This window comes from Arachis hypogaea, chromosome 4, assembly GCF_003086295.3.
Source record: "Arachis hypogaea cultivar Tifrunner chromosome 4, arahy.Tifrunner.gnm2.J5K5, whole genome shotgun sequence".
NCBI classification, from domain to species: Eukaryota; Viridiplantae; Streptophyta; class Magnoliopsida; order Fabales; family Fabaceae; genus Arachis; species Arachis hypogaea.
In genome coordinates this window covers 43996466-44068554 of record NC_092039.1, presented here as the reverse complement: position 1 = coordinate 44068554, position 72089 = coordinate 43996466, and the positions used below count along the sequence as shown (strand labels likewise).

Below are 72089 nucleotides of genomic sequence, written 5' to 3'. Positions count from 1 at the left end.
CTTACTCAGCTGGCCCACTTGTGCCTCCAAATTTCTGATGGAGGATCTTGTTTCATTCATGAAACTGAAAGTGGCCTTTGACAGATCAGAGACAATATTGGCTAAATTAGAAGTGTTTTGTTCAGAATTCTCTGTCTGTTGCTGAGAAGATGATGGATATGGCTTGCTATTGCCCAGCCTATTACGTCCACCATTGTTAAAGCCTTATTGAGGCTTTTGTTGATCCTTCCATGAGAAATTTGGATGATTTCTCCATGATGAATTATAGGTGTTTCCATAAGGTTCACCCATGTAATTAACCTCTGCCATGGCAGGGTTCTCAGGATCATAAGCTTTTTCAGAAGCTGCCTCTCTAGTACTGTTGGATGCATGTTGCAACCCATTCAGATTTTGAGAGATCATGTTGACCTGTTGAGTCAACACTTTGTTCTGAGCCAATATGGCATTCAGAGCATCAATTTCAAGAACTCCTTTCTTCTGAGGTATCCCATTATTCACGGAATTCCTCTCAGAGGTATACATGAACTGGTTGTTTGCAACCGTGTCAATGAGTTCTTGAGCCTCTTCAGGCGTTTTCTTCAGGTGAATAGATCCACCTGCAGAATGGTCCAATGACATTTTCGAAAATTCAGAGAGACCATAATAGAATATATCTAATATGGTCCATTATGAAAACATGTCAGATGGACATCTTTTGGTCAGCTGCTTGTATCTTTCCCAAGCTTCATAGAGGGATTCACCATCTTTTTGTTTGAAGGTTTGAACATCCACTCTCAGCTTGCTCAGCTTTTGAGGAGGAAAGAATTTATCCAAGAAGGCAGTGACCAGCTTATCCCAGGAGTCCAGGCTATCCTTAGGTTGTGAATCCAACCATATTCTAGCTTTGTCTCTTACAGTAAAAGGGAAAAGCATGAGTCTGTAGACTTCAGGATCAACTCCATTCGTCTTTACAGTCTCACAGATCTGCAAGAACTCAGTTAAAAACTGATAAGGATCTTCAGATGGAAGTCCATAAAACTTGCAGTTTTGTTGCATCAAGGCAACTAGCTGAGGTTTCAGCTCAAAGTTATTGGCTCAAATGGCAGGAATGGAGATGCTTCTTCCATCAAATTTGGACGTTGGCTTTGTGAAGTCACCCAGCATTCTCCTTGCATTATTATTATTATTTTCGGCTGCCATCTCCTTCTCTTGTTCGAAAATTTCTGAAAGGTTATTTCTGGATTGTTGTAATTTAGCTTCTCTTAGTTTTCACTTCAGAGTCCTTTCAGGTTCTGGATCAATTTCAACAAGGGTGCCTTTTTTCCTGTTCCTGCTCATATGAAAGAGAAGAAAACAAGAAAAGAAAGAGGAATCCTCTATGTTACAGTATAGAGATTCCTTTATGTCAGTAGAAGAAGAAAGGGGTAGAAGAATCCAAATACAAGGGATATAAGAAGTTCGGATTCTTAGATGAAGAGAGGTGAAGAGAAGTGTTAGTAATTAATTAATTAAATAGAAGAAGAAAAGAGAGGGAGAAATTTCGAAAATAATTTTTGAAAAAGAGGTTAGTAATTTTCGAAAATCAAAGACAAAATATAATTAAAATTAAAATTTAAAACAAAAAGAATTTTTGAAAAAGAGATGAGATATTTTCGAAAATTAGAGAGGGATATGTAGTTAGTTGGTTTTGAAAAAGATAAGAAACAAACAAAAAGTTAGTTAGTTGATTAAAAAAGATATTGAAATCAAATTTGAAAAGATAAGAAGATAAGAAGTTAGATAAGATATTTTGAAATCAAATTTTGAAAAAGATAAGATAAAAAGATAAGATTTTTAAGAAAAAGATATTTTGAAAAAGATTTAATTTTTAAAATTACTTAACTAACAAGAAACTACAAGATAAGATTCTAGAACTTAAAGATTGAACCTTTCTTAATAAGAAAGTAACAAACTTCAAATTTTTGAATCAATCACATTAATTGTTAGCTAATTTTTCGAAAATTTGATATAAAGATAAGAAAAAGATTTTTGAAAATATTTTGAAAAATAATTTTGAAATTTTCGAAAATGATAAAAAAATGAAAAGGATATGATTTTTTTTTGAAAAAGATTTTGAAAAGATAAGATTTTTAAAAAAATTGAAATTTTGACTTGACTTGTAAGAAACAACTAATTTTTAAAAATTTTTGACCAAGTCAACCCAAAATTTCGAACATTTGGAGGGAAATAAGGAAAATATATTTTTTTTTGATTTTTGAAATTTTTATTGATGAGAGAGAAAAACAACAAAAATACTCAATGCATGAAATTTTTAGATCAAAACAATGAATGCATGCAAGAATGCTATGAATGTCAATGTGAACATCAAGAACACTTTGAAGATCATGATGAACATCAAGAACATAATTTTGAAAAATTTTTGATGCAAAGAAAACATGCAAGACACCAAACTTAGAAATCTTTAATGCATGGACTCTAACAAACAAAAAATGCATATGAAAAACAACAAAAGACACAAAACAAGAAATCATCAAGATCAAACAAGAAGACTTGTCAAGAACAACTTGAAGATCATGAAGAACACTATGAATGCATGAGATTTTCAAAAATAGTGCATAAATTTTTGAAAAACATGCAATTGACACCAAACTTAAAAATTAACACAAGACTCAAACAAGAAACACAAAATATTTTTGATTTTTATGATTTTCTAATTTTTTGGATTTTTATTAAATTTTTTTCGAAAATAAAGTTTGAAAAAAAAATGAAAAATAAAAGAAAAATTTTGAAAAAAGATTTTTGAAAAGAAAATTACCTAATCTGAGCAACAAGATGAACCGTCAGTTGTCCATACTCGAACAATCCCCAGCAACGGCGCCAAAAACTTGGTGAACGAAATTGTGATTCAATTGTTATTCCATTTTGCAAAATTCATTGCTTTTCATTCCCTGGTAATGGCGCCAAAAACATGATGCTAATACCATAGTTCACAACTCCGTTCAACTTAACCAGCAAGTGTACTGGGTCATCCAAGTAATACCTTACGTGAGTAAGGGTCGATCCCACAGAGATTGTTGGTATGAAGCAAGCTATGGTTACCTTGTAAATCTCAGTTAGGCAGATTAAAATTGGTTTATGTATTTCGAATAATTAATTAATAAATAAAAGAAAATAAAAGGGATAGAAATACTTATGTAAATCAATAGTGGGAATTTCAGATAAGTGTATGGAGATGCTGTGCTCCTCTTGAATCTCTACTTTCCTATTATAGTCATCCAACCCTTCCTACTCCTTTCCATGGCAAGCTGTATGTAGGGCATCACTGTTGTCAATGGCTACATCCCATCCTCTCAGTGAAAACGTTCCTATGCTCTGTCACAGCACGGCTAATCATCTGTCGGTTCTCAATCAGGTTGGAATAGAATCCCTTGATTCTTTTGCGCTTGTCATCACGCCCAGCCTTCAGGAGTTTGAAGCTCGTCACAGTCATTCAATCCCGGAATCCTACTCGGAATACCACAGACAAGGTTTAGACCTTCCGGATCCTCATGAATGCCGCCATCTATCTAGCTTATACCACGAAGATTCTGTTGGGGAATCTAAGAGATATGCGCCCGGCCTAAGGTAGAACGGAAGTGGTTGTCAGTCACGTGCGTTCATGGGTGAGAATGATGATGAGTGTCACGGATCATCACATTCATCAAAGTTAAGTGTAACGTATATCTTGGAATAAGAATAGAAGAGAATTGAATAGAAAGTAATAATAATTGTATTGAAACTTGAGGTACAGCAGAGCTCCACACCCTTAATCTATGGTGTGCAGAAACTCCACCGTTGAAAATACATAAGTAAGAGGTTCAGGCATGGCCGAATGGCCAGCCCCCTAAAACGTGATCAATGGCCTCCTAAGATGAAGAATAATACAAAACTGAGACCAAAGATGAAACGTGGTCAAAAGACATCTCATACAATAGTTAAATGTTCTATTTATAATAAACTAGCTCCTAGGGTTTACATGAGTAGGTAATTGATGCATAAATCCACTTCTGGGGCCCACTTGGTGTATGTTTGGGCTGAGCTTGATCAATTCACGAGCTGAGGCTTCTCTTGGAGTTGAACTCCAAGTTATGACGTGTTTTGGGCGTTCAACTCCGGATCATGACGTTTTTCTGGCGTTTAACTCCAGACAGCAGCATGTACTTGGCGTTCAATGCCAAGTTACGTCGTTAATATCCGAATAAAGTATGGACTATTATATATTGCTGGAAAGCTCTGGATGTCTACTTTCCAACGCCGTTGAGAGCGCGCCAATTGGAGTTCTGTAGCTCCAGAAAATCCATTTCGAGTGCAGGGAGGTCAGATTCCAACAGCATCAGCAGTCCTTTTGTCAGCCTTTTTCAGAGTTTTGCTCAAGTCCCTCAATTTCAGCCAGAATTTACCTGAAATCACAGAAAAACACACAAACTCATAGTAAAGTCCAGAAATGTGAATTTAACATAAAAACTAATGAAAACATCCCTAAAAGTAGCTCAAACTTACTAAAAACTATCTAAAAACAATGCCAAAAAGCGTATAAATTATCCGCTCATCAATAGCCCAAACCGATAATTGATCCTCAAATCAAAGTTTAATTTTTTGTTGTCTAAAGTCCAACCCAATAAAAGTAACCAAAGTATTTAAACCTCGAGTCGTCTTCTCATGGAATTGTAGTGAGGTATGCGTATTATTGGTTATGGTATCCAAGGGGTGGGTTGGTGAAAGTGCAAGAATATTAAAGCAAACAACTAAAGAAAACAATTAATAAAGAGAGACATTCATGGCAAGGATTGAGAATATAAGCTTTCTATCCTAGTCACTAATCATAACAATAATTAACAAGAGCTTATCCTATTTAGTCATCTCCAACAATGGAAGAAGGTACAATGTTATCTTCACATGAGAGAAAGTGAAATAAGACTAGTTAATCTCAATAAAAAAATCCTAATCAACTTACTAATTGAATTAGCAAAAGATTAGCGTCAATATAAACAATATTAACTAACAACTCTAGATCACCAACATAAGTTGGGTGTTCATGACTCAAGATTGCCCAATTTCTCTTTCCAAGCCAAGAATGCTAAAAAAGATACTCTAACATCCAACCAAGCATTTTGTCAAACCCTTGGAAGGTATAAAAGGAAAGCATGGTAAACGGCAAGAAATAGTAAAATCCACAACTACCCAATTGCAAAGAAATAATAACAACAACTCAATTAAACAATAAAGGAACATAAAACATAAATTACATTAAGAGGGGATCCAAATCCAACAAGAGCATTAAAAAACTAAAAGAGGCATAAAAGAGAAATTAACAATGTAAACTAAGAGAATTAAGATGTAGGAACAAGAAATTACAAAGAAAACTAAAGGAAAACAAGAATTAAACCCTAGATCTAAATGCAATTAACCTAAAACCTTAATTCTAGAGAGAAGAGGGAGCTTCTCTCTCTAGAAAACTAACCTACATGATGCTAACCTAAAACTAATTGCTCCCCCCTTTGTCCAATCTTCAATTTTGCATGAAATAGCCTCAGAAACGAGTTGGATTTGTGCCTGGGAAGCTCAGAAATTGCCCCCAATAAATTCACTTTAATGAGGTCACATGCCTAACGTAACATGTGCGTATGGACGACGCGTGCGCGTCGCTGGCAAATTTTTTCCTTACGGTACACGTGGCTGACGCGTGCGCGTGGCTTTGCAAATGTCTTACTCACACGTACGTGGTGTGAGCAAAATCGTCGGCTAAGAATTTCTCTCGGTTAAGTGGAAAATAACTTCGTTGATAGTATAGTTCTCAATCGACAAATGATGCTGAATCAACGTTTTAATTTGGTTTTGTCATAAGTATAAACCCCAATGAAATTTTAACCGAAGTATTTAAACCTCGGGTCATCTCACAAGGAATTGCAATGAAGTACTCAATTATTGGCTATGAAGATGCAAGGGGGTTTGATTGGGAAAGGTCAACAAAAGTAAAGGAAACAACTAAAGGAAACAATTAATAAAGAGAGACATTCATGGCAAGGATTGAGAATATAGGCTTTCTATCCTAGTCATGCAATGATTAATAAGAGCTTATCTTATTTAGTCAACCCAAACAAGGACGAAGCTATAATGTTATCTTCCTTGTTCGAGAACGTCAAATAAGACTTAACAACTTTAGATCGCCAACATAAGTTGGGAGTTCATGACTCAAGATTGCCTAATTCCTATTTCCAAGCCAAGAATGCTCAAAAACTACTTTAAAGCCCAACTAAGCATTTTGTCAAACACTTGGTGGGTGTAAAAGGAAAGCATAATAAAAGTTCAAGGAAATATAAAATCTACAACTAATAATTGCAAGAAAACAATAATAATAAGTCACATCAACACTAAAATAACATCAAACATCAATTGCATTAAAAGAAGATCTAAATCCAACAGGTACTCAATAACATAAAAGAGAAATTAACACTACAATTAAGAGAATTAAGATGTAGTAATAAGAAATCACAAAGGAAATAAGATGAGAACAAGAGATTGAACCAAGATCTAAGATGCAAATACCCTAAGAACCCTAATTCTAGAGAGAAGAGGGAGCTTCTCTCTCTAGAAACTAAACTACATGATGCTATCCTATAACTAAGTGCTTCCCCTTTGTCCAATCTTCAATTCTGCATGAAATAGTCCCTGGAAGCAGTTGGATTTGGGCTTGGGAAGTTCAGAAATCGCCTCCAGCATTTTCACTTTAATGAGGTCATGTGTGAGCAACGACGCGTACGCGTGGGTCACGCGTGCGCGTCGCTTGGCATTTTACTTTCCACGCGTATGCATCATGTCATGCGTACGCGTCACCATGTGACTTCATCTTCACGTGTGCGCGTCTGTCACGCATGCGCGTCAGTGTCAGCACTCCAAATCCTTGATTTTCCATGACTTCTTCACTTTGCATGCTTTTCTCTTTACTCCCTTGATCCATTCCAAGCCTTTTCAACCTGAATTCACTAACAAACAAATCAAGGTATCTAGTGGAATTAAAGTAAAATAAAATTAGCGATTTAAAGGCCTTAAAAGCATGTTTTCACACTTAAGCACAAATTAGGAGAAATTCACAAAACCATGCTATTACATTGAATAAATGTGAGAAAAAGTTGATAAAGTCTCCTAAAATCAACACAAGATAAACCACAAATTTGGGGTTTATCAAACCTTCCCACACTTAAACCAAGCATGTCCTCATACTTAACCAAGAAAGACAAGAAAAAGGGTATGAACATTTATTCAATGCAAATTATCTATGTGCAACTATCTATATGAATGCAACTAAATGCAAAATGATTCTATCTACTTGGCTAAAAGTAAATCAATCTCCAAGAATGTACTGAGCTAGTAGGGCTAATATCATACGATGATTCATGAATCCTACCAATTCAAATATAAAAATTGAAGCTCAAATAGAATTGAAAGAAAAAAAGCTCATGAAAGCCGGAAACAAGGAATTGAGCATCGAACCCTCACCGGAAGTGTATCCGCTCTAATCGCTCAAGTATATAGGGTTGATCACTCAATTATCCTCTAATCATGTTTTCCATGATGTATTTTTCATCTAACAATTAACAATTATTCAATGCATGCATACATTTATCATGAGGGCTTTAATCATAGGTTGTAATGGGGCTAGGTAAAGATAACGATGCATATGGTTAAGTGAGCTTGAAATTTGAATCTTTGATTAACCTAAGCTCTCACCAAACACATATAGCAACCAATGCAATTCTAATACAATACCTAACTACCCATGATTCCCACTTTTTCACATACTCATGCATTCTCTTTAATTCACATTCTATATACATTGCTTATTATTACTTTACTTTGGGGCATTTTTGTCCCCTTTTTATTACCTTTTTTTTTCTAAGTATATAATTTTTCTTTTTCTAATTTTTTTCTTTTTCTTGTATATATTTTTTGTATATATAAACATCTCAATGCATATGGTTTTACATATTTACTATATGAGTATGTACCCAATCCCCAAAATTTTCAACACAAATAAAAATTACAATTTTACCTCAAACAATGTCCCAAGTTTTCCTTACCCAAATGATACACACCCTTACTAGCTGATGAGCGGATAATTTATACGCTTTTTGGCATTGTTTTTATATAGTTTTTAGTAAGTTTGAGCTACTTTTAGGGATGTTTTCATTAGTTTTTATGCTAAATTCACATTTCTGGACTTTACTATGAGTTTGTGTGTTTTTCTGTGATTTCAGGTAAATTCTGACTGAAATTGAGGGATTTGAGCAAAACTCTGAAGAAGGCTGACAAAAGGACTACTGATGCTGTTGGATTCTGACCTCCCTGCACTCGAAATGGATTTTCTGGAGCTACAGAACTCCAATTGGCACGCTCTCAACGGCGTTGGAAAGTAGACATCCAGGGCTTTTCAGCAATATATAATAGTCCATACTTTATTCGAAGAATGACGACGTAACTTGGCGTTGAAACGCCAAGTACACGCTGCTGTCTGGAGTTAAACGCCAGAAAAACGTCATGATCCGGAGTTGAACGCCCAAAACACGTCATAACCTGGAGTTTGACGCCAAGAAATGCCTTAGCTCGTGGAATGATCAAGCTCAGCCCAAGCATACACCAAGTGGGCCCCGGAAGTGGATTTATGCATCAATTACTTACTCATGTAAACCCTAGTAGCTAGTCTAGTATATATAGGACATTTATCTATTGTATTAGACATCTTTGATCTCAGTTTTGTTTTATTCTTCATCTTAGGGGATCATTGATCACGTTAGAGAGGGCTGGCCATTCGGCCATGCCTGAACTCTTTGCTTATGTATTTTCAACGGTGGAGTTTCTGCACACCATAGATTAAGGGTGTGGAGCTCTGCTGTACCTCAAGTATTAATGAAATTCTATTATCTTTTATTCAATTCTCTATCTTATTCTTATTCCAAGATATTCATTCGTACCCAAGAACATGATGAATGTTATGAGTCAGATTACCCTCATTATCATTCTCACTTATGAACGCGCGTGATTGACAACCACTTCCGTTCTACATGCAACAGAGGTTGAATGCGTATCTCTTAGATTCCCCAACAGAATCTTCGTGGTATAAGCTAGATAGATGGCGGCATTCATGAGGATCCGGAAAGTCTCACCTTGTCTGTGGTATTCCGAGTAGGATCCTGGGAATCCGGAAAATCTCACCTTGTCTGTGGTATTCCGAGTAGGATTCCGGTAATGAATGACTGTGACGTGCTTCAAACTTTAACCTGCTGGGCATTAGTGACAGACGCAAAAGAGGGATTCTATTCCAGTAGGAGCGGGAACCAACCGGTGATTAGCAGTACTGTGACAGAGTGCGTGCATTAGTTTTCACTGCGAGGATGGGATGTAGCCATTAGCCATGGGTGATGCCTCCAGACTGGTTAGCTGTGCGAGTGACAGCCGCACAGGGTATTTCCCCGAGAGGAAGAAAGTAGCCACAGTTGATGGTGAACCCCTATACAAAGCTTGCCATGGAAAAGAGTAAGAAGGATTGAGTAGAAGCAGTAGGAGGGCAGGCGTCCGAGAGCTCTACAGCATCTCCATCCGCTTATCTGAAATTCCCACCAATGAATCTGCATAAGTGTTCTATCCCTTTTATTGTTTAATTCCTTAACTTACAATTTTCAAAAACCCATAAACAATTTTAATCTGCCTGACTGAGATTTGCAAGGTGACCATAGCTTGCTTCATACCAACAATCTCTGTGGATTCGACCCTTACTCACGTAAGGTTTATTACTTGGACGACCCAGTACACTTGCTGGTTAGTTGAACGGAGTTGTGAATTCAACCAGTGCCATAATAATGATTTCATACAAAGACAAACAACTTGAAGAGAATATGGATCACAATTTCGTCCACCAAGTTTTTGGCGCCGTTGCCGGGGATTGTTCGAGTATGGACAACTGACGGTTCATCTTGTTGCTCAGATTAGGTAATTTTCTTTTCAAAAATCTTTTTCAAAATTTTTCTTTCCTTTTTCGTTTTCCAAAAATGTTTTTCGAAAAAAATCAATAAAAATACAAAAAAATTAGAAAATCATAAAAATCAAAAATATTTTGTGTTTCTTGTTTGAGTATTGTGTTGATTTTTAAGTTTGGTGTCAATTGCATGCTTTTAAAATTTTTCTTGCATTTTTTCGAAAATCCCATGCATTCATAGTGTTCTTCATGATCTTCAAGTTGTTCTTGACAAGTCTTCTTGTTTGATCTTGATGATTTCTTGTTTTGTGTCTTTTGTTGTTTTTCATGTGCATTTTTGCAATCATATTTTTCATGCATTAAAGATTTCTAAGTTTGGTGTCTTGCATGTTTTCTTTGCATCAAAAATTTTTCAAAATTATGTTCTTGATGTTCATCATGATCTTCAAAGTGTTCTTGGTGTTCATCTTGACATTCATACCATTCTTGCATGCATTCATTGTTTTGATCTAAAAATTTCATGCATTGAGTATTTTTGTTGTTTTTCTCTCTCATAATTAAATATTCAAAAAATCAAAAAAAAAATATCTTTTCCTTATCTTCCTCCAAATTTTCGAAATTTTGGGTTGACTTGGTCAAAAAAATTTTTAAAATTAGTTGTTTCTTACAAGTCAAGTCAAAATTTCAATTTTAAAAATCTTATCTTTTCAAAATCTTTTTCAAAAATCATATCTTTTTCATTTTTTTTATATAATTTTCGAAAATTTCAAAAATCTTTTTCAAAATATTTTCAAAATCTTTTTCTTATCTTTTATATCTAATTTTCGAAAATTAACTAACAAGTAATTTGATTGGTTCAAAAATTTGAAGTTTGTTACTTTCTTGTTAAGAAAGGTTCAATCTTTAAGTTCTAGAATCTTATCTTGTAGTTTCTTGTTAGTTAAGTAATTTTAAAAATTAAATCTTTTTCAAAATATCTTTTTCTTAAAAATCTTTTTATCTTTTTATCTTATCTTTTTCAAAAACTTTATCTTTTTCAAAATTTGATTTCAAAATATCTTATCTAACTTCTTATCTTCTTATCTTTTTCAAAATTTGATTTCAAATCTTTTTCAAATCAACTAACTAACTTTTTGTTTGTTTCTTATCTTTTTCAAAACCAACTAACTACCTATCTCTCTCTAATTTTCGAAAATCCTCCCTCTCTTTTTCAAAAATTCTTTTTAATTGTTTTACATTTTAATTTTAAACTTATTTTATTTTTAATTTTCGAAATTACTAACTTCTCTTTTAAAAATTATTTTCGAAAATCCTCTCCCTCTCCTCTCTTATTCTATTTAATTATTTAATTACTAACACTTCTCTTCACCTCTCTTCATCCACAAATCCGAATTTCCTTCTTCATTCTTCTACCTCTTTCTTCTTCTACTAACATAAGGGAATCTCTATACCGTGACATAGAGGATTCCTTTTTCTTTTCTTGTTTTCTTCTCTTTCTTATGAGCAGGAACAAGGATAAAGGCACTCTTGTTGAAGCTGATCCAGAACCTGAAAGGACTCTGAAGAAAAAATTAAGAGAAGCTAAATTACAACAATCCAGAAATAACCTTTCAGAAATTTTCGAACAGGAGAAGGACATGGCAGCCGCAAATAATAATGATAATAATGCAAGGAGAATGCTTGGTGACTTCACAAAGCCAACATCCAAGTTTGATGGAAGAAGCATCTCCATTCCTGCCATTGGAGCCAATAACTTTGAGCTTAAGCCTCAACTAGTTGCATTAATGCAACAAAACTGCAAGTTTTATGGGCTTCCATCTGAAGATCCCTATCAGTTTTTAACTGAGTTCTTGCAAGTTTGTGATACTGTAAAGACGAATGGAGTTAATCCTGAAGTCTACAGACTCATGCTTTTCCCTTTTGCTGTAAGAGACAGAGCTAGAATATGGTTGGATTCACAACCTAAGGATAGCCTGGACTCCTGGGATAAGCTGGTCACTGCCTTCTTGGATAAATTCTTTCCTCCTCAAAAGCTGAGCAAGCTGAGAGTGGATGTTCAAACCTTCAAACAAAAAGATGGTGAATCCCTCTATGAAGCTTGGGAAAGATACAAGCAGCTGACCAAGAGATGTCCATCTGACATGTTTTCAGAATGGACCCTATTAGATATATTCTATTATGGTCTCTCTGAATTTTCGAAAATGTCACTGGACCATTCTGCAGGTGGATCTATTCACCTGAAGAAAACGCCTGAAGAGGCACAAGAACTCATTGACATGGTTGCAAACAACCAGTTCATGTATACCTCTGAAAGGAATTCCGTGAATAATGGGGTACCTCAGAAGAAAGGAGTTCTTGAAATTGATGCTCTGAATGCCATACTGGCTCAGAACAAAGTGTTGACTCAACAGGTCAACATGATCTCTCAAAATCTGAATGGATTGCAACATGCATCCAACAGTACTAGAGAGGCAGCTTCTGAAGAAGCTTATGATCCTGAGAACCCTGCCATGGCAGAGGTTAATTATCTGGGTGAACCTTATGGAAACACTTATAACCCATCATGGAGAAATCATCCAAATTTCTCCTGGAAGGATCAACAAAAGCCTCAACAAGGCTTTAACAATGGTGGACGCAATAGGCTAGGCAATAGCAAGCCATATCCATCATCTTCTCAGCAACAGACAGAGAACTTTGAACAAAATAATTCTAATTTAACTAATATAGTCTCTGATCTGTCAAAAGCCACTTTCAGTTTCATGAATGAAACAAGATCCTCCATTAGAAATTTGGAGGCACAAGTAGGCCAGCTGAGTAAGAAAGTTATTGAAACTCCTCCCAGTATTCTCCCAAGTAATACAGAAGAGAATCCAAAAGGAGAGTGCAAAGCCATTGACTTAGTCAACATGGCCGAATGCATCAAGGAGGAGGAGGACGAAAATCCTAGTGAGGAAGACCTCCTGGGACGTCCATCAAGCAAGAAGGAGCTTCCTATTAAGGATCTAGAGGAATCTGAGGCTCATACAGAGACCATAGAGATTCCATTAAATCTCCTTCTGCCATTCATGAGCTCTGAAGAATATTCATCCTCTGAAGAGGATGAAGATGTGACTGGAGAGCAAGTTGCTCAGTACTTAGGAGCTATCATGAAGCTGAATGCCAAGCTGTTTGGTAATGAGACTTGGGAAGGTGAACCTCCCTTGCTCATTAGTGAACTAGATACTTGGATTCAGGAAACTCTACCTCAAAAGAAACAAGATCCTGGCAAGTTCTTAATACCTTGCACTATTGGCACCATGAGCTTTGAAAAAGCTCTATGTGATCTTGGGTCAGGAATAAACCTTATGCCACTCTCTGTAATGGAGAAGCTGGGAATCATTGAGGTACAACCTGCCTTGTTCTCATTACAATTGGCAGACAAGTCAATGAGACAAGCTTATGGAATGGTAGAGGACATGCTAGTAAAGGTTGAAGGCTTTTACATCCATGCTGATTTCATAATCCTAGATACTAGGAAGGAAGATGATGAATGCATCATCCTAGGAAGACCTTTCCTAGCCACAGCAGAAGCTGTGATAGATGTCAACAGAGGAGAGTTAGTCCTTCAATTAAATGGGGAATACCTTGTGTTTCAAGCACATGGTCATCCCTCTGTGACAAAAGAGAGTAAGCATGAAAAGCTTCTCTCAGTTCAAGGTCAAGAAGGGCCCACACAATCAAACTCTAAGTTTGGTGTTGTGAGGCCACAACCAAACTCTAAGTTTGGTGTTCAAATTCCATATCCAAACTCTAAGTTTGGTGTGGAGACAACACACTAAATTGACCTGATCATCTTGTGGTTCCATGAGAGCCACTGTCAAGCTATTGACATTAAAGAAGCGCTTGTTGGGAGGCAACCCAATTTTATTTATCTAATTTTATTTTATTTTGTTTTAGTGTTATTTTTGTGTTTAATTAGGTACATGATCATGAGGAGTCACGAAAAAATCAAAAAAATTAAAAACATAGTCAAAAACAGAAGAAAAAAATTTTTCACCCTGGAGGACGCACGGGCTGGCGTTCAACGCCCAGAAGGTGCATCTGGCCGGCGTTTAACGCCAGAACAGAGCACCATTCTGGCGCTGAACGCCCAAAATAAGCAACAACCTGGCGTTTAACGCCAGGATGCGCACACAGAGGACAATCTGGCGCTGAACGCCAGAAACAAGCTTGAAACTGGCGTTCAACGCCAGAAACAAGCATCACATGGGCGTTTAACGCCCAGAACATGCACCAATGGGCGTTTGAATGCCAGAATGATGCATGAAGGCAATTTACACGCCTATAGGGTGAAGGAATGGTATTTCTTCTCACCTCAGGATCTGTGGACCCCACAGGATCCCCACCTCAGGATCTGTGGACCCCACAGGATCCCCACCTACCTTTTCTTTTAATCCTAATCACACTCTCCTAATCCAAATCTCATTTTCAATGTCACACTTCCCAAAAACCTTCACCAATCACCTCAATTCCTCTTCCCAATTTCCCCATGCACCATTCACATCAACCTCCTCTTCCCCATAAACCCCACCTACCCTCATAAAATTCAAATTCATTTTCCCACCCTTTCCCACCCAAAATGGCCGAAACCTCACCCTCCCCCCTCCCTATAAATACCTCTCTTTTCTTCTTCATTTTCACAACAAAAACCCCTTCTTCTCTCATATAGCCGAACCCCCTCCTCTCATTCTCTTCTTCTTCTTCTACTCTTCTTTTCTTTTTTGCTCGAGGACGAGCAAATTTTAAGTTTGGTGTGGTAAAAAGCCTAAGCTTTTTATTTTTCATTCACCATCAATGGCACCCAAGACCGGAGTTTCCTCAAGAAAAGGAAAAGGGAAGGTAAAAGCTTCCACTTCCGAGTCATGGGAGAAGGAGAGATTCATCTCCAAGAGCCACCAAGACCACTTCTATGATGTTGTGGCAAAGAAGAAGGTGATCCCCGAGGTCCCTTTCAAGCTCAAAAAGAATGAGTATCCGGAAATCCGACATGAAATTCAAAGAAGAGGGTGGGAAGTCATAACCAACCCCATGCAACAAGTCGGAATATTGATGGTTCAAGAGTTCTATGCTAATGCATGGATCACTAGGAACCATGATCAAAGTATGAACCCGAATCCAAAGAACTATCTCACAATGGTTCGGGGGAAATACTTAGATTTCAGTCCGGAAAATGTGAGGTTGGCGTTTCATTTACCCATGATGCAAGGTGATGAACGCCCCTACACAAGAAGGGTCAACTTTAATCAAAGGTTGGACCAAGTCCTTGCGGACATTTGTGTGGAAGGCGCCCAATGGAGAGTAGACTCCAAAGGCAAACCAGTCCAACTAAGAAGACTGGACCTCAAGCCTGTAGCTAGAGGATGGTTGGAGTTCATCCAAAGATCCATCATCCCTACAAGCAACCGATCTGAAGTTACTGTGGATCGGGCCATCATGATTCATAGCATCATGATTGGAGAGGAAGTAGAGGTTCATGAAGTCATCTCTAATGAACTCTACAAAATAGCTGACAAGCCTTCATACATGGCACGGCTAGCCTTCCCCCACCTCATATGCCATTTGTGCTACTCAGCTGGAGTTATCATAGATGGAGATGTCTCCATTGAAGAAGACAAGCCCATCACAAAGAAGAGGATGGAGCAAACAAGAGAGGTTCCTCACGGCCCCCAAGAAGAACATGAGGAAACTCATCATCAACAAATGCCTCAAGGAATGCACTTTCCTCCCAACAACTATTGGGAGCAACTTAGTACCTCTTTGGAAGACTTGAGCCATAATGTTGAACAATTAAGGGTGGAACACCATGAACACGCCCTCACTCTCCAAGAAATAAGAGAAGATCAAAGAGCAATGAGGGAGGAGCAACAAAGGCAAGGAAGGGACATAGAAGAGTTGAAGAACATCATTGGTCCTTCAAGAAGAAGACGCCACTAGAGGTGGATTCATTCCTTGTTCTTTATTTTCTTTCTGTTTTCGGTTTTTAAGTATTATGTTTATCTATGTTTTTGTGTCTCTACTTCATGATCATTAGTGTGTAACCATGCCTTAAAGCTATGAATAAAATCCATTAGTCTTTCACCTCTCTTAAAAGAAAAATGTTTTAATTCAAAAGAACAAGAAGTACATAATTTTCGAAATTATTAGTGAATTTAATTTAATTATATTGATGTGGTGGCAATAATTTTTGTTTTCTGAATGAATGAATGAACAGTGCATATGTCTTTTGATCTTGTTGTTTATGAGTGTTAAATTTGTTGGTGCTTGAAAGAATGATGAACAAAGAGAAATGTTATTGATGATCTGAAAAACATCATGAAATTGATTCTTGAAGCAAGAAAAAGCAGTGAAAAAAAAAAAGTGGCGAAAATTTTAAAGCAAGGATCCAAGGCTTTGAGCATTAATGGATAGGAGGGCCCAAGGAAATTAAAATCCAGGCCTAAGCGGCTAAATCAAAGCTGTCCCTAACCATGTGCTTGTGTCATGAAGGTCCAAGCAAAAAGCTTGAGACTGAATGGTTAAAGTTGTGATCCAAAGCTAAAGAGTGTGCTTAAGAGCTCTGGACACCACTAACTGGGGACTTTAGCAAAGCTAAGTCACAATCTGAAAAGGTTCACCCAGTTATGTGTCTGTGGCATTTGTGTATCCGGTGGTAATACTGGAAGACAAAATGCTTAGGGCCACAGCCAAGACTCATAAGTAGCTGTGTTCAAGAATCAACATGCCTAACTAGGAAAGTCAATAACACTATCTGAAATTCTAAGTTCCTAGAGAAGCCAATCACTCTAAACTACAAAGGAAAAAGTGAGATGCCAAAACTGTTCAGAAGCAAAAAGCTACAAGTCCCGCTCATGTAATTAAGTTAATATTCATTGATATTTTGGACTTTATAGTATATTCTCTTCTTTTATCCTATTTGATTTTCAGTTGCTTGGGGACAAGCAACAATTTAAGTTTGGTGTTGTGATGAGCGGATAATTTATACGCTTTTTGGCATTGTTTTTATATAGTTTTTAGTAAGTTTGAGCTACTTTTAGGGATGTTTTCATTAGTTTTTATGCTAAATTCACATTTCTGGACTTTACTATGAGTTTGTGTGTTTTTCTGTGATTTCAGGTAAATTCTGACTGAAATTGAGGGATTTGAGCAAAACTCTGAAGAAGGCTGACAAAAGGACTACTGATGCTGTTGGATTCTGACCTCCCTGCACTCGAAATGGATTTTCTGGAGCTACAGAACTCCAATTGGCACGCTCTCAACGGCGTTGGAAAGTAGACATCCAGGGCTTTTCAGCAATATATAATAGTCCATACTTTATTCGAAGAATGACGACGTAACTTGGCGTTGAAACGCCAAGTACACGCTGCTGTCTGGAGTTAAACGCCAGAAAAACGTCATGATCCGGAGTTGAACGCCCAAAACACGTCATAACCTGGAGTTTGACGCCAAGAAATGCCTTAGCTCGTGGAATGATCAAGCTCAGCCCAAGCATACACCAAGTGGGCCCCGGAAGTGGATTTATGCATCAATTACTTACTCATGTAAACCCTAGTAGCTAGTCTAGTATATATAGGACATTTATCTATTGTATTAGACATCTTTGATCTCAGTTTTGTTTTATTCTTCATCTTAGGGGATCATTGATCACGTTAGAGAGGGCTGGCCATTCGGCCATGCCTGAACTCTTTGCTTATGTATTTTCAACGGTGGAGTTTCTGCACACCATAGATTAAGGGTGTGGAGCTCTGCTGTACCTCAAGTATTAATGAAATTCTATTATCTTTTATTCAATTCTCTATCTTATTCTTATTCCAAGATATTCATTCGTACCCAAGAACATGATGAATGTTATGAGTCAGATTACCCTCATTATCATTCTCACTTATGAACGCGCGTGATTGACAACCACTTCCGTTCTACATGCAACAGAGCTTGAATGCGTATCTCTTAGATTCCCCAACAGAATCTTCGTGGTATAAGCTAGATAGATGGCGGCATTCATGAGGATCCGGAAAGTCTCACCTTGTCTGTGGTATTCCGAGTAGGATCCTGGGAATCCGGAAAGACTCACCTTGTCTGTGGTATTCCGAGTAGGATTCCGGTAATGAATGACTGTGACGTGCTTCAAACTTTAACCTGCTGGGCGTTAGTGACAGACGCAAAAGAGGGATTCTATTCCAGTAGGAGCGGGAACCAACCGGTGATTAGCAGTACTGTGACAGAGTGCGTGCATTAGTTTTCACTGCGAGGATGGGATGTAGCCATTAGCCATGGGTGATGCCTCCAGACTGGTTAGCTGTGCGAGTGACAGCCGCACAGGGTATTTCCCCGAGAGGAAGAAAGTAGCCACAGTTGATGGTGAACCCCTATACAAAGCTTGCCATGGAAAAGAGTAAGAAGGATTGAGTAGAAGCAGTAGGAGGGCAGGCGTCCGAGAGCTCTACAGCATCTCCATCCGCTTATCTGAAATTCCCACCAATGAATCTGCATAAGTGTTCTATCCCTTTTATTGTTTAATTCCTTAACTTACAATTTTCGAAAACCCATAAACAATTTTAATCTGCCTGACTGAGATTTGCAAGGTGACCATAGCTTGCTTCATACCAACAATCTCTGTGGATTCGACCCTTACTCACGTAAGGTTTATTACTTGGACGACCCAGTACACTTGCTGGTTAGTTGAACGGAGTTGTGAATTCAACCAGTGCCATAATAATGATTTCATACAAAGACAAACAACTTGAAGAGAATATGGATCACAATTTCGTCCACCACTAGCCTAAGCTAATCAAAGATCCAAATTAAGGACATTTATTGTTTTTTATTTAGGGGTGGTGATGTGCTACAATTAAGAACAAAAGGGATTAAATAGGCTCAAAATTGGCTAACAATGGTCGATGAAAAGTAGGCTATTTTGGGTAAGTGGGCTAAATAAAATGATGGCCTCAATCATATAAATGCATGTCTACATGGAATAATGGTTATATAGATTCAAACAAATCAAAGATTACAATTATAGAAAGAGAACAATGCACACAAGAATGAAAATAAGTGGTTATAAGATGTAACCACACAATTGGGCTCAAAACTCACATGCTTGTGTCCTTAGCTCAAAAACCATGTTCCAAAATAAGTTCCTCAAGCAAGTTCAATAAGAAAAAATTTTCAAATTGGTAGGGTGCCTTAAAAATAATTTTCTTGGAAGAGAAATCATCACACTAACCAAGTAGTCCTAATATCAAGAGAAGTGGTAAAATATGTACAAATTCTAACTAACATGCAACCTATCATGCAATGCAACAACTATCTAACAAAGAAAATCAAGAATTGGTGTTGAAAAAGGAAATTGTTACCCATGGAGATCGGTCGGACGACCTCCCCACACTTAAAAATTTGCACAGTCCTCGGTGCATGCAAAGAAGAGCAAGGTGGACGGGTTGCTACAATTGATGAGCTCCTTCAAAAGATTGTGCGGAAGGACTTGTTCGTTGACCCATTTCGAAGTGTTTCCTTTCCTTTCCGTCTTGGTGGCTGATAGATGAGAATTTATGCCAATTCGGAAAACTAGATAAAGTAATTCCGTTGTGAGTATAGTCCAAATCGGAAATGGATCCTCTCAATCAAAATTCAATCCAAAAGATGTCACAATTCAAAGCAAATATAAACCGGGAGTTTTAAATCCTGGGTCATTCTCCCTTGGAACTAATGCCAATAAGTGCACAATTTTGGGTTTAAGAGAGCAAAGGGGTTTTCAATGATTGAGAGCAACCAAAATAAAGGTATTAAAGAACAAGCCAAAATTGTAATTAATAAGGCAATAAAGGAATAAAAGAACTATGTATGTAATATAGACAAGTAATGCTATAAAGTAATGAAAATGTGGTTTAAAGCATTAATGAAACCTCGACTTGGGATGAGTTATGGAATCCTTTCCTAGCCATAACCACAACTATGATAATTACCATGAGTTAATCTCGCTTAGTTAACCCCTAACATCGAGGAGTAAGTCGAGCAATCATAATTGATCTTAATCCATAAGTTCTAACCAACTTACAAAACTAGTTGGTAAAAGACTAGCTTTAATGGAAACAAGAATCAACTAACTCCCCAAGAATTACCACTAAATGTTGGACATTAAGGCTCTAGTAATCCATAGACTCATTCTCCCCAAGCCAAGGGGTAGAAATTTAACCCCTAGCTAGGGTTGACATTTCATCACACACCTAGTATGCATATTCACAAAACATGGCAAAATTGGTAAATTAATGAAAGCCATGAACCATAAATGATCAAAATCAATAAAGGCAACTCAAACAAACATAAAACATGCATCAAACATTAAGTTCATCAACAAGAACATCAAAATTGCAAAACCAAGCATATATTGATAAGGGAAAGTAAAAATAGAAATAAATGTGGAATAAGTATGGTAATTGAAAGAGACAATTAAAGAAATACTTACAATGTAAATTGCAAAATCTAAAAGCAAGACTTGAAGTATAAAATTCTACAAAACCCTAATTAAACCCTAAGAGAGCAAAACCTAAAACTACACTACACTACTCCTAATATGTGTTTTTCCTATTCTAAGATGGCTCCCTTGATAAGTGTTGAATTCCCCTTGATATAGCACTCCAATTCAGCCTTCAAGCCTTCCAAAATGCACGTGTTTCATTAATAAAATCATGTGTAGGGACCTGTGCGGATGCACAGATGTGTGCGTCTGCACACTTGGCTGAAAATCCTCCTATGCGTATGCACAGGTACTTGTGCGCACGCACACGTCGTTGTGTGTGCTTTTCCTTATTTTCTTCATGGGTTCTCCCTTGTACATGCTTTCTTTCATTTTTGGCCATCCATTCTTGCCTCTAAGGCCTGAAATCACTCAACAAACATGTCATGGCATCAAATGGAATAAAAGTGGAATTAAATTACTCATTTCAAGCACAAAATTGCATGTTTTCACATTTAGGATCAAATTAGGGACCAAACACAAAAGTATGCTATTTTAGTGAATAAGTGTGAGTTTATATGATGAAATCCATCCAATTCAAGTTAAAATATATCGTCAAATATGGACTCATCAATTCCCCTGCACTTAAACAATAGCATGTCCTCATGCTAAACCAAACAAGGAGAATGATCAAAGGGAAACAACTTATTTAATGCAACTATCTCTATGCATGCAAGTATACTATATGCTATCTATACCTATATATCTATCTATAGTTCCTATTGATTTGGTGAAAACAAATAATCAAATTTCCAAGCAAATATATGAACATATAGGGCTAAGCAAAGAAATAGTTCAATGCAAACAAAATCTAAAGAATTGATTCAACTCATCAAAATGAGGCAACTTGCAAGAATGCATGATAAGAAGTATAGAAACATAGAGTTGAGTGATCGAACCCTCTCTAGGTGTGTATACACTCTCAACGCTTGGTGTTTAGGGTCTAATCATTCAAGTCTCCTCCTAATCATGCTTTCAAGGTTTTGCTTTTCATCTAACAATCAACAAATATGTGATGCATGAGTACAAGTATCATGAGGTCTTTAGAGGGTTGTAATGGGGTTAGGGTTAATGTAGGATAAATATGGCTAAGTGGACTAAAGAATTGGATCTTTGATTAGCTCAAGTGTCCAACTCAACCAAACAACAAAATATGCAACCTAACTTCTCGTAATCACAATTTTTATACATATTCATGCATCTTTTTCATACAAATCTCCATATGCACTTCTTATTCATTTTTTTCCATTTTCTTTGGGATGACTTTTGTCCCATCTTATTATATTTTTTTTCTATATTTTTTTCTTTTTCTTTTTCAATGACAAACGCATATGGTTAAAGCAAATTGATACATGAATGTGCACCCATTTTCCAATTTTTTTTCAAAGGATACCCAATACAAACTTTTTCATTCACTACCAATGTATCCCAAAAGTTACCCCACACTTAAATGAAATACACTCCTCAACCTAAGCTAATCAAAGATGCAATTTGTAAGAATTGCAACTAATCAACCGGTTAATGGTGATTTTTGGACTCAGTGGGTCTTTCTGAGTCAGAAAATGTGCTTTCTGTAAAAAACCATGAAAAATTGCGAATCGGCAGTTGAACCGGTTGAACTGGTTCAAGTCTGCCCGGTATCGCACGAGAAAAGTGAAAACCATAAAAAACCTTAGAAAAACATTAGAAATAGAAAATCGGGCGTTAATTTTAAAGGTTTGGCCCGAAGTTGTGTCGAACGGGCTAAAAACGCTAACGGGTTGGACCGGACCCAAGTTGGGCCCAAGCCCAACATATAAATAGAGTCATTAATGACTCACTTCAGCCACAACACACTCAACACACTCACCCATGCTGAAATAGAAAGGAGAGAAGGGGAAGAAGAAAACACTATTTACCCATCTCTTCTCTTCACGATATCTTGAGCTACGGTGCTCCGATTTGCATGCCGTCAGTGGCTACACGTTCCTTGTGAAGAGCTCTACAAAACCCATGTAAGAAACTGGTAAGGAAAGCTCGGATCCCTCTCAGTTTCTCTCCTCAAAATTTCGGGTATATAAGGTTTTTGGTTAAATGAGTTTTTGTGATTTTGGATGTTTAGGTTGCTTTAAGCCTTGATTAGCTTTGGGTTTTGAGATCCAAATCTATGGGAGAAGGTAAGAGCCACTAAATCCTTGTGAATTTATGTTTATTTGGAACCCTAGGTTGATTTGGGGTGATTTATATGTATATAGTTTGATTATTGTGGCTTTGGGAGCTCTTGGAACTTGTTTGTGCTTATTGGAGTAGATTTGAAAGCTTGGATTGTGGTTGGAAACTTGTTGGTACTCATTTTGAATTTGGGTGCATAAAGAGAATCGGCCAAGGTATGGTTTCGGTTTTCTCTATGTAGTATATAATATTCATGGACACTTAGCCTAGTGACCTATAGGATAGTGTTGAATTTAAATAGTTGATGAGTTGTTGAATAATGATATGTGGTTATTTATGATGAATTAATGATTGTTGGGTTGAGGGTGTTGAATGATGGTAATATGATAATGATGATTGATTGTGTAATTTAAAAAGGCATAATGATGATATAAGTGATGTTGAATTGGATGATTTGGCATTATGGTTGTAAAAGTGTCATATGTTGGTGTTGATGTTGAATATGATGAATAGTGAAAGGAAATGTGAAAATGTTGGTGTATTACGGCACAACAGGTCAGTTTTGATGAAAGATGAGATTTTTGAATGGTTTTGGTATGATTTGGAGTGTGTTTGGTAAGAAATTGTGTAAATGGTGAATTTTGGTAAAATTGGGTTTTTTGTAAACTTTGTTCGATCATAACTTTTGCCTCACTTTTTGAAATTGATTGAAATTTGTTTAGAATTAAAGATCTTTGAAAACCCTTTAATTTGATATAAAGTTTGTCAAATTTGGAGTTTTGTAGAGGAAGTTATGATCATTCAAAGTTGGTGTGAAAAATTTGAAATTCTGCAAAGTTGCAGAATTTCATGATTTCTGATATGTGCAGGAGTACACTCTTGTGCAGATGCACAACCTGCAAAAATGTTGACCTGTGCGGACGCACACACCTGTGCGCACGCACATTTGCCGCGCTAGCACATCTTGTGTGTGTACATATCTAAAGGAAAACTTCAACCTGTGCGGACGCATACGTTAGGAAGGCCAATCTGTTGGGGCCACTGGCAGAGGTTGTGCGAGTGAACCGATTCTGAAAGTTTTACCACCTGTGCGTACGCGCACCCCTGTGTGTACGCGCACCCCTGTGCGTATAAACACATTTTAAAATTTCCTGGGTGTGCGTACGCACAGACCCCTGTGCGGCCGCACACGTCCTGTTTCTCAAATTTACTTGTTTTTCCAAATTTTTTTCCTTCCCAACAAGGTTGTAAGCTTCTATAACACCATTTTAAGTCTTTTGGACTTGGTTTTGAGAATTAGCAAACAGAGACCTAGGTTTCTGGCGGGCGAAGGATGGTTTGATGTCACATGAAGGGTGTTGGATACAAGGGATGAGAAATTATGATTTGTTGATGTTCAGAAACTGAATTGTGAATGGACAGTGGTTGAGATGAGTCGGGGACTCGGATTGAGATGATGGATCTCTGTATACTGAAAATGGTTTTTTAAAACCACTGAAATAATATTTTTACTGATATTATAAGACGCTATGCGCTTGGCAGGGACAGTGGTTAATCCCGCCTGTCTAGGTAGCGGTGGCGGCGGCGTAAGGACGGTGGTTAATCCCGCTTATATTGAGATGTGAGGTCTGAGGCAGAGTATCCCGCTCGTATCCCTTTGAATCTATAGGGCGTGCGGCACCGGTACCTGGACAGTGATCCGGGCACTATATCTCGGGGGTTCCCATATGAGAAATCCGATGGGTGACGTCTCCATGGAGATGTGTCGGGTTGGCAATTGAACCGACAATGTGATATCACATCCAGTAGGGCAGGCATTTATCATATGTATTTCTATCTATTTGTATGCTTTGTTTACCTGTAATGGCTTGCCTAATTGAATAACATGTTTACTAGCTATCTGAATTAATTGCTTTATATGCTTCTACTTGTGTTTTACTTGCATTGTATATTACTTGTGTTTTCTGCTGGGATTGAGGAGGTTCGGAAGGCAGTGGTGTTTGAGTAGAATAGAAATCTTCTAAGATAGATAACCTGGTTTATTTTATTAAATGTTGGTATATTTATGCTTATTTGTTTTAGAATGCTTTAAGTTGAATTTTGTGATGGATATGGAGCTTAGGATTGCCTTTGGCGTCCTGGGGTCTTATATCCTACATCATTGGGAATTGTTACCATACTGAGAACCTCTGGTTCTCATACCATATCTTGTTGTATTTTTCAGATGCAGGTCGCAACCCATCTCGATGAGTTGCTTTGGATGGTGACAGCAGTGGAGAATCTTGGATTCTTTTGGAGTCTTTTGTTTATTTTGTCCTTGCCTAGAGGCTGGTATATGAAAGAACCAAACTTGTATAAGCTATTTCTTAAACTGTCAAGTTTTTGTATGGTCTGTATATGGCTAGCCGGCTTAAACTCCGCGAGTCGAGGCTAGTTCCTTATGATATACACTATTATACTATTATCCTGTTTATATTTCATCTATATCTTGTGCCTTAAGTTAGTAGCTAATTTAGTATGTTTTGTGCTTTTAAATCCTATTTTGAGCTATATTCTTCATCGGGCTTCTAGATGTTAATAATTCCTTCTATATATGTATGTATGAGCTTAGAACTGTCATAATCTTTGATTAACCTTTGCTTTACGACACGAGGTAAGGCTTAGGCTAATTAGGGTGTTACATTTTTTGGTATCAGAGCGGTTCGTCCTCGTGAGCCTGAGGGATGAACCGATTATTTTTCATTTCATACTCTGTGTGTCTTTTATTTGATGCTATTAGGTTATCTACTTGATATATGCATATCATGCTTGTTTGTGAGTGCCTGTTTGGGATAATTGAAGCACTAGAGTTTTGATATTGAGACTGATCACCTTGATATCAATTGTTTGGTGTAGACAGGAACCCTACATGGCCATTCACATACGAGGTCAAACACGAATGCGAGAAAGTAGGAATGAGCAACCAACTAACAATCATGCCAAATTCATGGTGGCAAGGGCAAATCTCGCTAATACCATGAAAGCTAATGCTACTGCGACTCTGCAAGCTGTGCAGAGATTGGGACAACTGGCTGGGAACGGAAATGGCAATGAGAATGGCGAAGGGAATGCCAATGATAATGCTGAGGGTAACGGCGACAACACGGGAAGAGTTCCGATGACCCTGGCGACATTCCTTAAGGTTCATCTGCCAACCTTTCGAGGATCGACTAATCTTATTGAAGCATACCACTGGTTCTAGGCTATGGAGCGTGCTTTACAGGCACAACATGTTTTTCTCAATCAATATGTAGAGTTTGCCGCTTATCAACTAGCGGGAGAGGCCCAGTATTGGTGGCAAGCTGAGTGTCATTTGCTACAGCTTCAAAACATCGACATTCCATGGGAGGTGTTCCAAACGACTTTCTATAAGAAATACTTTCCCGAGTCTGAAAGGGAAGCAAAGGAGATGGAACTAATGCAGCTGAAGCAAGGTTCCATGTCTGTGGCTGAGTACACCAACAAGTTCGAAGAGCTTTGTAGGTTTCTCAGGTGTGTCTGGGTGACTCGGAGACTTACGAGAGCTGGAGATGCGTTAAGTACTAGAGGGGTTTGAAGGATAACATTATGACTACTGTGGCTCCTTTGGAGATTCGTGTCTTCTCTGACTTAGTGAACAAGGCTAGAGTAGTGGAAGAATATGCCAAGACCGTGGCGACATACAAGGATACTCATAGAGGGAGCTCTAGTCGGGGGGCGTGGCAAGTACCTTCATCCGAGAGGACAAAGCTTCAAGAGAGGAGGATATGCACCTCAAAGCCAAGGGGGCTTCAGAAAGAATAATCAGAATCAATTTTAGTATGCTAAGGGAAGAGAAAATCAGAGTGGTTATTTGAATTGTGGGCTGCCTGGCCACATTGCGAGGGATTGTACTCGTGGGAGGAACCAGAATGCGGGCCAGAGTCAGCATCAAGGTCGAGTCTTTGCTGTGAATGCCAAGGATGCTTACAAGGAAGATCCGTTGATGAGAGGTATATGTCTAATTGGTGATAAGTCCTTAGTTACATTTTATGATACTAGAGCTTCGCATTCGTTTATTTCGTTTGCTAAAGTTGAGGAATTAGGCTTGAAAGTGTCGGAGTTTCCTTTTGATCTGCATGTGCATACTCCGCATCAAATAGTTATGACTAGGTCAGGTTGTAGACAAGTAGGTTTCAAGCTTGAGGGTAGAAACTTTGTGCACGATTTAATCTGTTTACCCATGGTTAGGCTAGAAATGATTTTGGGGTTTGATTGGTTGTCAAAGAATTGAGTTTTGTTGGATTGCTTTGAACGGACTATTCGGTTTATGCCTGAAGGAGAGAATGGAGTAGTGGTAGCTACGGGGTATTACTTGAACTCTATAATGGTACATTGTAGTGGGGAGGAGTGTCAGGGTTATATTCTGTTGGCTGCTAATGCGTTGGGTGATGCCCAGAACTTAGATCAGATTTCGGTGGTTAGAGATTTTCCAGAAGTGTTCCCGGAAGATATCCCTGAGTTCCCACCTCAAAGGGAAATTTAATTTGCAATTGAATTGGTGTCGGGAGTAGGACCAGTGTCGATTGCGCTGTATAGAATGGCTCCGATAGAACTCATCGAATTAAAGACTCAGTTGGAAGAACTTTTGAATAAGAGGCTCATTTGATCGAGTGTATCACCGCGGGAGCACCAGTTTTATTGGTGAAGAAGAAAGATGGAGGAATGCATTTGTGCGTGGATTATCGATAGTTGAACAAAGTGACTGTGAAGAACAAGTACTCGCTGCCAAGGATAGATGACTTGATGGACCAATTGCAAGGAGCTGGAGTGTTTTCCAAGATTGATTTGAGATCCAGTTACCATTAGATAAGGGTGAAGGAAGATGATATCCCTAAGACTGCATTTAGAACACGCTATGGACACTACGAGTTTGCGGTAATGTCCTTTGGGTTAACGAATGCACCTGCTGTTTTCATGGATTACATGAACAGTGTCTTTCGTCCCTTTTTAGAGAAATTTGTGGTGGTTTTCATAGATGACATCTTAGTTTACTCTAAGACGGCAAAAGAGCATGAGGAACACTTGAGAATTGTGTTGTAAATCTTGAAGGAGCGGAATTTGTATGCTAAGTTGTCAAAGTGCAAGTTCTAGAAAGAAGAAGTAAAGTTTTTAGGCCACGTGGTGAGTAAAGGAGGAATAGCTATAGATCCTTCTAAGGTAGAAGCAGTGATGGAATGGGAGAGACCAACGACGGTGACAGAAGTGAGAAGCTTCTTGGGTTTATCTGGATATTATAGGAGGTTTATCGAAGGATTTTCCCGGATTGCATTACCGATGACAAAATTGACAAGGAAAGAAGTGCCATTCGTGTGGACGTCGGAGTGTGAAGAGAGTTTTCAGACTTTGAAACAGAGGTTAACTTCAACACCTATTTTAATCTTACCGGAACTGAATGAACCGTTTGAAGTATATTGTGATGCTTCTTTGAAGGGTTTAGGTTGCATATTGATGCAACTCCGAAATGTGGTGGCTTACGCATCGCGTCAGCTGAGACCGCATGAGGTGAATTACCCCACTCATGACTTGAAATTAGCGGCGATTGTGTTTGCCTTGAAGATTTGGAGGCACCACTTGTACGAAGTAAAGTTTAGTGTCTTTTCTGATCATAAAAGTCTCAAACACATCTTTGATAAAAAAAAGCTAAATATGCGTTGATGAGCGGATAATTTATACGCTTTTTGGCATTATTTTTAGTATGTTTTTTGTATGTTTTAGTTAGTTTTTATTATATTTTTATTAGTTTTTAGTTAAAATTCACTTTTCTAGACTTTACTATGAGTTTGTGTGTTTTTCAGTGATTTCAAGTATTTTCTGGCTGAAATTGAGGGACTTGAGCAAAAATCTGATTCAAAGACTGAAAAGGACTACAGATGCTGTTGGATTCTGACCTCCCTGCACTCGAAGTGAATTTTCTGGAGCTACTGAAGCCCAATTGCGCGCTCTCAACAGCGTTGGAAAGTAGACATCCTGGGCTTTCCAGAAATGTATAATAGTCCGTACTTTGCCCGAGATTTGATGGCCCAAACAGGCGTTCTAAGTCAGATCAAGAATTCTGGCGTAAAACGCCGGAACTGGCACAAGAAGGGGAGTTAAACGCCTAAACTGGCACAAAAGCTGACGTTTGACTCCAAGAAGAGTCTCTACACGAAAATGCTTCAATGCTCAGCCCAAGCACACACCAAGTGGGCTCGGAAGTGGATTTTTATGTAATTTACTCATCTTTGTAAACCCTAGGCTACTAGTTCTCTACAAATAGGACATTTTACTATTGTATTCTCATCTTGGTAGCTATCTTCGATTAGTCTTATGCTATCTTAGATCATGGGGCTGGCCTCACGGCCATGCCTAGACCTTGTTCTTATGTATTTTCAACGGTGGAGTTTCTACACACCATAGATTAAGGTGTGGAGCTCTGCTGTACCTCGAGTATTAATGCAATTACTATTGTTCTTCTATTCAATTCAGCTTATTCTTGTTCTAAGATATCACTTGTTCCTCAACTTGATGAATGTGATGATTTGTGACACTCATCATCATTCTCACCTATGAACGTGTGCCTGACAACCACCTCCGTTCTACCTTAGATTGAGTGGATATCTCTTGGATCCCTTAATCGAAATCTTCGTGGTATAAGCTAGAATTGATGGCGGCATTCAAGAGAATCTGGAAGGTCTAAACCTTGTCTGTGGTATTTTGAGTAGGATTCAAGGATTGAATGACTGTGACGAGCTTCAAACTCGCGATTGTGGGGCGTTAGTGACAGACGCAAAAGAATCACTGGATTCTATTCCGACATGATTGAGAACTGACAGCTGAATAGCCGTACTGTGACAGAGCGCGTTGAACATTTTCACTGAGAGGATGGGAGGTAGCCATTGACAATGGTGAAACCCTACATACAGCTTGCCATGGAAAGGAGTAAGAAGGATTGGATGAAGACAGTAGGAAAGCAGAGAGACGGAAGGGACAAAGCATCTCTATACGCTTATCTGAAATTCTCACCAATGAATTACATAAGTATCTCTATCTTTATTTTATGCTTTATTCATAAATCATTCATAACCATTTGAATCTGCCTGACTGAGATTTACAAGATGACCATAGCTTGCTTCATACCAACAATCTTTGTGGGATCGACCCTTACTCGCGTAAGGTTTATTACTTGGACGACCCAATGCACTTGTTGGTTAGTTGTGCGAAGCTGTGATAAAGAGTTGAGATTGCAATTGAGCGTACCATGTTGATGGCGCCATTGATGATCACAATTTCATGCACTAAGTTTTTGGCGCCTTTGCCGGGGAATTAAATGTCCTAACTACAGTTTCGCATTCGTTCCCTGCAATAACAGTGCCAAGTTTTGATCCGGCAACAACACCAAGTTTTTGGCGCCGTTGCCGGGGATTATTTGAGTTTGGACAACTGACGGTTCATCTTGTTGCTTAGATTAGGTATTTTTCAGAATTTTTAATAATGAATTCTAGTGTTTCAAGGTGATGTTCTTATCATCACCAAAGCTGATTGATCTTCATCAATTTAGCTCTTGAATGTAATGTTCTGTTGAAGCTTGGCTAGCCATGTCCAATTTCTTTAGACTAAAGCTTTAGACTAACATTGCATGATTCCTGGAATTCTTATTAAAAATTTTGAATTTCTTTATTTTCTTCTCCATATAATTTTCGAAAAAAATCCAAAAAAATTTACAAAATCATAAAAACCAAAAATATTTCTTGTTTGAGTCTAGTGTCTCATTTTAAGTTTGGTATCAATTGCATGTTTCTGTTCTTCTTGCATTTATCATGTGTCTTCATTGATCTTCAAGTTGTTCTTGATGATTTACTTGCTCTGATCTTTAAATTCTCTTGTTTTGTGTGTTTTGTTGTTTCTCATATGCATTCTCAATTTGTTAGTGTCAGTAGTATACAAACTTCTAAGTTTGGTGTCTTGCATGCATTGTTTATTTGATTTTAGTTGCATTTTGATTTTTTCTCATCATTAAAAATCCAAAAAATTTTTAATTTGTGTCTTTTCAAGTCAATAATGCAGAGAATTGAAGATTTAGAACATACAGTAGAGGAATTACACAGAAAAAGCTGGGCGTTCAAAACGCCCAGTAAGGAAGGAAAACTGGCGTTTAAACGCCAGCCAGGGTACCTGGCTGGGCATTTAACGCCCAAAAGGGTAGCATTTTGGGCGTTAAACGCCAGAATGGATACCATTCTGGGCGTTTAACGCCAGGATGGCACAAGAAGGAAGATTTTGTTTTTAATTCAAATTTTTTTCAAGTTTTCAAAATTTTTCAAAATCAAATCTTTTTCAAATCATATCTTTTCAATCATATATTTTCAAAATCAATTTCTTTCCACTTTCAAAAATACTTGCTAACAATTAATGATTTGATTCGACATTTCAAGTATGTTGCCTTTTCTGTTGAGAAAGGTTTAATGTTTGAATCATATCTTTTCTTGTTAGCCAAGTCATTAATTTTAAAAATCAAATCTTTTTAAACTGTTTTTCAATCATATCTTTTTAAAACCATAACTTTTCAATCATATCTTTTTAATCACATCTTTTTCAAAAATAGTTTTCAATCATATCTTTTTGATTTCTAATTTCAAAATCTTTTTCAAAAATCACTTTATTTCTTTCCCAATCATATTTTTCGAAAATCATTCTTCAATTTTTCAAAATGTTTTTAAAATCTTTTTAATTTATTTTCGAAAATTTCTTCCCCTCTTCTCACATCCTTCTATTTATGGACTAACATGTACAATTCAAACTCTATCTTTCTAAGTTCAAATTCTTCTACCTCTTTCTTCTACTTTTCTTTTCCTCTGACACCTCAAGGAATCTCTATACTGTGACATAGAGGATTCCATATTTTCTTGTTCTCTTCTCTTTCATATGAGCAGGAGCAAAGACAAAAGCATTCTTGTTGAGGCTGACCTTGAACCTGAAAAGACCTTGAAGTAAAAGCTAAGAGAAGTTAAAGCACAATTCTCTGTAGAGGACCTAACAGAAATCTTCAAAGAAGAAGAATGGCACCCGAAAACAACAACAATGCCAACAATGCAAGGAAGGTGCTGGGTGACTTTACTGCACCTGCTCCCGACTTCTATGGGAGAAGCATCTCTATCTCTGCCATTGGAGCAAACAACTTTGAGCTTAAGCCTCAATTAGTTTCTCTAATGCAACAGAATTGCAAGTTCCATGGACTTCCATTGGAAGATCCTGGTGGACGAAATTGTGATCACTTGTATGTATTTATAAAAGATGTATACTCTGAGGGCATTGTTTATTTTCTTCACAATCTCGTTCAACTAACCAGCAAGTGTACTGGGTCGTCCAAGTAATAACCTTACGTGAGTAAGGGTCGAATCCACAGAGATTGTTGGTATGAAGCAAGCTATGGTCACCTTGCAAATCTCAGTCAGGCAGATTAAACATGATACTTGATTAGATTCAAAATAAATAAAAAGGAATAATAAAAGGGATAGAACACTTATGCAGATTCATTGGTAGAGGTATCTTTTAAGTATATACAGCTGCTGCATGGCTCAAGCACGCCTGCTCTCCTACTGCTTCTACTCAATCCTTCTTACTCCTTTCCATGGCAAGCTTTGTATAGGGGTTCACCATCAACTGTGGCTACTTTCATTCCTCACGGGGAAATAACCTGTGCGGCTGTCACTCGCACAGCTAACCAGTCTGGAGGCATCACCCATGGCTGATAGCTACATCCCATCCTCGCAGTGAAAACTATGCAACGCACTCTGTCACAGTACGGCTAATCACCGGTTGGTTCCCGCTCCTACTGGAATAGAATCCCTCTTTTGCGTCTGTCACCAACGCCCAGCAGGTTAAAGTTTGAAGCACGTCACGGTCATTCATGATCGGAATCCTACTCGGAACACCACAGACAAGGTTGGACTTTCCGGACTCCCAGGATCCTACTCGGAACACCACAGACAAGGTTGGACTTTCCGGATCCAGATGAATGCCGCCAACTATCTAACTTATACCACGAAGATTCTGTTGGGGAATCTAAGAGATACGCATTCAAGCTCTGTTGCATGTAGAACGGACATGGTTGTCAATCACGCGCATTCATAAGTGAGAATGATAATGAGGGTAATCTGACTCATCACATTCATCATGTTCTTGGGTACGAATGAATATCTTGGAATAAGAATAAAAGAGAATTGAATAAAAGAAGATAGAATTTCATTAATACTTGAGGTACAGCAGAGCTCCACACCCTTAATCTATGGTGTGCAGAAACTCCACCATTGAAAATACATAAGCAAAGAGTTCAGGCATGGCCGAATGGCCAGCCCTCTCTAACGTGATCACAGGATCAAAATACAATCCAGGATGTCTAATACAATAGATAAATGTCCTATATATACTAGACTAGCTACTAGGGTTTACATGAGTAAGTAATTGATGCATAAATCCACTTCCGGGGCCCACTTGGTGTGTGCTTGGGCTGAGCTTGATGAATTCACGTGCTAAGGCATATTTTGGGCGTTCAACTCCGGATCATGACGTTTTTCTGGCGTTTAACTCTAGACAGCAGCGTGTACTTGGCGTTCAACGCCAAGTTACGTCGTCATTCTTCGAATAAAGTATGGACTATTATATATTGCTGGAAAGCTCTGGATGTCTACTTTCCAACGCCGTTGAGAGCGCGCCAATTGGAGTTCTGTAGCTCCAGAAAATCCATTTCGAGTGCAGGGAGGTCAGAATCCAACAGCATCAGCAGTCCTTTTGTTAGCCTTCTTCAGAGTTTTGCTCAAATCCCTCAATTTCAGTCAGAATTTACCTGAAATCACAGAAAAACACACAAACTCATAGTAAAGTCCAGAAATATGAATTTAGCATAAAAACTAATGAAAACATCCCTAAAAGTAGCTCAAACTTACTAAAAACTATATGAAAACAATGCCAAAAAGCGTATAAATTATCCGCTCATCACAACACCAAACTTAAATTGTTGCTTGTCCCCAAGCAACTGAAAATCAAATAGGATAAAAAGAAGAGAATATACTATAAAGTCCAAAATATCAATGAATATTAATTTAATTAGATGAGCGGGACTTGTAGCTTTTTGCTTCTGAACAGTTTTGGCATCTCACTTTTTCCTTTGAAGTTTAGAGTGATTGGCTTCTCTAGGAACTTAGAATTTCGGATAGTGTTATTGACTCTCCTAGTTAAGCATGTTGATTCTTGAACACAGCTACTTATGAGTCTTGGCCATGGCCCTAAGCACTTTGTCTTCCAGTATTACCACCGGATACACAAATGCCACAGACACATAACTGGGTGAACCTTTTCAGATTGTGACTCAGCTTTGCTAGAGTCCCCAGTTAGTGGTGTCCAGAGCTCTTAAGCACACTCTTTTGCTTTGGATCACGACTTTAACCACTCAGTCTCAAGCTTTTCACTTGGACCTTCATGACACAAGCACATGGTTAGGGACAGCTTGATTTAGCCGCTTAGGCCTGGATTTTATTTCCTTGGGCCCTCCTATCCATTGATGCTCAAAGCCTTGGATCCTTGCTACCCTTGCCTTTTGGTTTTAAGGGCTATTGGCTTTTTCTGCTTGCTTTTTCTTTCTATTTTATTTTTTTTTTCGCCACTTTTTTTTTTTTCACTACTTTTTCTTGCTTCAAGAATCAATTCATGAATTTTTCAGTTCATCAATAACATTTCTCTTTGTTCATCATTCTTTCAAGAGCCAACAATTTTAACACTCATAAACAACAAGATCAAAAATATGCACTGTTCAAGCATTCATTCAGAAAACAAAAATTATTGCCACCACATCAATATAATTAAATTAAATTCACTAATAATTTCGAAAATTATGTACTTCTTGTTCTTTTGAATTAAAACATTTTTCTTTTAAGAGAGGTGAAAGACTAATGGATTTTATTCATAGCTTTAAGGCATGGTTACACACTAATGATCATGAAGTAGAGACACAAAAACATAGATAAACATAACACTTAAAAACCGAAAACAGAAAGAAAATAAAGAACAAGGAATGAATCCACCTCTAGTGGCGTCTTCTTCTTGAAGGACCAATGATGTTCTTCAACTCTTCTATGTCCCTTCCTTGCCTTTGTTGCTCCTCTCTCATAGCTCTTTGATCTTCTCTTATTTCTTGGAGAGTGAGGGCATGTTCATGGTGTTCCACCCTTAGTTGTTCCACGTTTTGGCTCAAGTCTTCTAAGGAGGTACTGAGTTGCTCCCAATAGTTGTTGGGAGGAAAGTGCATTCCATGAGGCATTTGTTGATGAACTTCCTCATGTTCTCCTTGGGGGCCGTGAGGGACTTCCCTTGTTTGCTCCATCCTTTTCTTGGTGATGGGCTTGTCTTCTTCAATGGAGACATCTCCATCTATGATAGCTCCAGCTGAATAACATAGATGGCATATGAGGTGGGGGAAGGCTAGCCGTGCCATGTATGAAGGCTTGTCAGCTATTTTGTAGAGTTCATTGGCTATGACTTCATGAACCTCTACTTCCTCTCCAATCATGATGCTATGAATCATGATTGCCCGATCCACAGTAACTTCAGATCGGTTGCTTGTAGGGATGATGGATCTTTGGATGAACTCCAGCCATCCTCTAGCTACAGGCTTGAGGTCCAGTCTTCTTAGTTGGACTGGTTTGCCTTTGGAGTCTACTCTCCATTGGGCGCCTTCCACACAAATGTCCATTAGAACTTGGTCCAACCTTTGATTGAAGTTGACCCTCCTTGTGTAGGGGCGTTCATCACCTTGCATCATGGGTAGATGAAACGCCAACCTCACATTTTCCGGACTGAAATCTAAGTATTTCCCCCGAACCATTGTGAGATAGTTCTTTGGATTCGGGTTCATACTTTGATCATGGTTCCTAGTGATCCATGCATTAGCATAGAACTCTTGAACCATCAATAATCCGACTTGTTGCATGGGGTTGGTTATGACTTCCCACCCTCTTCTTTGGATCTCATGTCGGATTTCCGGATACTCATTCTTTTTGAGTTTGAAGGGGACCTCAGGGATCACCCTCTTCTTTGCCACAACATCATAGAAGTGGTCTTGGTGGCTCTTGGAGATGAATCTCTCCTTTTCCCATGATTCGGAAGTGGAAGCTTTTGCCTTCCCTTTTCCTTTTCTTGAGGAAACTCCGGTCTTGGGTGCCATTGATGGTGAATGAAAAATAAAAAGCTAGGCTTTTTACCACACCAAACTTAAAATTTGCTCGTCCTCGAGCAAAAAGAAAAGAAGAGTAGTAGAAGAAGAAGAAGAGAATTTGGAAGAGAGGGAGAGAAGTGGGTTCAGCTATGTGAGAGAAGAGTGGGTAGTGTTGTGTGAAAATGAAGAAGAAAAGGGAGGTATTTATAGGGAGGGGGGAGGGTTAGGTTTCGGCCATTTTGGGTGGGAATGGGTGGGAAATTGAATTTGAATGTAATGGGGGTAGGTGGGGTTTATGGGGAAGAGGAGGTTGATGTGAATGGTGCATGGGGTAATTGGGAAGGGAAATTGAGAATGAGATTTGGATTAGGAGAGTGTGAATAGGATTAAAAGAAAAGGTAGGTGGGGATCCTGTGGGGTCCACAGGTCCTGAGATGGGGATCCTGTGGGGTCCACAGGTCCTGAGATGGAAAGAAATACCATTCCTTCACCCTATAGGCGTGTAAATTGCCTTCATGCACCATTCTGGCGTTCAAACGCCCGTTGGTGCATGTTCTGGGCGTTAAACGCCCATGTGATGCTTGATTCTGGCGTTGAACGCCAGTTTCAAGCTTGTTTCTGGCGTTCAGCGCCAGATTGTCCTCTGTGTGCGCATCCTGGCGTTAAACGCCAGGATGTAGCTTGTTTTGGGCGTTCAACGCCAGAAAGATGCTCTGTTCTGGCGTTGAACGCCAGCCAGATGCATCTTCTGGGCGTTGAACGCCAGCCCGTGCGTCCTCCAGGGTGAAAAATTTTTTTCTTCTGTTTTTGACTCTGTTTTTAATTTTTTTTGATTTTTTCGTGACTCCTCATGATCATGTACCTAATTAAACACAAAAATAACAAAGAAACAAAATAAAATAAAATTAGATAAATAAAATTGGGTTGCCTCCCAACAAGCGCTTCTTTAATGTCAATAGCTTGACAGTGGCTCTCATGGAGCCACAGAGCAATCAAGTCAATGTTGTCTAGTCCCAACACCAAACTTAGAGTTTGGATATGGGGCTTGAACACCAAACTTAGAGTTTGGTTGTGGCTTCACAACACCAAACTTAGAGTTTGACTGTGTGGGCTCTTCTTGACCTTGAACTGAGAGAAGCTCTTCATGCTTACTCTCTTTTGTCACAGAGGGATTGCCATGTGCTTGAAACACAAGGTATTCTCCATTTAATTGAAGGACTAACTCTCCTCTGTTGACATCTATCACAGCTTCTGCTGTGGCTAGGAAAGGTCTTCCTAGGATGATGCATTCATCATCTTCCTTCCTAGTATCTAGGATTAGGAAATCAGCAGGGATGTAGAAGTCTTCAACTTTTACTACCACATCCTCTACTATTCCATGAGCTTCTCTCATGGATTTATCTGCCAATTGTAATGAGAACAAGGCAGGTTGTACCTCAATGATTCCCAGCTTCTCCATTACAGAGAGTGGCATCAAATTTATTCCTGACCCAAGATCACATAGAGCTTTTTCAAAGCTCATGGTGCCAATGGTACAAGGTATTAAGAACTTGCCAGGATCTTGTTTCTTTTGAGGTAGAGTTTCCTGAATCCAAGTTTCCAAATCACTAATGAGCAAGGGAGGTTCACTTTCCCAAGTCTCATTACCAAATAGCTTGGCATTCAGTTTCATGATAGCTCCTAGATATTGAGCAACATGCTCACTAGTCACATCTTCATCCTCTTCAGAGGATGAATAATAGTCAGAGCTCATGAATGGCAGAAGGAGATTTAATGGAATCTCTATGGTCTCTGTGTGAGCCTCAGATTCCTCAGGATGCTTAATAGGAAGCTCCTTCTTGCTTGGAGGACGTCCCAGGAGTTCTTTCTCACTAGGATTTTCGTCCTCCTCCTCCTTTGTGCTTTCGGCCATGTTGACTAAGTCAATGGCTTTGCACTCTCCTTTTGGATTCTCTTCTGTATTACTTGGGAGAATACTGGGAGGAGTTTCAATAACTTTCTTACTCAGCTGGCCTACTTGTGCCTCCAAATTTCTAATGGAGGATCTTGTTTCATTCATGAAACTGAAGGTGGCCTTTGACAGATCAGAGACTATATTAGCTAAATTAGAATTATTTTGTTCAGAGTTCTCTGTCTGTTGCTGAGAAGATGATGGATATGGCTTACTATTATTCAGCCTATTGCGTCCACCATTGTTAAAACCTTGTTGAGGTTTTTGTTGATCCTTCCAGGAGAAATTTGGATGATTTCTCCATGATGGGTTATAGGTATTTCCATATGGTTCACCCAAATAATTAACCTCTGCCATGGCAGGGTTCTCAGGATCATAAGCTTCTTCAGAAGCTACCTCTCTAGTACTGTTGGATGCATGTTGCAATCCATTCAGATTTTGAGAGATCATGTTGACCTGTTGAGTCAACACCTTGTTCTGAGCCAGTATGGCATTCAGAGCATCAATTTCAAGAACTCCTTTCTTCTGAGGGACTCCATTATTCACGGAATTCCTCTCAGGGGTGTACATGAACTGGTTGTTAGCAACCATGTCAATGAGTTCTTGTGCTTCTTCAGGCGTTTTCTTCAGGTGAATAGATCCACCTGCAGAGTGGTCCAATGACATTTTCGAAAATTCAGATAGACCATAATAGAATATATCTAATAAGGTCCATTCTGAAAACATGTCAGATGGACATCTCTTGGTCAGCTGCTTGTATCTTTCCCAAGCTTCATAGAGGGATTCACCATCTTTTTGTTTGAAGGTTTGAACATCCACTCTCAGCTTGCTCAGCTTTTGAGGAGGGAAGAACTTATCTAAGAAAGCAGTGACCAGCTTATCCCAGGAGTCCAGGCTATCCTTAGGTTGTGAATCCAACCATATTCTAGCTCTGTCTCTTACAGCAAAAGGGAAAAGCATGAGTCTGTAGACTTCAGGATTAACTCCATTCGTCTTTACAGTATCACAGACTTGCAAGAATTCAGTTAAAAACTGATAAGGATCTTCAGATGGAAGTCCATAAAACTTGCAGTTTTGTTGCATTAATGCAACTAGTTGAGGCTTAAGCTCAAAGTTATTGGCTCCAATGGCAGGAATGGAGATGCTTCTTCCATCAAACTTGGATGTTGGCTTTGTGAAGTCACCAAGCATTCTCCTTGCATTATTATCATTATTATTTTCGGCTGCCATGTCCTTCTCTTGTTCGAAAATTTCTGAAAGGTTATTTCTGGATTGTTGTAATTTAGCTTCTCTTAATTTTCTCTTCAGAGTCCTTTCAGGTTCTGGATCAGTTTCAACAAGAGTGCCTTTATCCTTGTTCCTGCTCATAAGAAAGAGAAGAAAACAAGAAAAGAAAAAGGAATCCTCTATGTCACAGTATAGAGATTCCTTTATGTTAGTAGAAGAAGAAAGGGGTAGAAGAAGAGTAGAAAAGAAACACAACTGTGAGGATGGCAGAGATGTGAGATGAGATGTTAGGATATGAATGAAGAGGGGTGAAGAGAAGTATTAGTAATTAAATAATTAAATAGAAGAAGAAAAGAGAAAGGAATTTTCGAAAATAATTTTGAAAAAATGGTTAGTGATTTTCAAAAATTAAAGATGAGATGAGATTAAAATTAGAATTTAAAACAATTAAAAAGAATTTTTGAAAAAGAGGGGGAGAATTTTCGAAAATTTAGAGAGGGAAAAGTAGTTAGGTGGTTTTGAAAAAGATAAGAAACAAACAAAAAGTTAGTTAGTTGATTGAAAAAGATTTGAAATCAAATTTTGAAAAAGATTAGAAGATAAGAAGTTAGATAAGATATTTTGAAATCATATTTTGAAAAAGATAAGATAAAAGATAAAAAGATATATTTGAAAAAGATATTTGAAAAAGATTTAATTTTAAAATTGACTTAACTAACAAGAAACTACAAGATAAGATTCTAGAACTTAAAGATTGAACCTTTCTTAACAAGAAAGTAACAAACTTCAAATTTTTGAACCAATCACATTAATTGTTAGCTAATTTTTCGAAAATTTGATAAAAAGATAAGAAAAAGATTTTGAAAATATTTTGAAAAATATTTTTGAAATTTTCGAAAATGCTAAAAAAAATGAAAAAGATATGATTTTTGAAAAAGATTTTGAAAAGATAAGATTTTTAAAATTGAAATTTTGACTTGACTTGTAAGAAACAACTAATTTTTAAAAATTTTTGACCAAGTCAACCCAAAATTTCGAAATTTTATAGGAAAATAAGGAAAAGATATTTTTGATTTCTAAATATTGAATGAAAAACACAAAAATGACCCAAAACATGAAAATTTTGGATCAAGACACAAGATGCATGCAAGAATGCTATGAATGTCAAGATGAACACCAAGAACACTATGAAGATCATGATGAACATCAAGAACATAATTTTGAAAAATTTTTGATGCAAAGAAAACATGCAAGACACCAAACTTAGAAATTTTTAATGCATGAAAAATATGAATGCAAAAATGCACATGAAAAACAACAAAAGACACAAAACAAGAAATCATCAAGATCAAACAAGAAGTCTTGTCAAGAACAACTTGAAGATCTTGAAGAACACTATGAATGCATGAATTTTTGAAAACAATGCAAGAAAAATTTTAAAAGCATGCAATTGACACCAAACTTAAAAATTAACACAAGACTCAAACAAGAAACACAAAATATTTTTGATTTTTATGATTTTCTGATTTTTTTGTATTTTTATTTAATTTTTTTTTTCGAAAATAAAGTTTGTAAAAACGAAAAATAAAAGAAAAATTTTTGAAAAAGATTTTTGAAAAGAAAATTACCTAATCTGAGCAACAAGATGAACCGTCAGTTGTCCATACTCGAACAATCCCCGGCAACGGCGCCAAAAACTTGGTGGACGAAATTGTGATCACTTGTATGTATTTATAAAAGATGTATACTCTGAGGGCATTGTTTATTTTCTTCACAATCTCGTTCAACTAACCAGCAAGTGTACTGGGTCGTCCAAGTAATAACCTTACGTGAGTAAGGGTCGAATCCACAGAGATTGTTGGTATGAAGCAAGCTATGGTCACCTTGCAAATCTCAGTCAGGCAGATTAAACATGATACTTGATTAGATTCAAAATAAATAAAAAGGAATAATAAAAGGGATAGAACACTTATGCAGATTCATTGGTAGAGGTATCTTTTAAGTATATACAGCTGCTGCATGGCTCAAGCACGCCTGCTCTCCTACTGCTTCTACTCAATCCTTCTTACTCCTTTCCATGGCAAGCTTTGTATAGGGGTTCACCATCAACTGTGGCTACTTTCATTCCTCACGGGGAAATAACCTGTGCGGCTGTCACTCGCACAGCTAACCAGTCTGGAGGCATCACCCATGGCTGATAGCTACATCCCATCCTCGCAGTGAAAACTATGCAACGCACTCTGTCACAGTACGGCTAATCACCGGTTGGTTCCCGCTCCTACTGGAATAGAATCCCTCTTTTGCGTCTGTCACCAACGCCCAGCAGGTTAAAGTTTGAAGCACGTCACGGTCATTCATGATCGGGATCCTACTCGGAACACCACAGACAAGGTTGGACTTTCCGGATCCAGATGAATGCCGCCAACTATCTAACTTATACCACGAAGATTCTGTTGGGGAATCTAAGAGATACGCATTCAAGCTCTGTTGCATGTAGAACGGACATGGTTGTCAATCACGCGCATTCATAAGTGAGAATGATAATGAGGGTAATCTGACTCATCACATTCATCATGTTCTTGGGTACGAATGAATATCTTGGAATAAGAATAAAAGAGAATTGAATAAAAGAAGATAGAATTTCATTAATACTTGAGGTACAGCAGAGCTCCACACCCTTAATCTATGGTGTGCAGAAACTCCACCGTTGAAAATACATAAGCAAAGAGTTCAGGCATGGCCGAATGGCCAGCCCTCTCTAACGTGATCACAGGATCAAAATACAATCCAGGATGTCTAATACAATAGATAAATGTCCTATATATACTAGACTAGCTACTAGGGTTTACATGAGTAAGTAATTGATGCATAAATCCACTTCCGGGGCCCACTTGGTGTGTGCTTGGGCTGAGCTTGATGAATTCACGTGCTAAGGCATATTTTGGGCGTTCAACTCCGGATCATGACGTTTTTCTGGCGTTTAACTCTAGACAGCAGCGTGTACTTGGCGTTCAACGCCAAGTTACGTCGTCATTCTTCGAATAAAGTATGGACTATTATATATTGCTGGAAAGCTCTGGATGTCTACTTTCCAACGCCGTTGAGAGCGCGCCAATTGGAGTTCTGTAGCTCCAGAAAATCCATTTCGAGTGCAGGGAGGTCAGAATCCAACAGCATCAGCAGTCCTTTTGTTAGCCTTCTTCAGAGTTTTGCTCAAATCCCTCAATTTCAGTCAGAATTTACCTGAAATCACAGAAAAACACACAAACTCATAGTAAAGTCCAGAAATATGAATTTAGCATAAAAACTAATGAAAACATCCCTAAAAGTAGCTCAAACTTACTAAAAACTATATGAAAACAATGCCAAAAAGCGTATAAATTATCCGCTCATCAGATCCTCATCAGTTTTTAGCTGAATTCTTGCAAATCTGTGACACTGTCAAGACCAATAGGGTTGACCCTGAGGTCTACAGACTTATGCTATTCCCTTTTGCTGTAAGAGACAGAGCTAGGATATGGTTGGACTCACAACCTAAAGAAAGCCTAAACTCTTGGGAAAAGCTAGTCAATGCCTTCTTGGCAAAGTTCTTTCCACCTCAAAAATTGAGTAAGCTTAGAGTGGAAGTCCAAACCTTCAGACAGAAGGAAGGTGAATCCCTCTATGAAGCTTGGGAAAGATACAAACAATTGATCAAAAAGTGTCCTTCTGACATGCTTTCTGAGTGGAGCATCATATGTATCTTCTATAATGGTCTGTCTGAACTGTCCAAGATGTCATTGGATAGCTCTGCTAGAGGATCTCTTCATCTGAAGAAGACGCTTGCAGAAGCTCAAGAACTCATTAAAATGGTTGCAAATAACCAATTCATGTATACTTCTGAAAGGAATCCTGTGAACAATGGGACGAATCAGAAGAAAGGAGTTCTTGAGATTGATACTCTGAATGCCATATTGGCTCAGAACAAAATATTGACTCAGCAAGTCAATATGATTTCTCAAAGTCTGTCTGGAATGCAAGCTGCACCAGGCAGTACTAAGGACGCTTCATCTGAAGAAGAAGCTTATGATCCTGAGAACCCTTCAATGGAAGAGGTGAATTACATGGGAGAACCCTATGGAAACACCTATAATCCTTCATGGAGAAATCATCCAAATCTCTCATGGAAGGATCAACAGAGACCTCAACACGGTTTCAACAATAATAATGGTGGAAGAAACAGGTTTAGCAATGGCAAGCCTTTTCCATCATCTTCTCAGCAACAGACAAAGGATTCTAAGTAGAGCCACTCAAAGTTTCATGACTGAAACAAGGTCCTCCATTAGAAATTTGGAGGCACAAGTGGGTCAGCTGAGCAAGAAAGTCACTGAACTCCCTCCTAGCACTCTTCCAAGCAATATAGAAGAGAATCCAAAAGGAGAGTGCAAGGCCATCAACATGGCCGAACTTGGAGAGGAGAGAGAGGCAGTGAGCGCCACTGAGGAAGACCTCAATGGACATCCACTGGCCTCCAATGAGTTCCCTAATGAGGAACCATGGGAATCTAAGGCTCACACTGAGACCATAGAGATTCCATTGGATTTACTTCTGCCATTCATGAGCTCTGACGAGTATTCGTCCTTTGAAGAGGATGAAGATGTCACTGAAGAGCAAGTTGCTAAGTAACTTAGAGCAATCATGAAGCTAAATGACAAGTTATTTGGAAATGAGACTTGGGAGGATGAACCCCCTTTGCTCACCAAAGAACTAGATGACTTGACTAGGCAGAGATTACCTCAAAAGAGACAAGACCCTGGGAAGTTCTCAATACCTTGTACAGTAGGCACCATGACCTTCAGGAAGGCTCTGTGTGACCTAGGGTCAAGCATAAACCTCATGACATATTACATGTTTTTTATTGTATCTTCTACGGCATGAGTCTCTAAACCCCATGGTTGGGGGTGAGGAGCTCTGCTGTGTCTTGATGGATTAATGCAATTACTACTGTCTTCTTCTTCATGCCTCTCTCTGTAATGGAGAAGCTAGGGATCTTTGAGGTACAAGCTGCAAGAATCTCACTAGAGATGGCAGACAATTCAAGAAAACAAGCTTATGGACTTGTAGAGGATGTTCTGGTAAAAGTTGAAGACCATTACATACCTGCTGATTTCATAGTCCTAGAGACTGGGAAGTGCATGGATGAATCCATCATCCTTGGCAGACCCTTTCTAGCCACAGCAAAGGCTGTGATTGATGTTGACAGAGGAGAATTGATCATTTAAGTGAATGAAGAATCCTTTGTGTTTAAGGCTCAAGGATATCCCTCTGTAACCATGGAGAGGAAGCATGAAAAACTTCTCTCAAAACAAAGTCAAACAGAGCCCCCACAGTCAAACTCTAAGTTTGGTGTTGGGAGGCCACAACCAAATTCTAAGTTTGGTGTTGAACCCCCACATTCAAACTCTAAGTTTGGTGTTGGGAGGTTCCAACATTGCTCTGAGTATCTGTGAGGCTCCATGAGAGCCCACTGTCAAGCTACTGACATTAAAGAAGCGCTTGTTGTGAGGCAACCCAATGTTATATTTATCTATTTTTCCTTTGTTATTTTATGTTTTTTTGTAGGTTGATGATCATGGGAAGTCACAAAATCAATTGAAAAAGCAAAAACAGAATGAAAAATAGAAAGAAAAATAGCACACCTTGGAGGAAAACCTGCTGGCGTTTAAACGCCAGTAAGGGCAGCAAATGGGCGTTTAACGCCCAGTCTGGCACCATTCTAGGCGTTTAACGCCAGAAAGGGGCACCAGACTGGCGTTAAAAAAAAGAAAAGGCAAGAAGCTGGCGTTAAACACCAGAAATGGGCACTAGCCCAGCGTTACGCCAGAATTGGCATAAAGAGCATTTTTGCTCGCCACTTGGTGCAGGAATGAATTTTCCTTGACACCTCAGGATCTGTGGACCCCACAGGATCCCCACCTACCCCACCACTCTCTCTCTTCTTCACCCATTCACCAATCACCTCAACACCTCTTCCCCAAAACCCCTCACCTATCAAATCCCACTATTCTCTTCACCACTCACATCCATCCTTCATAAAACCCCACCTACCTCACCATTCAAATTCAAACAACTTTCCCTCCCAACCCACCTTCACATGACCGAACCCTACCCCTCTCTTCACCCCTATATAAACCCATCTTCACCCTTTCATTTTCACACAACCAAAACACTACTTCTCTCCCTTGGCCGAACCACAAAGCCACCTCCATCTCCCCTATTTCTTCTTCTTCTACTCTCTTCTTTTTTCTTTTGCTCGAGGACGAGCAAACCTTCTATGTTTGGTGTGGTAAAAGCATTGCTTTTTGTTTCTCCATAACCATTTATTGCATCTAAGGCCGGAGAAACCTCTAGAAAGAGGAAAGGGAAGGCAAAAGCTTCCACCTCCGAGTCATGGGAGATGGAGAGATTCATCTCAAGGGTGCATCAAGACCACTTCTATGAAGTTGTGGCCATGAAGAAGGTGATCCCCGAGGTCCCTTTCAAACTCAAAAAGAGTGAATATCCGGAGATCCGACATGAGATCCGAAGAAGAGGTTGGGAAGTTCTTACCAACCCCATTCAACCAGTCGGAATCTTAATGTTTCAAGAGTTCTATGCAAATGCATGGATCACCAAGAACCATGATCAAAGTGTGAACCCGGACCCAAAGAATTTGCTTACAATGGTTCGGGGAAAATGCTTAGATTTTAGTCCGGAAAATGTAAGGTTGGCATTCAACTTGCCCATGATGCAAGGAGATGAACACCCTTACACTAGAAGGGTCAACTTTGATCAAAGGTTGGACCAAGTTCTCATAGACATTTGTGAAGAGGGCGCTCAATGGAAGAGAGATTCAAGAGGGAAGCCGGTTCAACTGAGAAGGCATGACCTCAAGCCCATGGCTAGGGGATGGTTGGAGTTTATCCAACCCTCAATCATTCCCACTAGCAACCGGTCCGAAGTTACTATAGACCGGGCCATCATGATTCATAGCATCATGATTGGAGAGGAAATAGAAGTTCATGAGGTTATATCCCAAGAACTTTATAAGGTGGCGGACAAGTCCTCTACCTTGGCAAGGTTAGCCTTCCCTCATCTCATTTGTCACCTCTGTTATTCAGTCAGAATTGACATAGAGGGAGACATCCTCATTAATGAAGACAAGCCCATCACTAAGAAGAGGATGGAGCAAACAAGAGATCCCACTCACCATGAAATCCCTGAGATACCTCAAGGGATGTACTTTCCTCCACAAAACTATTGGGAGCAAATCAACACCTCCCTAGGAGAATTAAGTTCCAACATGGGACAAATAAGGGTGGAGCACCAAGAACATTCCATTATCCTCCATGAAATTAGAGAAGATCAAAGAATCATGAGAAAGGAGCAACAAAGGCAAGGAAGAGACATTGAGGAGCTCAAGCACTCCATAAAATCTTCAAGAGGAAGAACAAGCCGCCATCACTAAGGTGGACCCGTTCTTTAATCTCCTTGTTCTTTATTCTCTTGTTTTTTGAATTTTTTATGCCTATGTTTATCTATGTTTGTGTCTTATGATCATTAGTGTCTTAGTGTCTATGCCTTAAAGTTATGAATGTCCTATAAATCCATCACCTCTCTTAAATGAAAAATGTTCTTAATTGAAAAAGAGAAGAATTGCAAGAATTTTGAATTTTATAGCAGATTAATTATTTTGATATGGTGGCAATACTTTTGGTTTCTGAATGTATGCTTGAACAGTACATATGTCTTTTGAATTTGTTGTTCATGAATGTTGGCTCTTGAAAGAATGATGAAAAAGGAGACATGTTACTGAGGATCTGAAAAATCATAAAAATGATTCTTGAAGCAAGAAAAAGCAGTGAATTCAAAAAAAAAAAAGATAGTACATGCAAAAAAAAGAGAGAAAGAAAAAAAAAGAAAAAGAAATAATAAAGTTGTGATCCAAGGCAAAAAGAGTGTGCTTAAGAAGCCTGGACACCTCTAATTGGGGATTCTAGCAAAGCTGAGTCACAATCTGAAAAGGTTTACCCAGTTATGTGTCTGTGGCATGTATGTATCTGGTGGTAATACTGGAAGACAGAGTGCTTTGGGCCACAACCAAGACTCATAAAGTAGCTATGTTCAAGAATTATCATACTTAACTAGGAGAATCAATAACACTATCTGGATTCTGAGTTCCTATAGATGCCAATCATTCTGAATTTCAAAGGATAAAGTGAGATGCCAAAACTGTTCAGAGGCAAAAAGCTAAATGCCCCACTCATCTAATTAATACTGATCTTCATAGATGTTTTTGGAATTCATTGCATATTCTCTTCTTTTTATCTTATTTGATCTTCAGTTGCTTGGGGACAAGCAACAATTTAAGTTTGGTGTTGTGATGAGCAGATAATTTATACGCTTTTGGGCATTATTTTTAGTATGTTTTAATTAGTTTTTATTATATTTTTATTAGTTTTTAGTTAAAATTCACTTTTCTGGACTTTACTATGAGTTTGTGTGTTTTTCTGTGATTTCATGTATTTTCTGGCTGAAATTGAGGGACTTGAGCAAAAATCTGATTCAGAGACTGAAAAGGACTGCAGATGCTGTTGGATTCTGACCTCCCTGCACTCGAAGTGGATTTTCTGGAGCTCAGAAGCCCAATTGGCGTGCTCTCAATAGTGTTGGAAAGTAGACATCCTGGGCTTTCCAGAAATGTATAATAGTCCATACTTTGCTCGAGATTTGATGGCCCAAACAGGCGTTCCAAGTCAGCTCAAGAATTTTGGTGTAAAACGCCGGAACTGGCACAAGAATGGGAGTTAAACGCCCAAACTGGCACAAAAGCTGGCGTTTAACTCCAAGAAGAGTCTCTACACAAAAATGCTTCAATGCTCATCCCAAGCACACACCAAGTGGGCCCGGAAGTGGATTTTTATGTAATTTACTCATCTTTGTAAACCCTAGGCTACTAGTTCTCTACAAATAGGACCTTTTACTATTGTATTCTCATCTTGGTAGCTATCTTCGATTAGTCTTATGCTATCTTAGATCATGGGGCTGGCCTCACGACCATGTCTAGACCTTGTTCTTATGTATTTTCAACAGTGGAGTTTCTACACACCATAGATTAAGGTGTGGAGCTCTGCTGTACCTCGAGTATTAATGCAATTACTATTGTTCTTCAATTCAATTCAGCTTTTTCTTGTTCTAAGATATCACTTGTTCCTCAACTTGATGAATGTGATGATCCGTGACACTCATGATCATTCTCACCTATGAACGTGTGCTTGACAACCACCTCCGTTCTACCTTATATTGAGTGGATATCTCTTGGATCCCTTAATCGGAATCTTTGTGGTATAAGCCAGAATTGATGGTGGCATTCAAGAGAATCCGAAAGGTCTAAACCTTATCTGTGGTATTCTGAGTAGGATTCAAGGATTGAATGACTGTGACGAGCTTCAAACTCGCGATTGTGGGGCGTTAGTGACAGACGCAAAAGAATCACTGGATTCTATTCCGACATGATCGAGAACCGACAGTTCAATAGCCATGCTGTGAAAGAGCGCGTTGAAAATTTTCACTGAGAGGATGGGAGGTAGCCATTGACAACGGTGAAACCCTATGATGAGCGGATAATTTGTACGCTTTTTGGCATTATTTTTAGTGTGTTTTTGGTATGATTTAGTTAGTTTTTAGTATATTTTTATTCGTTTTTAGCTAAAAATCACTTTTCTGGACTTTACTATGAGTTTGTGTGTTTTTCTGTGATTTCAGGTATTTTCTGGCTGAAATTGAGGGTCCTGAGCAAAAATCTGATTCAGAGACTGAAAAGGACTGCAAATGCTGTTGGATTCTGACCTCACTGCACTCGAAGTGGATTTTCTGGGGCTACAGAAGCCCAATGGGCGCGCTCTCAACGGCATTGAAAGTAGACATCCTGGGCTTTCCAGCAATGTATAATAGTCCATACTTTTCCCAAGATTTGATGGCCCAAACCGGCGTGGCAAATCAGCCTCAGAATTTCCAGCGTTTAACGCTGGAACTGGCATAAAACTTGGAGTTAAACGCCCAAACTGGCATAAAAGCTGGCGTTTAACTCCAGAAAAGGTCTCTATACGAAAATGCTTCATTGCTCAGCCCAAGCACACACTAAGTGGACCCAGAAGTGGATTTTTACGTCATTTACTTATTTCTGTATACCCTAGGTTACTAGTTTACTATTAATAGGATCTTTTGACATTGTATCTGTACCTCATGACACTTTACACGTTTCTCATTGTATCTTCTACAGCATGAGTCTCTAAACCCCATGGTTGGGGGTGAGGAGCTCTGCTGTGTCTTGATGGATTAATGCAATTACTACTGTTTTTCATTCAATCATGCTTGCTTCCATTCTAAGATATTACTTGTTCTTAAACCGGATGAATGTGATGATCCGTGACAATCATCATCATTCTCAACTATGAACGTGTGCCTAACAACCACCTCCGTTCTACCTTAGATTAAGTAGATATCTCTTGGATTCTTTAATCAGAATCTTCGTGGTATAAGCTAGAACTGATGGCGGCATTCAAGAGAATCCGGAAGGTCTAAACCTTGTCTGTGGTATTCTGAGTAGGATTCAATGATTGAATGACTGTGACGAGCTTCAAACTCCTGAAGGCGGGGCATTAGTGACAGACGCAAAAGAATCATTGGATTCTATTCCGGCCTGATTGAGAACCGACAGATGGATAGCCGTGCCGTGACAAGGTGCGTTGAACATTTCCACTGAGAGGATGGGAGGTAGCCATTGACAACGGTGAAACCCTACATACAACTTGCCATGGAAGGAGCCTTGCGTGTTTGAAGAAGAAGACAGTAGGAAAGCAGAGATTCAGAAGATGTAGCATCTCCAAAACCTCAACCTATTCTCTATTACTGCAAAACAAGTACTTATTTCATGTTCTTTTACTTTTCACAATCAATCCTGATAATTTCTGATATCCTGAATAAGATTTACAAGATAACCATAGCTTGCTTCAAGCCGACAATCTCCGTGGATCGACCCTTACTCACGTAAGGTATTACTTGGACGACCCAGTGCACTTGCTGGTTAGTTGTGCGGGGTTGCAAAAGTGTGATTGCAATTTCGTGCACCAAGTTTTTGGCGCCGTTGCCGGGGATTGTTCGAGTTTGGACAACTGACGGCTTATCTTGTTGCTTAGATTAGGACTGTTTATTTTTGTTGGTTTAGAGTCTTTTAGTTGAGTCTAGTTTCATATTTTAAGTTTGGTGTCAATTGCATGCTTTTGTTTTTCTTTTAATTTTCGAATTTGCATGTCATTAGTCTCTTTTTGATCTTTAAAAATTCTAAGTTTGGTGTCCTCTTCGTGTTTTTCCCTTAAAAATTTTCGAAAATTTGTGTTTGATTTTCTAAAAATTTTAAGTTTAGTGTCATTTTGTTGTTTTTCTCTTTCCTCATTTCAAAAATCAAATCTTTTTCATAAAAATTTTTCAATCATATCTTTCTAATTGCTAATCTCAAAATCTTTTTAATTAACTAATTGATTCAGTTCTCAATTTGCTTTGATCTTATTTTTTTTATTATTTTCGAATTTTTATTTTATTTTCCTTTTGTTTTATTTTATTTTTTTTCGGTTAATTCAAAAAAAAATAATAAAAAAATAAAAAATAAAAAATTATATTTTTATTTCACTTGTGAATCCATATCATATTCCCTTTCTCCATCATGGACCTAAGTGGAATTGAACAGTCCAGAAGGACTTTGGGGTCATATGCTAACCCCATTACAGCTGCATATGGGAGTAGCATCTGTACACCCCCCATCAAAGCAAACAGCTTTGAACTAAATCCTCAACTCATTATCATAGTGCAGCAAAATTGCCAGTATTCCGGTCTTCCACAGGAAGAGCCTACTGAGTTTCTGGCACAGTTCTTACAAATTGCTGACACAGTACATGATAAAGAGGTGGATCAGGATGTCTACAGACTATTACTGTTTCCATTTGCTGTAAAAGATCAAGCTAAAAGGTGGTTGAATAACCAACCTACAGCAAGCATAAAAACATGGAAACAGTTATCAGACAAATTCCTGAAACACTTTTACCCTCCAAAGAGGATGACACAGCTAAGGCTGGACATCCAAGGCTTTAAACAAGAGGATAATGAATCCCTTTATAATGCCTGGGAGAGGTATAGAGGTATGCTAAGAAAATGCCCCTCTGAAATGTTTTCAGAGTGGGTACAGTTAGACATCTTCTACTATGGGCTTACAGAAAAAGCTCAGATGTCTTTAGACCACTCAGCTGGTGGATCTATACACATGAGGAAGACAATTGAAGAGGCTCAAGAGCTTATAGACACTGTTGCTAGAAACCAATATTTGTACTCTAGCAATGAGTTCTCTCCAAAAGAGGAAGTCATGACAGTAGTCACTGATCCTAATCCTCAAGAACAGATGATTGAGCTTAATCAACAATTGCTCCTGATGACAGAACAGTTAGCAGAATTTAAAGAGATGCTCCATGAAACTAAAGTTGCTAACAAGAACATAGAACTGCAGTTGAATCAAGCAAAACAGCAGATATCTAAACAGATAATAGAAGAGTGTCAAGTAGTTCAACTGAGGAGTGGGAAGACACTAAACAACACCACTCAAAAGAGCAAAAAGTCAAATAAGGAACAATTGACAGAGGATAACCAAGCCACTGCCCAAAATCCCTCTGAGGACAGTAAGAGCCCAGAGAGGAATACTTTTGGCGTTCAAACGCCAGAAAGGGAAGGAAAGCTGGCATTAAACGCCCATTCCTTGCCCAGTTCTGGCGTTCAAACGCCAGAAAAGGGGGAGAAGTTGGCGTTAAACGCCCAATCTTCACCCATTCCTGGCGTTCAAACGCCAAGGGAGGATCAGACACCTGAGAGTGCTGACAGTAATCCCTCTAAAAAGGCTTATTCAACCACTTCTGTAAGGAATAAGCCTGCAGCAACTAAGGTTGAAGAATATAAAGCCAAGATGCCTTATCCTCAGAAACTCCGCCAAGCGGAGCAGGATAAGCAATTTGCTCGCTTTGCAGATTATCTAAGGACTCTTGAAATAAAGATTCCGTTTGCAGAGGCACTTGAGCAAATACCTTCTTATGCTAAGTTCATGAAAGAGATCTTAAGTCATAAGAAGGATTGGAGAGAAACTGAAAAAGTATTTCTCACTGAAAAATGTAGTGCAGTCATTCTGAAAAGCTTACCAGAAAAGCTTCAAGATCCAGGAAGCTTTATGATACCATGCACATTAGAAGGTGCTTGCACCAAGACTGCCCTATGTGATCTTGGAGCAAGCATTAACTTAATACCTGCATCCACTATCAGAAAACTTGGGTTGACTGGAGAAGTCAAACCAACCCGGATATGCCTCCAACTTGCTGATGGCTCCATTAAACATCCATCAGGCATAATAGAGGATATGATTGTCAAGGTTGGGCCATTTGCCTTTCCAACTGACTTTGTAGTGCTGGAAATGGAGGAGCACAAGAGTGCAACTCTCATTCTAGGAAGACCTTTCCTAGCAACTGGACGGACCCTCATTGACGTCCAAAAAGGGGAATTAACCCTGAGAGTCAATGAGGATGAGTTCAAGTTGAATGTTGTCAAAGCTATGCAGCATCCAGACACATCAAATGACTGCATGAGCACTGATATTATTGACTCGTTGGTGGAGGAGGTCAATATGACTGAAAGTCTTGAATCAGAGCTAGATGACATCTTTAAAGATGTTTAGCCTGATCTGGAGGAACTAAAGGAAATAAAAGAAATTCTGAAAATTCCTCAAGAAGAAGATAAACCTCCTAAACCAGAGCTCAAGCCACTACCACCATCCCTGAAATATGCATTTCTGGGAGAAGGTGACACTTTTCCAGTGATCATAAGCTCTGCTTTAAATCCACAGGAAGAGGAAGCACTAATTCAAGTGCTAAGGACACACAAGACAGCTCTTGGGTGGTCCATAAGTGATCTTAAGGGCATTAGCCCAGCAAGATGCATGCACAAGGTCCTATTGGAGGATGATGCTAAGCCAGTGGTTCAACCACAAAGGCGGCTAAATCCAGCCATGAGGGAGGTGGTGCAAAAAGAGGTCACTAAGTTACTAGAGGCTGGGATTATTTATCCTATTTCTGACAGCCCCTGGGTGAGCCCTGTCCATGTTGTCCCCAAGAAGGGAGGCATAACAGTGGTTCATAATGAAAAGAATGAACTAGTTCCTACAAGAACAGTTACAGGGTGGCGCATGTGTATTGACTACAGAAGGCTCAATACAGTCACCAGAAAGGATCATTTTCCTTTACCATTCATAGACCAGATGCTAGAAAGACTAGCAGGTCATGAATACTACTGCTTTTTGGACGGCTACTCAGGCTACAACCAAATTGCAGTAGATCCTCAGGACCAAGAGAAAACAGCATTTACATGTCCTTCTGGAGTATTTGCCTACAGAAGGATGCCTTTTGGTCTGTGCAATGCACCTGCAACCTTTCAGAGGTGCATGCTCTCTATCTTTTCAGATATGGTAGAGAAATTTCTGGAAGTCTTTATGGATGACTTTTCAGTATTTGGAGACTCATTCAGCTCCTGCCTTAACCATCTAGCACTTGTTCTGAAAAGATGCCAAGAGACCAACCTAGTTTTAAACTGGGAAAAATGTCACTTTATGGTGACTGAAGGGATTGTCCTTGGGCATAAAATTTCAAACAAGGGATTAGAGGTGGATCAAGCTAAAGTTGAAGTAATTGAAAAATTACCACCACCTACCAATGTGAAGGCAATCAGAAGCTTTCTGGGGCATGCAGGATTCTACAGAAGGTTTATAAAGGATTTTTCAAAAATTGCCAAACCTCTGAGTAATCTGCTAGCTGCTGACACGCCATTTATCTTTGATAAGGAGTGTCTGCAGGCGTTTGAGACCCTGAAAGCTAAGCTGGTCACAGCACCAGTTATCTCTGCACCAGACTGGACATTACCATTGGAACTAATGTGTGATGCCAGTGACCATGCCATTGGTGCAGTATTGGGACAAAGGCATGGTAAGCTTCTGCACGTCATTCATTATGGCAGCCGTATTCTAAATGATGCACAGAAGAACTACACAACCACAGAAAAAGAGTTACTTGCAGTGGTTTATGCCATTGACAAGTTCAGATCTTATTTAGTAGGATCAAAAGTGATTGTGTACACTGACCATGCTGCTCTTAAATATCTACTCACAAAGCAGGATTCAAAACCCAGGCTCATAAGATGGGTGTTGCTTCTGCAAGAGTTTGATATAGAAATAAGAGACAGAAAAGGGACAGAGAATCAAGTAGCTGATCACCTGTCAAGGATAGAACCATTAGAAGGAGCATCCCTCCTTCCTACTGAGATCTCTGAAACCTTTCCGGATGAGCAATTGTTTGCTATTCAGGAAGCTCCGTGGCTTGCAGACAGTGCAAACTATAAGACTCAAGGTTCTCCTTCTGTAACCATGGAGAGGAAGCATGAAGAGCTTCTCTCAAAACAGAGTCATACAGAGCCCCCACAGTCAAACTCTAAGTTTGGTGTTGGGAGGCCACCACCAACTTCTAAGTTTGGTGTTGAACCCCCACATTCAAACTCTAAGTTTGGCGTTGGGAGGTTCCAACATTGCTCTGAACATCTGTGAGGCTCCATGAGAGCCCTCTGTCAAGCTACTGACATTAAAGAAGCGCTTGTTGGGAGGCAACCCAATGATTATATCTTATCTATTTTCCTTTGTTATTTTATGTTTTCTGTAGGTTGATGATCATGAGAAGTCACAAAATCAATTGAAAAAGCAAAAATAGAATGAAAAACAGAAAGAAAAACAGCACACCCTGGAGGAGAACTTGCTGGCGTTTAAACGCCAGTAAGGCTAGCAGATGGGCGTTTAACGCCCAGTCTGGCACCATTCTGGGCGTTTAACGCCAGAAAGGGGCACCAGACTGGCGTTAAACGCCAGAAAAGGGCAAGCACTTGGCGTTAAACGCCAGAAATGGGCACCAGCCCGGCGTTTAACGCCATAATTGGCTCAAAACGCATTTTTGCATGCCACTTGGTGCAGGGATGACTTTTCCTTGACACCTCAGGATCTGTGGACCCCACAGGATCCCCATCTACCCCACCACTCTCTCTCTTCTTTATTTTTTTGCTCGAGGACGAGCAAACCTTCTAAGTTTGGTGTGGTAAAAATGTTGCTTTTTGTTTCTCCATAACCATTTATGGCACCTAAGGCCGGAGAAACCTCTAGAAGGAGGAAGGGGAAGGCAAAAGCTTCCACCTCCGAGCCATGGGAGATGGAGAGATTCATCTCAAGGGATGCACTTTCCTCCACAAAACTATTGGGAGCAAATCAACACCTCCCTAGGAGAATTGAGTTCCAACATGGGACAACTAAGGGTGGAGCACCAAGAACATTCCATCCTCTTCCATGAAATTAAAGAAGATCATAGAATCATGAGAGAGGAGCAACAAAGGCAAGGAAGAAACATTGAGGAGCTCAAGCACTCCATAAGATCTTCAAGAGGAAGAACAAGCCGCCATCACTAAGGTGGACCCGTTCTTTAATCTCCTTGTTCTTTATTTTCTATTTTTCGAATCTTTATGCTTATGTTTATCCATGTTTGTGTCTTATTACATGATCATTAGTATCTTAGTGTCTATGCCTTAAAGCTATGAATGTCCTATGAATCCATCACCTCTCTTAAATGAAAAATGCTTTAATCACAAAAGAACAAGAAGTACAGGATTTCGAAATTTATCCTTGAAACTAGTTGAATTAGTTTGATGTGGTGACAATAATTTTTGTTTTCCGAATGAATGCTTGAACAGTGCATATGTCTCTTGAATTTGTTGTTCTAAGAATGTTAAAAATTGTTGGCTCTTGAAAGAATGAGGAAAAAGAGAACTGTTATTGAGGATCTAAAAAAAATCATCTAATTGATTCTTGAAGCAAGAAAAAGCAGTGGATACAAAAAAAAAATTCGAAAAAAAAGAGAAAAAAAAGAGAGAAAAAGAAAGAAAAAGAAAGAAATGAAGTTGTGATCCAAGGCAAAAAGAGTGTGCTTAAGAACCCTGGACACCTCTAATTGGGGACTCTAGCAAAGCTGGGTCACAATCTGAAAAGGTTCACCCGATTATGTGTCTGTGGCATGTATGTATCCGGTGGTAATACTGGAAGACAGAGTGCTTTGGGCCACAGCCAAGACTCATACACTGGCTATGTTCAAGAATCATTATACTTAACTAGGAGAATCAATAACACTATCTGAGTTCTGAGTTCTTATAGATGCCAATCATTCTGAACTTCAAAGGATAGAGTGAGATGCCAAAACTGTTCGGAGGCAAAAAGCTACTAGTCCCGCTCATCTAATTGGAGCTAAGTTTCCTTGATATTTTGGAGTCTATAGTATATTCTCTTCTTTTTATCCTATTTTGATATTCAGTTGCTTGGGGACAAGCAACAATTTAAGTTTGGTGTTGTGATGAGCGGATAATTTGTACGCTTTTTGGCATTATTTTTAGTGTGTTTTTGGTATGATTTAGTTAGTTTTTAGTATATTTTTATTAGTTTTTAGCTAAAAATCACTTTTCTAGACTTTACTATGAGTTTGTGTGTTTTTCTGTGATTTCAGGTATTTTCTGGCTGAAATTGAGGGTCCTGAGCAAAAATCTGATTCAAAGACTGAAAAGGACTGCAGATGCTGTTGGATTCTGACCTTCCCGCACTCGAAGTGGATTTTCTGGAGCTACAGAAGCCCAGTGGGCGCGCTCTCAACGGCATTGGAAAGTAGACATCCTGGACTTTCCAGCAATGTATAATAGTCCATACTTTGCCCAAGATTTGATGGCCCAAACCAGTGTGGCAAATCAGCCTCAGAATTTCCAGCGTTTAATGCTGGAACTGGCATAAAACTTGGAGTTAAACGCCCAAACTGGCATAAAAGCTGGCGTTTAACTCCAGAAAAGGTCTCTACACGAAAATGCTTCATTGCTCAGCCCAAGCACACACTAAGTGGATCCAGAAGTGGATTTTTACGTCATTTACTTATTTCTGTATACCCTAGGTTACTAGTTTACTATTTATAGGATCTTTTGACATTGTATCTGTACCTCATGACACTTTACACGTTTCTCATTGTATCTTCTATAGCATGAGTCTCTAAACCCCATGGTTGGGGGTGAGGAGCTCTGCTGTGTCTTGATGGATTAATGCAATTACTACTGTTTTTCATTCAATCATGCTTGCTTCCATTCTAAGATATTACTTGTTCTTAAACCGGATGAATGTGATGATCCGTGACAATCATCATCATTCTCAACTATGAACGTATGCCTGACAACCACCTCCGTTCTACCTTAGATTAAGTAGATATCTCTTGGATTCTTTAATCAGAATCTTCGTGGTATAAGCTAGAACTGATGGCGGCATTCAAGAGAATCCGGAAGGTCTAAACCTTGTCTGTGGTATTCTGAGTAGGATTTAATGATTGAATGACTGTGACGAGCTTCAAACTCCTGAAGGCGGGGCGTTAGTGACAGACGCAAAAGAATCATTGGATTCTATTCCGGCCTGATTGAGAACCCACAGATGGATAGCCGTGCCGTGACAGGGTGCGTTGAACATTTCCACTGAGAGGATGGGAGGTAGCCATTGACAACGGTGAAACCCTACATACAGCTTGCGATGGAAGGAGCCTTGCGTGTTTGAAGAAGAAGACAGTAGGAAAGCAGAGATTCAGAAGATGTAGCATCTCCAAAACCTCAACCTATTCTCTATCACTGCAAAACAAGTACTTATTTCATGTTCTTTTACTTTTCACAATCAATCTTGATAATTTCTGATATCCTGACTAAGATTTACAAGATAACCATAGCTTGCTTCAAGCCGACAATCTCCGTGGGATCAACCCTTACTCACGTAAGGTATTACTTGGACGACCCAGTGCACTTGCTGGTTAGTTGTGCAGGGTTACAAAAGTGTGATTGCAATTTCGTGCACCACCCTACATACAGCTTGCCATGGAAAGGAGTAAGAAGGATTGGATGAAGACAGTAGGAAAGCAGAGAGATGGAAGGGACAAAGCATCTCCATATGCTTATCTGAAATTCTCACCATGAATTACATAAGTATCTCTATCTTTATTTTATGCTTTATTCATAAATCATTCATAACCATTTGAATCTGCCTGACTGAGATTTACAATATGACCATAGCTTGCTTCACACCAACAATCTCCGTGGGATCGACCTTACTCGCGTAAGGTTTATTACTTGGACGACCCAGTGCACTTGCTGGTTAGTTGTGCGAAGTTGTGATAAAGAGTTGAGATTGCAATTGAGCGTACCATGTTGATGGCGCCATTGCTGATCACAATTTCATGCACCATGCGTCAAAGAAGGTGGATGGAGTTGTTGAAAGATTATGGTTTTGAGCTGAGTTATCATCCTGAAAAGGCAAATGTAGTAGTAGACACTTTGAGTCAGAAATCTTTAACCATGGCTTGGATGAGGATCAAGGAAGAAGAGCTAGTGGATAAGTTTGTGGAGCTTAAGCTGGATATTGGTGAAGTGACTGAAAGAGCTTGTTTGAACCAGTTACAGATCTCAAGCACGTTTAAATCAGAAATACAACGGGCTCAGCAAGATGAGCATAAGCTTCACCAGTTGTTTCAGCCAGTTGGTGATAAGAGGCGTGAAGATTTCACTAAGGATGATGAGAGGTTATGGAGGTACAAGGGAAGGATTTGTATACCGGATGTTGGGAGTTTAAGACAGGACTTATTGTTGGAAGCTGATAACAATGGGTTTTCTATTCAGCCCGGGAGTACGAAGATGTATTATGACCTAAAGAAGATGTTCTGGTGGCCTGAGATGAAGGATGATGTCGCAACAGTGGTATCCAAATGTTTGACTTGTCAAAAAGTGAAGATAGAGCATCAAAAACCATCAGGAATGCTACAGCCTCTTGAGATTCCTCAGTGGAAGTGGAAAGGAATTGCTATGGATTTTGTGACCGGTTTACTGAGGAATAGGTCAGGATTTGATGCGATTTGGGTGATTGTGGATCGCTTAACCAAATCTGCTCACTTTCTGCCTATCCGAGTAAACTGTTCTATGGAAGAGTTGGCAAGATTGTACATCAAGGAGATAGTAAGGTTGCATGGTGTACCGTCAAGCAAAGTATCGGACCATGATCCCCGATTCACTTCAAGGTTTTGGAGAGCTTTCCAAAGAGTCTTCGGTATGAAGCTATGTCTCAGTACCACATATCATCCGCAAACAGATGGACAATCGGAAAGGACTATTCAGACGCTGGAAGATATGCTGAGAGCATGTGTGTTGGATCAAAACCCGGGAGTTGGGATCATTACATGCCATTGGTGGAGTTTGCATAGAACAACAGTTTTCATACGAACATTGGGAAGGCTCCGTATGAAGCATTGTATGGACGGAAGTGCCAGTCTCCACTCTGTTGGTATGAATCAGGTGAAGCAAGCGTTTTGGGCCCTGATTTAGTAGCAGAGACTACTGAGAGCATTAAGAAGATACGTGCAAGGATACTAACTGCCCAAAGTCGACAGAAGAGTTATGTGGATCAGAGAAGGAAACTGTTAGAGTTTGAAGTGGGAGAACATGTATTTCTGCGGGTTACACCGACAATTGAGATTGGAAGAGCAATCAAGACTAAGAGGTTGAACCCAATATATATAGGACCGTTCGAGATTTTGAAGAGATTCGGGCCCGTGGCATATCAAGTTTTTTTGCCACCTCATCTGTCTAACTTGCATGACGTATTCCACATGTGCACAACTCCGTAAGTACACACCGGATGCGTCCCATGTGTTGGAGCCTGAGTCAGTTGAGTTGAAGGAGAACTTAACTTTCTAAGTAACACCACTGAGGATGAATGATACTAGTGTGAAGAAGCTGCAAGAAAAGGATGTTTCATTGGTTAAAGTTGCCTGGGAGCGAGCAGGAGTAGAAGAGCATACTTGGGAATCGGAGTCGGAGATGCAAAAGGATTATCCTGAGCTTTTCTCAGGTAATTCAAAGTTTGAGGGAAAAATTTCTTATTTGGTGGGAAGAATGTAAGAAACACAACTAATCAACCGGTTAATTAAGTGATTAATTGCCCAAATCAGATTCCGAAAAGTTAGAAAGGGAATTTGAGGATTTAATGGTGATTTTTGGACTCAGTGGCTCTTTCTGAGTCAGAAAATGTGCTTTCTGTAAAAAACCGTGAAAAATTACGAACCGCCAGTTGAACCGGTTGAATCGGTTCAAGTCTGCCCGGTATCGCACGAGAAAAGTGAAAACCGTCAAAAACCTTAGAAAAACATTAGAAATGAAAAATCAGGCGATAATTTTAAAGGTTTGGCCCGAAGTTGTGCCGAACGGGCTAAAAATGCTAACGGGTTGGACTGGACCCAAGTTGGGCCCAAACCCAACATATAAATAGAGTCATTAATGACTCACTTCAGCCACAACACACTCAACACACTGACCCATGCTGAAATAGAAAGGAGAGAAGGGGAAGAAGAAAACACTATTTACCTATCTCTTCTCTTCACGATATCTTGAGCTACGGTGCTCCGATTTGCGTGCCGTCAGTGGCTATGCGTTCCTTGTGAAGAGCTCTACAAAACCCATATAAGAAACTGGTAAGGAAAGCTCGAATCCCTCTCAGTTTCTCTCCTCAAAATTTCGGATATATATGGTTTTTGGTTAAATGAGTTTTTGTGATTTTGGATGTTTAGGTTGCTTTAAGCCTTGATTAGCTTTGGGTTTTGAGATCCAAATCTGTGAGAGAAGATAAAAGCCACTAAATCCTTGTGAATTTATGTTTATTTGGAATCCTAGGTTGATTTGGGGTGATTTATATGTATATAGTTTGATTATTGTGGCTTTGGGAGCTCTTGGAACTTGTTTGTGCTTATTGGAGTGGATTTGAAAGCTTGGATTGTGGTTGGAAGCTTGTTGGTACTCATTTTGAATTTGGGTGCATAAAGGGAATTGGCCAAGGTATGGTTTCAGTTTCCTCTATGTAGTATATAATATTCATGGTTGAATAATGATATGTGGTGACCCATAGGATAGCGTTGAATTTAAATAGCTGATGAGTTGTTGAATAATGATATGTGGTGATTTATGATGAATTAATAATTGTTGGGTTGAGGGTGATGAATGATGGTAATATGATAATAATGATTGATTGTGTAATTTGAAAAGGCATAATGATGATATAAGTGATATTGAATTGGATGATTGGCATTATGGTTGTAAAAGTGTGATATGTTGGTGTTGATGTTGAATATGATGAAATGTGAAAGGAAATGTGGAAATGTTGGTGTATTATGGCACAACAAGTCAGTTTTGATGAAAGATGAGATTTTTGAATGGTTTTGGTATGATTTGGAGTGTGTATGGTAAGAAATTGTGTAAAAGGTGAATTTTGGTAAAATTGGGTTTTTGGTAAACTTTGTTCGATCATAACTTTTACCTCGGTTTTCAAAATTGACTGAAATTTGTTTAGAATTAAAGATCTTTGAAAATCCTTTAATTTGATATAAAGTTTGTCAAATTTGGAATTTTGTAGAGGAAGTTATGATCATTCAAAGTTGGTGTTAAAAATCTGAAACTATGCAAAGTTGCAGAATTTCATGATTTCTGATATGTGCGGGCGCACAACTTGCAAAAATTTTGACCTGTGCGGACGCATATACCTGTGCGCACGCACAGGCAGGGAAGTGCGTTCTGTTTGCCGCACTAGCACAGTTTGTGCGTGCACATATCTAAGGGAAAACTTCAACCTGTACGGACGCACACGTTAGGAAGGCCAATTTGTTGGGGGCGTTGGCACAGGTTGTGCGAGTGAACCGATTCTAAAAGTTTTGCCACCTGTGCGTACACACACCCCTGTGCGTACGCACACATTTTAAAATTTCCTGGGCGTGCGCACGCAGAGACCCCTGTGCAGCCGCACACGTCCTGTTTCTCAAATTTACTTGTTTTTCCAACTATTTTACCTTCCCAACAAGGTTGTAAGATTCTATAACACCATTTTAAAACTTTTGGGCTTGGTTTTGAGTATTAGCAAACTAAGTTCTAGTTTTTTAGCGTGCGGAGGATGGTTTGATGTCACATGAAGGGTGTTGGATACAGGAGATGAGAAATTTTGATTTATTGATGTTTGGAAACTGAATTGTGAATGGACAGTGGTTAAGATGAGTCGGGGACTCGGATTGAGATGATGGATCTCTGTATACTGAAAATGATTTTTGAAAACCACTGAAATAATATTTTTATTGAGATTATGAGACGCAATGCGCCTGGCAAGGACGGTGGTTAATCCCGCCTATCGAGGTAGCGGCGGCGGCATAAGGACGGTGGTTAATCCCGCTTACGTTGAGATGTGAGGCCTGAGGCAGAGTATCACGCTCGCATCCCTTCGGATCTATAGGGTGTGCAGGCGCCGGTACCTGGACAGTGATCCGGGCACTATATCTCAGGGGTTCCCATATGAGAAATCCGAAAGGCGATGTCTCCATGGAGATGTGTCGGGTTGGCAGTTGAACCGACAATGTGATATCACAGCCAGTAGGGCAGGCATTCATCATATGCATTTCTATCTATTTGTATGCTTTGTTTACATGTAATGGCTTGCCTAATTGAATAACATGTTTACTTGCTATCTGAATTAATTGCCTTATATGATTCTACTTGTGTTTTACTTGCATTATATATTACTTGTGTTTTCTCCTGGGATTGAGGAGGTTCGGAAGGCGGTGTCAATGGATCGCATGGAGGATCGGTTGGTGAAGGCTGTGGGACAACGGTGTTTGAGTAGAATAGAAATCCCCTAAGATAGATAACCTGGTTTATTTTATTCAATGTTGGTATATTTATGCTTATTTGTTTTAGAATGCTTTAAGTTGAATTCGTGATGGATATGGTGCTTAGGATTGCCTTTGGCGTCCCAGGGTCTTATATCTTACATCACTGGGAACTGTTACCATACTGAGAACTTCCGGTTCTCATACCATATCTTGTTGTATTTTTTAGATGCAGGTCACAACCCACCTCGGTGAGTTGCTTTGGATGGTGACAGCAGCGGAGAATCTTGGATTCTTTTGGAGTCTTTTGTTTATTTTTGTATATGCATCTCTCACTTTTGTATTTTGTCCTTGCCTAGAGGCTGGTATATGAGAGAACCAAACTTGTATAAGCTATTTATTAAACTGTCAAGTTTCTATATGGTTTGTATATGGCTAGCCGGCTTAAACTCCGCGAGTCGAGGCTAGTTCCTTATGATATACACTATTATACTATTATCCTGTTTATATTTCATCTATATCTTGTGCCTTAAGTTAGTAGCTGATTTAGTACGTTTTGCGCTTTTAAATCCTATTTTGAGCTATATTCTTCATCGGGCTTCTAGATATTAATAATTCCTTCTATATATGATATGTATGAGCTTAGAACTGTCGTAATCTCTGATTAACCTTTGCTTTACGACGTGAGGTAAGGTTTAGGCTAATTAGGGTGTTACACAATTCAAGGTAATTCATGGTTTTTTGCTTAAGGTTGCGATGTGCTAATATCAAGAACAATGGGGTAAATAAAGCTCAAAGGGGTTTAACAACGGTAGATGCGAAGGGTAGGCTATATGGGTGAGTGAGTTTAATTCAAAAATGGCCTCAATCATGCTAAATGCATTCAAGACATCAAACATTGGACATAAAGAATCAAGCAAAATCGATATTACAATCATAGAAGGAGCATAGCATACAATGAACAAAAATAGTGGTTAAAATGTGTAACGACGTACTCATTATAGGCTCAACAACTCACAAGGTTGTTTTGTTCTATCTCTCTTCTATGTTCCATAAAAATCATTCAAACAAGTTTAAAAACAATGTTCCAAATCAATTCAATAGAACGCCCTTGAGACAAAATTCTTGGAAATCATTGTTGTTTTTCACCAAAATTATTTCCTATATATATATATGTATGATGTGATGGATGCAATTTTTCAAAATTTCCTAGTTTTTCCTAATTTTCAACAAACAAAAAGTAACATGAACAATTAGGACAAAATTGAACTAGGCACTATGATATACACATCATCTAATCACAACTTTTATCTATAAAATATATACCATGCAAAAGATGCAAAATGCAATAGATATAAACTATGAAGAAAATGCAATACAACAATAAAAAAACACTCTAAATATCTACAAGAAACAAAATAAAAAGAAGCAAAAATAAAGTGCAAAGTGTTTGGAAAAGAAAGTTTACTCCCAAAATAGCGAATCCTCCCCCACACTTAAGTTTTGCACGGTCCTCAGTGCACGAACACAATCCGGTGGTGAGGAGCTATGAAGCTCCACCTTCAGCTGGTGGGCTCAGGGGGTTCCGGTTGCTGAGTAAACAAATAAACACAATTGAGGAAAAGTGAGATGTGTGTGATATGACAATGTGTGTGTTCTAAGTGTGCACGGTTTAGAACAACACACATTGGTCGAGTAAATGGGGATCACACAATCAAAAGAATTAGCATATGTCCCTCAATTAGGTAACCTAGTTTGCAAGTGGAGAATGAGCAAAACTTAAGGCACAAGCAACCATAGGTTAGCACAAAAGTGAATTGAGTGTATGAGGTATTGGATATTGAAATTGTGCAAATGAAAGCGCATATTGGTAAAAAATAGCACAATAAACAATAACCAATCTATTCATGAAAAGAAAACCACTTATTCATTATGAAACATAAGGAAAAAGTCACATGGTAAAGATACTTGTTACAAAAAGTGATAAGTTTGATAAGAATCAAGTTAAGTCACTCAAACAAATGCAATGCATTAACAAGGAACAAGTATCGGTCATGTGATGAAGTTGATATGAAAATCGTGATGAACAAATGATTTCAACTTAAATCACTTAATTCAATGCACTTATACAATTTACCTTAGTGGTACATTCAAAATATGAGTATTCAAATCCACTAGGTACTTGCATGTTAAAGCAAAGTATAAGTGCATTGTATTTGATCAAGAGGCAACCTTATCGCTAACAAACAAACACTTGTAATTTATTTAAACAGAAACAATTAAAGTAAAACTAATATAATAACTAAAATGAAAATGAAATGCAATGAAGATTAAGTAAAACAAGAGGAAAAACTTGAAAGAAGAAAGAAAAGAGAGGGGTGGAGGGGGCAGAAGTACGTTAGGGCTTAAATGGAAGAGTCATACCCTTTTCTTGTCCTTCTTTATTCTTAGCATGAGAGGCCAACCTATTAAGTCTACTTCCAAAAGCCTTAAGTACGTAATATCTACTTCTAGGCTTGAAGTACGTCAAATAGGCTTGATCACATCAACCCATAAGTCCCAACCTATCTACTAATTAGATTAGTAGTGGGTTGGTGTCAATGAGTATCAAATTGATCACCAAGGGTTCTCAAATCATCAATTCATAGAGACCCAATGACTCAAGGTCACTCAATTCCCTTAGCCTAGGCCAAGAGTAAAGAAAACTACTAAAAAACTAGTGAAAGAATTTTAACAAACACCTAGAGTGCAAGAAAAGTAAACATCATCAAATGCAAGAATTAGCAAAACCCATAACTATCACAAGCAAGAAATCAATAATACAATCAAGATCAACATAAAAGAGATATGGAAACATAGAATTGCATTGAAGAAAATTAAGATCTAACAATTGTTTATGGACATAAAAGAGACATAAAGTAAAATTGACAAGAGAGAATAAGAGAATTACACTACTAGAGTATGAAAATGTAGAAGAAACAAGATGAAAGCAAGGAATTAAACATGGATCTATGATGCAATTATCCTAGGAACCCTAATTCTAGAGAGAAGAGGGAGCTTCTTTCTCTAGAAACTACTCTACATGGTGCTAACACTTCAAAAAATTGCTCCCCCTTATCCAAGCTTGAATTCTGCATGAAATAGCATTGGAAATGAGTTGGGTTGGGCCCAAAGTGCTTCAGAAATCGCTGGGGGCGATTTCACTTTAGTGGGCCACGAGCAGCATTGACGCGCATGCGTACATGGTGCGTGCACGCCCCTATACGCGGAGCAACATATGGCAAATTTTATATCATTTTGAAGCCCCGGATGTTAGCTTTCCAACGCAACTGAAATCGCCTCATTTGGATTTTTGTAGCTCAAGTTATGATAGATTGAGTGCGAAGAGGTCAGGCTTGACAGCTTTGCAGTTCCTTCATTTCTTCATGAGTTCTCCCACTTTGCATGCTTTTTCTTCATTCCTTCAATCCAATCTTTGTCTTATAAACCTGAAACGACTTAACAAATATATCAAGGCATCGAATGGAATTAAAGTGAGTTAAAATTAGCTATTTTAAGGTTTAAAAAGCATGTTTTCACATTTAAGCACAAATCAAGGGAGAATTGCAAAACCATGCTATTTCATTGAATAAATGTGAGAAAAGTTGATAAAATCCCCTAAATTAAGCACAAGATAAATCACAAAATTAGGCTTTATCAAAGAGAAATAAAAATTTTGCCTAAAACAGCACTTGTGCGTACACACAGACATGTGTGCGTACACACACTAGGTGAAAAGGGGAGGGGTGTGTCGGCACAGAGTGTGCGAATGCTCTGGACAGAGAGGGAAACAAGACGTGTGCGTACGCACAAGCGGGTGCGCACGCACATAACACTTTTTTTATTTTTTATTTTTTTTAATTTTATGAGGATGAAGGATCATGTGTGCGAGCGCACAAACCACCGTGCGCGCGCACGGAAGCAAAAACACTACAAGAAAAATATGTTTTAGTGACAAAATTTTAGTGGCAATAACATAATGGCCACTAATTTCTTAATTTAAATTATGTTTTTGTGGAAATTGTATATTTGTCATTATTATTATATGTTATAGTGGTCATTATTACTATTGCCATAAAATTATTATCTTTTTCCACTTTTAATTTTAATTTTTTTTAAATTATTATAGTGATCATTATCATTATTGCCGCTACACTTTTATTATCATCCTTTTTTTTATCTTTTTTTCCTAAATTAAATTGAAAAACGGAAAGAGAGAAAAAGTAGTGAAAAACTGAAGAAAGAAAAATATCTTCACTGCTTAATTCGCATAATTCTTCCATTGCCGATCACCACCGCCGTAACCGTTGCCATTGCTGACAACCGCCGTCCATCAACCTACTCCTTGGATTGGACTTCGTTTTCGTCCAATCTGCCTCAGATCCGCATTGCTGTCATCATTTTTCGTCTCAAATCTAGGTCGCCAAGGTCTTCCAGCCACCGTTGCTGCTCTTGTCGCAACACCATACCTCCGCCTTGCACCGCCGCTGTTATTGCAGAGTCAAAAAGTGAAAAGCGCAGAAACACGTGCGCAATGAGTTGAGTTCATCGCAGTGATGAGCTTCATCTTCGATTCTCAATCAGATTCAAATTTCAAAGCATGTTCTTACCTGCATATTGCATAGGTTAGTGAGCTTTTTCTTTTTCTTTAAGATTTCCGCACTTTCGATGATTCATGTGTGTTTGTCTCCCTTACCTGTTCGATGAAATTCCTCATTCACACTCTGCATTACCAACTTCTATGCATTCTAAAATCTCACCACAAATGATTAACAAGTAACAAATTCGTCTCTTACTAGATATTAAAAAATAGATATATTACTATTACTTCATTTTTAATACTATTATTATTGTATTATTGGTGCACGAAATTGCAATCACACTTTTGCAATTCCGCACAACTAACCAGCAAGTACACTGGGTTGTCCAAGTAATACCTTACGTGAGTAAGGGTCGATCCCACGGAGATTGTTGGCTTGAAGCAAGCTATGGTTATCTTGTAACTCTTAGTCAGGATATCAATAATTCTCAGGTTTAATTGTGAAAAGTAAAAGAACATGAAATAAATACTTGTTTTGCAGTAATGGAGAACATGTTGAGGTTTTGGAGATGCTCTATCTTCTGAATCTCTGCTTTCCTACTGTTTTTTTCTTCATGCACGCAAGGCCCCTTCCATGGCAAGCTGTATGTAGGGTTTCACTGTTGTCAATTGCTACCTCCCATCCTCTCAGTGAAAATGTTCAACGTACTCTGTCACAGCACGGCTAATCATCTGTCGATTCTCAATCAAGTTGGAATAGAATCCAGTGATTCTTTTGCGTCTGTCACTAATGCCCAACCTTCAGGAGTTTGAAGCTCGTCACAGTCATTCAATCCTTGAATCCTACTCAGAATACCACAGACAAGGTTTAGACCTTCCGGATTCTCTTGAATGCCGCCATCAATTCTAGCTTATACCACGAAGATTCTGATTAAGGAATCCAAGAGATATTCACTCAATCTAAAGTAGAACGGAGGTGGTTGTCAGGCACAGTTCATAGGTGAGAATGATGATGAGTGTCACGGATCATCACATTCATCAAGTTGAGGAACAAGTGATATCTTAGAATAGAAGCAAGCGTGATTGAATGAAAAACAGTAGTAATTGCATTAATCCATCAAGACAGAGCAGAGCTCCTCACCCCCAACCATGGGGTTTAGAGACTCATGCCGTAGAAGATACAATGAGAAATGTGTAATGTGTCATGAGGTAGAGATACAATGTCAAAAGGTCCTATTAATAGTGAGCTACTAACCTAGGGTATACAGAAATGAGTAAATGACGTAAAAATTCACTTCCGGGGTCCACTTGGTGTGTGCTTGGGCTGAGCATTGAAGCTTTCATGTGTAGAGACTTTTTCTGGAGTTAAACGCCAGCTTTTGTGCCAGTTTGGGCGTTTAACTCAAATTTTTGTGCCAGTTCTGGCGTTAAACGCCGGGAATTCTGAAGCTGATTTGCAACGCCGGTTTGGGCCATCAAATCTCGGGCAAAGTATGGACTATTACATATTGCTGGAAAGCCCAGGATGTCTACTTTCCAACGCAATTGAGAGCGCACCAATTGGGCTTCTGTAACTCCAGAAAATTCACTTAGAATACAGGGAGGTCAGAATCCAACAGCATCTACAGTCCTTTTCAGCCTCTGAATCAGATTTTTTCTCAGGTCCCTCAATTTCAGCCAGAAAATACCTGAAATCATAGAAAAACACACAAACTCATAGTAAAGCCCAGAAAAGTGAATTTTAACTAAAAACTAATAAAAATGTAATAAAAACTAACTAAAATATACTAAAAACAAACTAAAAATAATGCCAAAAAGCGTATAAATTATCCGCTCATCACAACACCAAACTTAAATTGTTGCTTGTACCCAAGCAACTGAAAATCAAAATAAAAAAAGAAGAGAATATACTATAGGCTCCAAAATATCAAAGAAACTTAGCTCCAATTAGATGAGCGGGACTAGTAGCTTTTTGCTTCTGAACAGTTTTGGCATCTCACTTTATCCTTTGAAGTTTAGAATGATTGGCATCTATAGGAACTCAGAACTCAGATAGTGTTATTGATTCTCCTAGTTAAGTATGATGATTCTTGAACATAGCTACTTTATGAGTCTTGGCTGTGGCCCAAAGCACTCTGTCTTCCAGTATTTCCACCGGATACATACATGCCACAGACACATGACTGGGTGTACCTTTTCAGATTGTGAGTCAGCTTTGCTAGAGTCCCCAATCAGAGGTGTCCAGGGTTCTTAAGCACACTCTTTTTTCCTTGGATCACCTTAAACTTGTTTTTTTTTACTGCTTTTTTTTCAAGAATCAATTTGATGATTTTTCATATCCTCAATAACATTTCTCCTTTTCCATCATTCTTTCAAGAGCCAACAAGTTTAACATTCTTTAATCAACAAATTCAAAAGACATATGCACTGTTCAAGCATTCATTCAGAAAACAAAAAGTATTGTCACCACATCAAGCTAATTCAACTAGTTTCAGAGATGAATTCGAAATCCTGCACTTCTTGTTCTTTTGTGATTAAAGCATTTTTCATTTAAGAGAAGTGATGGATTCATAGGACATTCATAGCTTTAAGGCATAGACATTAAATTTTATCAATCATGAATTAAGAACAAGACTCAAAGATAAACATAAGATAAGACTAATAGTAATAGAAAACAAAAATTTAAATAACTCTAAAATAGACTCTTAATGATAGAGGTTATCACAGAGTTAGGACTCAACAACCTTGATCTTGAGAAGTGGATGCTCCCTCAACTTGTGGGGTATTTGCCCCTTCAAGGGAGAGCTTCTAGCGCTTCAGCTCTTGTAGCTCACGCCCCTGCTTCTCTTGTTCCTTCAGCAATTTGCAGAGCATGCAGTTTTGATTCTGCTGTTCTTCCTTAATTTGTTCCATAGCTTCTTGCAGCTTGGCAACAGATGCTTCTAGGCGGGTCCAGTAGTCAATTTCAGGGAGCTCAGGGAGGAACTCCTGCGCCCTCCTTTTGATAGAATTATCTTGCATTTGTCCTTCCATTGACTTCTTGGTGATTGGATGTTCAATTGGGATGAATTCATCTACTCCCATCCTCACCCCAGCATCTTTACATAGCAAAGAGATTAAGCTTGGGTGCCAGTTTGGCTTCAGTGGAATTCTTGTTTGTAATTGTGTAAATCTCACAAGCAATCAGATGATGAACCTCCACTTCTTTCCCCAGCATAATGCAATGAATCATCACTGCTCTATTGATAGTGACCTCAGAACGGTTGCTAGTGGGCAATATGGAACACCCAATGAAGTCTAGCCAACTTCTTGCAATTGGTTTGAGATCTCCCTCTTGAGTTGGTTTGGGACACCTTTTGAATTGGTTGTCCACATAGTTCCAGGGAGGCATATGTCTTCTAGAACTTAATCCAACCCCTTATCTGCTCTTACCATTCTCCTATTAAAGGATTCAGGATCATCTTGCAGTTGAGGCAATTTGAAGACCTCTCTTATTTTGTCCAGATGGACGTAAATAATTCTCCCTCTGACCATGGTTCTAAAGGTATGAAAAGCGGTTCCAGTCATTCTCTATTTACCTATCAGCCACAGATTTGAGTAGAATTCCTGAACCATGTTTCTTCCAACCTTTGTCTCAAGGTTGGTTAGAACTTCCCATCCTCTGTTTCGAATTTGCTCTTGGATCTCGGGATATTCATCTTCTTTCAGATCAAATTTAACTTCCGGGATCACTGACCTTAGACCCATTATTTTGTGGTAATGGTCTGCATGTTCTTTGGTTAAGAACCTCTCTTGACTCCAAAGGTCCTTTGGAGTGTTCTCTTTTTTTGCCTCTTGAATTGGTTTGTTTTCCCTTGGGAGCCATGATCTTGATGAGCCTTAGCTTAGTAATCACGGAAAAACACACCAAACTTAGAGGTTTGCTTGTCCTCAAGCAAAAAAAAGAAAGTAAAGAGGAGGGAGAGGAGGAGAGCAAATTCGAATGGTGGCAAGAAGGGGATGGCCAAACGTGTATTTATAAGGGAGGGGGAGAGATTTCGAAAATTTTGAAAGAGATTTGAGAAGATATGGAAAGAATTTGAGAGATGTTTGAGTTTTTGAAGAAGATTTGGAAAGGATTTGATAGAGATTTGAAGAATGATTTTAATTTTTGAAAATTTGAAGGTGAATGATGAAAGTTTGAAATGTGTTTATGTAGAAAATTAGGATCAAAACAGGAAAGTTTGAAAAAATTTGAAGTGGAAAGCAAAATCTCTGTCCCCCACCTATCTGGCGTTAAACGCCCAGAATGGTATCCATTCTGGCGTTTAACCCCCAAATGTTGGCCAATTTGGGCGTTTAATGCCCAGCCAGGTACCCTGGCTGGCATTAAACGCCAGAAATCCCTTCTTCACTGGGCGTTTTGCTAAACGCCCAGGATGCTGCACACCTGGCATTAAATGCCCAGAATGGTGCCCATTCTGGCGTTTAACGCCCAAAATGGTACCTTTATTGGCGTTAAACGCCCAGAATG

The 72089-nt window shown here is 38.8% G+C and overlaps 1 non-coding gene across 1 annotated transcript; it reads right to left on the bottom strand.

The window, feature by feature from the left end:
• Positions 1-42723: 42723 nt before the first annotated feature.
• Positions 42724-42831, bottom strand: LOC112799274 (small nucleolar RNA R71). The gene has a single exon (XR_003200849.1). It is a non-coding gene; the product is annotated as a small nucleolar RNA R71 (small nucleolar RNA).
• Positions 42832-72089: the final 29258 nt, after the last annotated feature.